The sequence below is a fragment of the Glycine max genome, chromosome 17 (genome assembly GCF_000004515.6).
Source record: "Glycine max cultivar Williams 82 chromosome 17, Glycine_max_v4.0, whole genome shotgun sequence".
In the NCBI taxonomy this organism is placed as follows: domain Eukaryota; kingdom Viridiplantae; phylum Streptophyta; class Magnoliopsida; order Fabales; family Fabaceae; genus Glycine; species Glycine max.
In genome coordinates this window covers 33,609,479-33,681,567 of record NC_038253.2, presented here as the reverse complement: position 1 = coordinate 33,681,567, position 72,089 = coordinate 33,609,479, and the positions used below count along the sequence as shown (strand labels likewise).

Sequence of the window (72,089 nt, the reverse complement as noted above, 5' to 3'; positions counted from 1 at the left end):
CCCAATAAGCCTTCTGGTAATCGATTACAGGATGTTGTAATCGATTACAGGCTGCCTGTTCATGTGTAATCGATTACACTGATTGGTAATCGATTACCAGAGCCTATCCTAGGCTAGTTTCTAAGAGAATATCTATATTTATGCTCAAATACATCCTATATGTCTAATTTTGACTACTAATACACTAAATTCAATCATTCAATTACTATATACACAAGAAATCATAAATTCTATCATAAAAACAAGAATTCAAACAAGATCAACCAAAATAATCTACAATCAAAAGGTAAAAAGTAAATCAACCAATCAATCAACCAATCAATCAACCAATCAATCAACCAATCAATTCCTATTTTTCTAAATCTCTTACATCTAAGAGACCTAATTCTCTTCTAATAGAGAAAAACACTTCCTTGGGGAGAGGTTTAGTGAAAATATCAGCAAGTTGATTCTTAGTATCAACAAATTCTAATACACAATCTCCCTTTAAGACATGATCTCTAAGAAAGTGGTGTCTAATCTCTATGTGTTTAGTTCTTGAATGTTGAACTGGGTTTTTGGATAGATTTATGGCACTAGTATTATCACACTTAATAGGTATGCGATCAAGAATGATGCCATAGTCAGATAATTGTTGCTTCATCCATAAAATTTGTGCACAACAACTACCGGCAGAGATATACTCCGCTTCAGCAGTAGATAAAGCAACACTGTTTTGTTTCTTACTATGCCATGAGACAAGAGCCGATCCAATAAATTGACAAGTTCCACTTGTACTTTTTCTATCAGTTTTAGATCCGGCAAAATCAGAATCAGAATATCCTATTAAGTTACATGTTGAATTCTTAGGATACCATAATCCTAAATTGATTGTTCCTAATAGATATCTCATGATTCTCTTTACTGCTCTTAGATGTGATTGTTTGGGGTTGGATTGAAACCTAGCACACATGCATACACTAAACATAATATCAGGTCTACTAGCAGATAAATAAAGAAGAGATCCGATCATACCTCGATATTGTTTTATGTCTATAGACTGACCAGATTCATCTTTATCTAAGTAACAATTAGTGCTCATCGGTGTAGACATGTGTTTTGCACTATCCATCCCAAATCTTTTGATCAATTCCTTGCAGTATTTGGATTGATTGATGAATATACCTTCTTGAGTTTTCTTGATTTGTAATCCCAGAAAGTACTTTAGTTCTCCCATCATTGACATTTCAAATTCACTTTGCATATCAAGGGAAAACTCCTTGCACAATGAATCATTAGTGGATCCAAAAATTATATCATCAACATATATTTGAACCAACAAAATATCATTATGCCTTCTCTTTATGAATAATGTGGTATCCACTTTACCTCTGGAGAATTCTTTTTCAAGAAGAAAATTACTTAATCGTTCATACCATGCCCTAGGGGCTTGTTTCAAACCATAAAGAGCCTTTTGTAATTTATAAACATGGTTTGGTTTATCAGAAATTTCAAAAACAGGGGGTTGTTCAACATATACCTCTTCTTGAATTAAGCCATTTAAAAAGGCACTCTTAACATCCATTTGATAAAGTTTAAAGTTCATTATGGATGCATATGCCAAAAGCATTCTAATGGCTTCTAATCTTGCAACAGGAGCATATGTTTCTTCATAGTCTATCCCCTCTTCTTGATTATACCCTTTTGCTACTAATCTAGCTTTATTTCTAATAATTATCCCATGTTCATCTAATTTATTTCTAAAAACCCATTTTGTTCCAATGACAGGATAATTTTCAGGTTTTTCTACTAATTTCCATACATTGTTTCTTTCAAATTGGTTTAGTTCTTCTTGCATGGCAATGATCCAATTATCATCTACTATGGCTTCTTTTATATTTTTAGGTTCAATCATAGATACAAAAGCCATATTATTGCATAAATCTTTAAGAGAATGTCTAGTTGTTACCCCTTTTGAGATATCACCAATAATATTGTCGAGGGGATGATCTCTTGAAGTTTTCCATTCTCTTGGGAGTGCATCATTGGATTTGCCTTCTTCTGGAGGATCTTCATTGTTTCCTTTGTCATTTCCTTTAGAATCTTGTTCATGAATGTTCATATGTTCTAAAGAATCTGCAATGTCATCTAGCATATTCTTTGTTGACAATATAGCATTAGATTCATCAAAGGTAACATGAATGGATTCCTCTATATTCATAGTTCTCTTATTATATATTCTATATGCTTTGCTTTGTAAAGAATATCCAAGAAAAATGCCTTCATCAGATTTTGCATCGAATTTTCCTAGATTATCTTTACCATTATTAAGTACAAAGCACTTGCACCCAAAAACATGTAGATGAGAAATATTAGGTTTTCTACCGTTAAATAACTCATATGGGGTTTTCTTTAAAATAGGTCTTATCAAGGCTCTATTCATGATGTAACATGCAATATTGACAGCTTCAGCCCAAAAATACTTTGGAAGAGAAGTATCATTTAATAAAGTTCTTGCAATTTCTTCCAATGACCTATTTTTCCTCTCAACAACTCCATTTTGTTGAGGAGTTCTTGGTGCAGAAAAATTATGTTCAATACCATGTTCATCACAAAATAATTCAAAATCTTTATTTTCAAATTCACCCCCATGATCACTTCTAATGGATGCAATCTTGAGATTTTTCTTGTTTTGTATGACTTTAGCAAGTTTCCTAAATGCATGGAATGAATCACTTTTATGTGTAATAAATAATGTCCAAGTATATCTAGAGAAATCATCAACTATAACTAAAGCATAGTAATTTCCTCCAAAACTCATGGTTCTAGATGGACCAAATAGATCCATATGCAATAACTGTAATGGTCGAGTGGTTGAAACAACATTTTTAGATTTGAATGAGACTCTTGTTTGTTTGCCCTTTTGACATGCATCGCATAATTTATCTTTTTCAAATTTCAATTTAGGCAAACCAACTACTAAATCCTTCGAAATTAATTTATTTAAGTGATCCATGTTTATGTGAGCAATTCTTTTATGCCATAACCATGGATCATCATCTTTACTAAGAAAGCAATGATTGTTTTCTTGTTTTATGCTTAAGTCTATCATGTAAACATTATTGACTCTATGTCCTACATGCTTTATATTAATGTCATGCTTATGTTCTATAAGACATTTCTGAGAATCAAATGATACTAGATAGCCTTTGTCACATAGTTGACTAACGCTAAGCAGGCTATGCTTAAGGCCTTCAACAAGTAGAACATTTTCAATGGAGTTTGAAGAATTTGTACCTATTTTACCCACTCCAAGAATTCTACCTTTGTTGTTGTCACCATATGTTACATGCCCGCTTTTCTTTGGAGATATGTGTGTAAAATTTGATGCATCTCCAGTCATATGTTTTGAGCATCCGCTGTCTATGTACCACTTCTTTCTCAAAGATACCTGCATAATCAAGTTTTTGACTTAGGTACCCAAATTTTATTGGGTCCTTGCATGTTAGTATTAACTGAGGATCCTTTTGGGACCCATATCATTTTAATATTACTGTAATTTTTCTTGAAGTAGCAAGTTGATATGCCATGTCCTCTTCTTCCACAGTAAAAACAAGTGATAGAATTAGAATTACATTTTTGTGTGGAAGTGGAAAAGTTTTTATGAACCTTTTGTAGTTTTTCAGATTTATACCCTAGTCCATTTTTATTAGACACATATCTTTGTTTACTTAATATAACATCTAAATTATTTCTACTATATGAAAATTTTGCAAGTGAATTTTTTAACTCTTTAATTTCTTTTACATATTTATCACAACAACTACAAGAATCTGTTATTTTCTTGTCATTTATAGTGGAGATATTAACTTTTTCATTTGTTTTAGAGATTGAAACTTCATTTCTAAGAAGATCTAATTCTTTGTTTAATTTTGAAATTTCATTTTCTAAATTTGAAATTGTTTTCTTTGATGATGAAACTAATTTTGCAAGTTTAATTGATTCTTTATGCAAATCAGCAAATGCATCTTGCAATTCATCAAAAGAAATAGATAAGTTGTTTGAAGATGTTACCTCTTCATCACTTTCGTAACTTTTTGCCATAAGGCAAAAATTTATCTCTTCATTTTCAGAATCATCAGAGGATTCCAAATCATTTTCATCCCATGTGATGTATGCTTTCTTTAGTTTCTTCTCACTATGATTTTTCTTTTCAGATTTTTCCATCTTTTTCTTGAAGATGGGACAATCAACCCTCAGATGTCCAGGTTGATTGCATTCAAAGCATTTTAGAGTAGAGGATGAATTTTCTGTCCTTCTCTTTGATTTAAAATTTGGTCGCCTCTGATTTCCTCTTACTTTAAGAAATTTGTTGAACCTTTTTACAAAGAAACTTAGATCATCATCATCATCTGCATCATTATCCTGATCACTTTCTTCTTGAATTGAGGATGATGCTTTAAGAGCAATTCCTTTCTTTTTCTTGTCATTTTCTTCATTTTGGTGCAATCTCAATAGTTCCATCTCGTGTTCCTGCAACTTACCAAATAAAGTGGCAAGAGACATGTTAGACAAATCTCTTGATTCAGAAATAGCCGTTACTTTGGGTTGCCATTCTCTACTTAAACATCTTAGCACCTTGTTTATAAGATCTTCATTTTGAAATTCTTTGTCTAAGGCTGCTAGATGATTTACTATATGTGTAAATCTCTTTTGCATACTCTGAATATTTTCATTTGTATTCATTCTAAATAATTCATACTCATGAGTTAGTGCATTTATCCTAGATCTTTTAACATCTGTAGTTCCTTCATGTGTTAATCAAAGAGTGTCTCACATTTCCTTAGCACTCTTGCAATTTGAAACTCTGAAATATTCATCCATTCCTAGGGCAGATGTTATTATGTTTTTGGCTTTTAGGTTGTATTGTACTCGTTTTCTATCCTCTTCAGACCATCTATCTCTAGGTTTTTCTATGGTTATGCTTTCACTTGATGAACTACCATCTATTGAAACTCTTTCTACTGTGGTGGGTATATAAGGCCCTATTTCAATGGCTTCCCAGATATTTAGATCTATTGCCTCGATAAAAATTTGCATTCGGGTTTTCCAGTAGTGGTAACCCTCTCCATTAAAGATTGGAGGTCTATTGATAGAATTCCCTTCTGGAAATAAGGAATTTGCTGAGGCCATCTTTTTCTTGAAGCTTCTAAACTTTGTACAAGAATGAAGCTCTGATACCACTTGATAGACAAGTGGCCTCAGATATCTTAAGAAGGGGGGGGTTGAATTAAGATATTCCAAACTTTTCTCCTAATTAAAAATCTATCTTACTTTTTACTTAAGTTATGAATTCCCTTAATGACAATCTTCTTAAATATTAATTCAAATGAAGCAACTTGAATATGAATATAACGCAATAATAAATAAAGGAGATTAAGGGAAGAGAAAATGCAAACTCAGTTTTATACTGGTTCGGCCACACCCTTGTGCCTACGTCCAGTCCCCAAGCAACCCGCTTGAGAGTTCCACTAACTTGTAAATTCCTTTTACAAGTTCTAAACACACAAGGACAACCCTTCCTTTGTGTTTAGAGATTCTTTACAACAAGAGACTCACAGTCTCTTAATCCCTTAGAGAATGAGAAGAAGAAGAGGAACAAATCTCTCTAGAAAGAGATGGATTTTACAGATTGAGCACTCAATTAATTCCTTAATGAATTGCAATTGAATTGGCCAAGGAATTCTTAAGAGGATAAAATGAAATTGCTTTTTGAGAGGATAAACACTTTGTTGTTCTTAAAATCTCTAAGCAATTTCGTGTTTAAGTCACATATATATAGACCATTGGTGGTCATGAGTAAAGCCTTTGAAAAGTTGTGACTCTTGAAATTATTTTTCTGAAATTCCTGTCTGGTAATCGATTACAGTAATTGTGTAATCGATTACATCTTTTAAAATTTGAATTAAAACGTTTACTAACTGCTGGTAATCGATTACCAAAATTGTGTAATCGATTACACAGTCTAAAATTTTGAATTCAAATTTTTATAGCTGTTATAAAACGTATTTGGCCACTGGTAATCGATTACATCCTCTGGTAATCGATTACCAGAGAGTAAAACCTTTGAAAAACACTTTTTATTTTAAATTACTTGGCCAAACCTTTGCTAATTCAATTAGGAATTCCCTTCCTAATATTCTAGTGATCATCTTGATGTTGTGCCTTGTAATCTTGAAGTATTGTCTTGAATTTTAATCTTGAAAAGCCCATTTGCATCAATTGCAACACATCATCATGATCATCATCAAAACATCAAAGCCAATTGCATCTACAAGAATGTACCTCATGAATAGGTTTGCAACCCTTAGAGACAAATTAAAAAATTACATTGGTGAGGTTATGCCTAAGCCCCTGAAAAGGTTGGACTATAAGGTTGAAAAGTCTGGGAATTGTGTAGTTGCTTAGGAAGGAGATGGAGAATTTGAAGTCACACATTTGCATTCTAGTGAAAATTTTATTATTCATATAAATAAGCAATATTATTCATGTAACTTCTGGGGATTGGTTGGAATACCTTGCAGACATGTAGTGGCTGCCATACAATTCAAAAAATTTAAGGTTGTGGATTATATGGATAAATATTATTCAAGGGATACATATGGTGTTTGTTATGGACATAAGGTGACATCAATTAAAGGTATGGGATATGTGGCCAGTTACACAGTATGATGAGATTCAACCACCAAAATACAAAAGGGTCCTGGTAGACCAAAGAAGTTGAGAAGGATAGAGCCTGATGAAGACCCTAATAGGACAAGGCTAAGAAGGGATACAACTTCTTATAAATGCAGTCGAAGTGGAGCAACAAGTCACAATACCATGAGATGTACATTGCAACCTCCTATAGTACCTGAAGAAGTAAACGAGGAAGTTAGTGGAGCTGTTGAAGGTGCAATGAGGTTGCAACTGTTGGAGTTCAAACTGGGCAAGTGAATCTAGTTGAGGGTGGAAATGAGGGTACAACTAAAGGTGCATTTGCTGGAGTTCAAACTGGGCTAGTGAATCTAATTGAGGGTGGAAATGAGGGTGCAATCGATCCTATTCAGCATCAAAGGAATGTCAACCAACAAATCAAATCTACAAACATAAACAATAAGGTAAATGTTTTATACATGCCTAACATACTATATGACAATTCATATAGATTAATTTTTACACTTAATTTTACAGGGAAAAGGTGTGCAATAGTTTATAAGAAAAGCTTTTGGTCCTCATCAAGTTCATCAACAACAACAGACCAAACCAACAAATAGACATACAACGGTACTATGGGCATCAATATTATGCACTCATTTTTTTACCAATTACATCAATCTCATGCCCTAATTTTCAAAGGTTTCAATTTTGTAGGGGCCCGGTGGAAAAAATAGATCTGTGAATGAAACACTTAAGAAAATTGCTCCTAAACATAAGGCACCAACAACAAATATTACAAATTTAAGCAAAAACAAAATGAAAGGTTGTAACCTACCAACTGTTGAGAAGAAGGTTAAGAAGGAAATTGGTCTTGCTGCCACTCATGCCAAGGCAAACACATCAATTAACAAAGCTAAAGGACCAGTTGAAGATACTAATAGACAAAAATAGGACTCTGTGAAAGACTTTTGTAGTGGGGTTTGAGTTTTTTTTTTGGTTTGGGAATCTTGCTTTAGTGTTACTTTATTAGAACCATATGCATAGTTTGATGCACCTTTTGTATATTTGTTCTAGACAATGAGCATCTTAAGTATTTCTCTAGGCCTTTTGGGACCATGTCATTTATATGAAACAATTGTGACTTATAATTAATAACAAAATTTGCATTCAAACTAAATAGAAATTCGAATATCTTTTAGGTACTAAAAACAAATTCATCTTGAAGAAATAAAGTTCCTTTAAATAAAAAAGACTCAAGTGTTCAATGAATCAAAACAGTAAGACAAAATAAAAAAGACTCAAGTAGTTTAAATAAGGCTTAAATATATTTTTCATACCTGAAAAATAGGTTATTTTCATTTTACTACCTAAAATTTATTTGTTTTCCATATAAGTACCCCAACATTTTTTTTATAAATCTTTATGACTTAAATTAGAATTAACATATAAATTCTTATTTTCTTTACATTTCCATATCATTTCTGATGAAAAGCAATTCTCACAACATATTTCCAATGACCTGAATTATTTTTGGCATAGAAGGACACAAGTTTTCTTCATGATATTGCTTCGATGAAACATAAGCATCAGCCTTAGGTAAGAATGCTTCATTTTAGTGTTCAACGTTAACATGTAAAAGCATACCGAAATAGAGAATAAGTTATCGGTTTAGTAATTAGTAGTGCATTAGTACCAAATATCACAAATCAATAAGAGGTCCAGAGTTAAAATTCAGCTTTTCCTCATACAACTTTAATAGATCATAAACTCATATCATTGGAAGCATCCAACTACATTAGATACGTCATTATTACTTTCCAAAATTTACATATCAACCTACCAAATTTAAGAAGACAACCATTCCAAATTAAAACCGTCAACTACCCAACACCTACCATGAGTAAATACACACAAGTAAAATCAGTTCCTTGTATCACCACCAAAATTCATTGCAATTACAATGCTTAGTAAAGAAATGAACACCTAAAGAACTACAACTACAAAACCTAACAACTTCACTCTATTCCTTTCAACATCAAGATTCTTCTTTTTCCTTCCAATTTTACTGTTCAACTACACAACTTGCTTAGAAGATGCATGACATTCTTCCTATTGTGCAACAATTTTTTTCCTCAAATCTTTTGTTTCTTCTGCATATGCTTTAGCTTCCTCCATTAATGAAGTAACTTTCAGCGTCAGCTCTCCATTTTCCTGAACATACTTGACCAACTCACTCCCCTCTGCAGAGGTAACACCCCATTTTTCATAAAATAAATAAAAAGAGATTTATTTAAAAAATAATAGAGTGTTTAAAAATTAAATGAATGAGAGGAAAGGTTTTTTATTAATTAAAATAAGGGTTTCATAGTAATAGAGAATAAATAGAGTAAAATGATGTTTTAGAAAATAAATTGATGTTTTAATAGGTTATTTATTTAATGAAATAGTAAAATTAAGTTCCTTTTTATAAAATAATAAAATAAAGAAAAATAGAGTAAATAATTGGCTTAGAGTACCATAGCTATAAATAGAGACTTATTAGGTCATTTTTTACAATTACCATATGTCTTTACGCTCTTCCTTCCCCCCAAATTCGTCATCCCTTCTTCCTCTCCCAAAAATCTCTCTATTTCCCATATATACTCAAACCTATCCTAGTAAAACTATGATCTTGGGCGTGTTAACCATTGCATCATCCTGAAATTAGGAAACCACCTTCGAAACTTATTTTTCACAAAATCCCAGAAATTCTCTTTGCATGAAGACAGTTAAATTGAGGCTCAAATCCCTTCTCTTTCTCTTTAATGCTTGGAAACCCTAGTAGAGCAACCAGAGGAAAAGCTTGAGGAATCATAGGGAACCACTAAAGACACAACTATTGCTATCAAACTACACACATGAGTCTGCTTAGAGGTAAGGGACGAGTTTATCACAATTGAGATTAGAGTAAACATCTGTAGGGATGCTTAGAAGATCAAATTGGGGTTAATATTGGGGTGTTTTATGCATTTTAATTTTTCCTGTACAATGATAACTACGAATTACTCATGTTTGACAGGTCAATTGATGCCCTGATACGAATTGGATGGTTTAATTGAGTGTTTGACTTTGAATATTAGAAACCTAGAAATTTGGGAATTCTTGATTCTTGCATGTTTTCTCATAATTGATTGAGTAGTTTTGTTTCCATGATGTGATTACATGTTTTGTGCTATTTGTTTTGCATTTGGGTGTGTTTTGATGTCTGAATTGTGCCTCTTTTGCTTCACGAAAAGAAGGTGTTTTGCGAAACATGACCGTGATTGATGAGAGCACGCCCGTGCTTAGTGAAAATCAATTGTTTTAAGCTCGTGCTATTTTCCTGACAATGTGAATTAACTTTTAGCCTAAAAATGACTAAGAAAATGATCGAATGAGGTTTTGTGGTCTTCATGAAAGTTGTAGCCCTGAATGTTAGCTAAATTGCTAAAAAAATGCAATTAACCGAATGAATAAGTGAATGATTATATGCCTTAAATGTTGGAAGATTGCTATTATAAAATATCTGGTTTATCGCTCCCCGACACAATCAATCGTGAAAGTAGATTGTGTGTATGTGTGTATGCATTTTTTGTGCCATATAAACATTACTACTGTGGGATGTGTATATAATTCTTGAGGTGTAATGACATGTCATTTTAGGATTATGAAATTATGATTGAGATTGAGTATAAGTGACAAGTTGAGCATGTGTTAATTTGTGAGATACACGTGAACATGTGATGGTGGATTGTGATATTGTGAGATATTAAATTGTGGACATGGGATATAGTTGTGAATAAGTGTTTGACCAGTCCTTGATGTGTTGTGAATTGTAAATTATACAATAACTCGACTAGTGTTTACCTTGAGAAAAATGCTTGTACGCAAGGTGTTAATAAGAAAGTGTAGGGTTTCAAGTTAGGAACCCGAGGTGTTAAATTGTAACAATGTGTTAAACGTGTTTGAAACAAGTGTTAGGTCATGGGTATTGTATAATTCATGAGCAATTTTAGGGGTTGGACCTGAATCAGGAAGGTGAGACCCTTTAAGCCTATATTGATTCCATATGTCTTTGAAGACTAGACCTTGGGAGTAAATACACTCGGTTTGAGTACTTCTTGAGTGGTCACCTTATAATTTCACTTAGCAAGAGTGACCTAACATACCCATTGTGTGGCGTGTCCTATTATGTACATCTAGGCGCCCTGGTGGTATTTTTCAGTGACATGGTACCGCATTGCATATAAGCTTGAGTCTTAGTATAATTGTTGCATAGCGCCTGTGAATTATTTATTATGAAATTGATGAGTGTTGTTACGTCTTGAGTCGAGTGTGTGATTCATGTGTAATGTGATTGGTGTTTGAAAAATGAATTTTAAATGATAAAGTGGTGAATTGACGTGAATTATATTAAGTTTAGTTATGTGATAAATATTTCCACAATGTATTTTGCTTATGTCTTTGTTTATCCATATTTTATTTAGAAATGTGATGACTCACTCCTCGTGTGTTGTTTGTGTTTGAATCCTGTGATGATATTGAACCTTGTGTTCATGGAAGTAGATGGCTAGGTGTATTGTTTTAAGGAACCTTGTGCTAAAAGACGTCGAGAAACAATGCTCTGATTGGATGTGACATTGGGACATGGGTTTTCTGTTTTAATTACATAATGTTCTGAACATGTTATTTTATTTTATTTTATTCTGCTGCTTAACTTAAGTTCTTTTGTAAACTTGAATGACCTTGTTTTGAGCCAGAAATATTTTTGAGAAGTTTTATTTTGGTAATAGTGAAGCAAATATGGACCTTTTACCCACGTGGATTTACTTACGATTTTATTGAATAAAATTGATTTAATTAGATTCTGCGTTTTATATGTTTTCCCCATTTATATGCATGTTGGGGTAGAGGGTGTCACATTAGACATGTTATTGCCAGCCTCAGTATCACCAATCCATTGAAAAAATCTAAAAGAACTTGATTCCTACATCACAACACCAAATAAACAAACAACATAAGAGAATAAACCCTAAAAAAAAACAGAGAATCAACATTTGCTTATGTTCTAGAGTGGGCATCTCCCAAACCTTCTCCCTGGATGGTTCACACTATGCGATGTGAACGTAATACTGGGTATCTCACATTTTCACTTCACTATATCGAAGACTAAGGATGATGATGACGACCCACCCTTTCCATTCATCCTCTTAGCCATTAAGAGAAACATGCTTTGGGTTTGAAATTCCTAAATGTCTCCCGAAAGCTTCCTTTAGGGTTCAAAATTTGCAACAACACCCAAATGCCTCTCTCAGGGTTTGAAAAGGGAATCAAAGTTTTCTTTTTTAAATTTATTAGTTAATAAAATATAAAAATTGGATTCTTTTAAATAAATTAAATTATAAATAATGATATGACTTCAATTTGGGTATGTGTCAGTGATTAGGATTGATGAGGTGACGATCTATCTACCACATCATCACTTCACAGAATGAGACTAATGACAGGTACTATAGTGAAACATAAAAAAATGTCAGGTACTTAGATGACAAAATGAATTTTAGCAAGTAAAATGAAAATGATTTATTTTCCAGGTATAAAAAACATATTTAAGCCTTATTTTTATTGTGGTACTCCTAGTTTCCTTGATTGCAATTGCTAATCGTGCTGCTATTGCAGCAGCAGTCAAAGCTTACTAATCAAGGGGTTAGTTGTTATTGCATTTATTTTTTATTTTGTTCTTTTATTTTTTTAAAGTATCTATGATTATTTATTCTTATTTGTTTCCAATTATTATCCTAAGTGTTTCTGTGATTGCAGGAACTGTTATAGGGTTCCAAAACATGGATACCTTTTGGGAGCTTTGACCATCGTGAGGTAGTTCAATTTTAGGAAAAAAAACCTTTTTTATTTGGAGATTCATTGAATGTGGATGAATATGTGAATGAAAGTAATGTTTGTAATCAAATTCATTTTTTATTTGTGTGCTTTGTTTTTAATTGACTTTTTTCCTTTGTGCATGTTCTGCTTACCATGTTTAAATGCCCTCCTTTATGGAAATCTTTTAGAATATGCATCCATTGCTGCAAGATAACTCCAATTGGGTTTGATTGTAGCTTTGAAATTTGGCAAAAAAAAAAAAACAAAATTTTGTTGTTTATAAATGTGCAGAGTTGTTTTATTTCTAGGTGTTGTGTAATCAAGGGAACCAACAATATCACTATTAAAACAACCTTCGAAGAGCAAGTGTGATGATGATGATGATGATGAGGAGGAGGATCATATTGACATGGACTCAAATAAAGGCCATAGAGCCCAGGATTTCCTAGAAACCCCGTGTGATCAAAGTGTCTAGTGCTAGAGACCCAACCTAACAACTGGTTATAAGAAAAATCCACTGAAATTAAATTCTCCATTGAAATTATGTAGCTTGGAATAGGCCCTACAAGATCATTTCAAGAGAGATTCATGTAAGTTAACATGTGTAAGGCAGTGATACTGTTAAAAGTAGAGGTGAGGGATGAGTAATGCCTTGTTTTTGAGGACAAGGAGCCTCGTGTAAAGAACTGAATTGGGTAAACTTTTCTTACTTCCTTTTTATTACTTGCAACCTTCTTAATATGCTATTTTGATAACATAATTCTAACAATTATTATATCTAGAATGTCTAATTGGTTGCAACTGATTTCTAATTTGTGGTGGCGCCATTTCTTTAAGTTTTTTAGTCTTGCAGATATGCAAGGCATGTTGTATCTCTTTTGGGCCTCCTTATGTGGACTTCGGGTGAATTGCTAACAATACCCCCTTCCCCAAAATCCATCTTGTCCTCAAGGTGGTAAGTATCACGGACGTCCTCCCATGTCTCCCAAGATGTGTCCTCTAGGGCCTGCCCCATCCATTGAACAAGCACCAAGTAAATGGGTGGGTCTGTTGTGCGATCCAATATAGAATCCAAAATCGAGAGGGGCTGTGGCACCAGCTGATTGTTGATGGTCGTGAGTGGCCAAGGATTTGGTTCAGTGGGTAATGGACCATGATGGGCCCAGAGGAGGGGGCAATGAAAAACATTATGAAGTTGGGTTGCGGTTGGTAGGTGAAGGCGGTAAGCCACCTGACCTACACGTTCAATTATCTGAAAAGGCCTAAAAAAATGTTTAGCCAATTTGCGATGAAGATTGTTAGTGACTGAACATTGATGAAAGGGCCGAAGCTTGACATAGACCCATTGTCCAACGTCATAAGTGACATATTTTCGCTTGGCATCTACACGAGTCTTCATGGTATTCTGGACCTTGAGCAACCTGCGTTGAAGGGCAATGTGAATGACATGCCTGGACTATATTATAGAATCCACGGCCTCGATGTTGGAAGAGCCTGCTATGTACTAAGGTATTGATGGCAGAGGTTTGCCGTAAAGGATTTCATATGGTGTAAAGCTGGTACTGGAGTGGAGAGACGTGTTATAAGACCACTCAGCTAATAGTAGAAACTTGAACCAACTCGTAGGTTGAGAATGGGTGAAAGCACGAAGATACTGCTCCAAGACCCGATTCATAACTTCGGTCTGGTTGTTAGTTTTTGGATGGTATGTCGTACTCATACGCAAGCGGGTGCCACAGAGGCGAAAAAGTTCCTTCCAAAGCGAGCTGATGAATATAGGGTCGCGGTCCGACACGATGCTCTGGGGAAAACCATGATGCTTATAGATGATATCCATAAATAATGTCACAACCTTAAAAGTAGAATGGTGGGTGGGAAGTGCACTGTAATGGACACCCTTTGAAAAGAAGTCCACAACTACCAAAATCACAGTGAACCCATGTGAGGTAGGAAGGTGGGTTATGAAATCTAGGGAGAGGTCCTTGTTGGACAAATGGCCTCAATTATCTTAAGAAATGGTGAATTAATTTCCCATTAACAAACTTTTTAACCCCCTTTTAAATGATAGGCTCAAATGCAGAAGTAGAAGCAACAATCAATTTAATAATGTTCTTTAACCATGCAAGACAAAATTGATTGCGATAAAATAAATGTGATAAGGGAAGAGAGAAATGCAAACTCGATTTATACTGGTTCGACCACTTCCTGTGCCTACATCCATTCCTCAAGCAACCCACTTGAGATTTTCCACTCTCTTTGTAAAAATCTTTTTACAATGTTTGAACCACACAGGGACAACCCATCCCTTATGTTCAAGAATCCTTACAACTTAAGAGACTCTCGGTCCCTTAATCAATCTCTTTGAATAAGAAGAAGAAGAAGAATTCTCTCTTTAAGAGAAGGATATTACAATTGAAGTTCATGGATGAACTCTTAATGAATTTGCAAGTGTTTGCCCAAGAGTTGTTGAGAGAGCATTTGGCAATGAAGTTCTCTTGGAATATTTATCTCTTGCTTTTTGAAATTAGACACACACATATATATAAGCCCTTCGTGCCTTTTCAAAATGGTTTGAAGAGATGTGTCTTTTCAAAGAGCTTTTTCTGAATTTTTTCACTAGTAATCGATTATAGGTTTCTGGTAATCGATTACAAAGTTATATTTTGAAGGGTCATGACTTTTGAACTTGAATTTCAAGAGTTCTGTTACTAGTAATCGATTTCAAACATTTGGTAATCGATTACAAGTTCAAAATTCAAATTCAAAACCCTTTTCAACAGCTATTTTTCAAACTTGTCTTCTGGTATTCGATTACACTGTTTGGTAATCAATTACCAGAGCCTTGCATATCTTGGAAACACTTTGTTTTGAGGCAAGGCTTGATCTTAAAGAAATCTTGAAGCAAGACTTTGTTTGTTGAAGCAATCTCTATTAATCTTGAAGCAATGCTTATCCTTTGAAGCAGCCTTGTTTGATTCTTCTTTGGCATTACCAAAATCATGTATACATACATTCACATTCTCCCTTTTTTTGATGATGACAATCATTATCAAGTGATTTCTTTTCGACATCATCAAAACATGCATGATTTACATTCTCCCTTTTTTTGATGATATCAAGCAAATTCTTTTTGACATCATCAAAACCTGCATGATTTATATTCTCCTCCTTTTTGATGATGATAACCACTTGTAGGTTAGGAGCAACAAAAAATATCTATTTGTATATAGTTTACTCCCCCTTAGTTTTGCAATGATTGCTTATATGAGACAGTTGAAGATTTCATAGATTTCATATATAAAAAGTTATCTCATAAAGAATAAATAATTTCTCTTACTCTCTTATCTTTTATCTATCTCTCCCCCTTTTGATGATGACAATAATTTGAAATCAAGATAAATGATATGCAATTGATAATGCGTGCTCACAACCCTTACTCCCCCTAAATTTCTGCCTAAGTTCATGATAAACTCTACCATTAACCCTTTGGCAACATCAAAAAGCCAAAAACGGTCGGAGAAAAAAACTAAATTAGGAGCTTAACACATCTAGACAAAGATAACCATAGCTTAATCCAACTGATTTAATCCATAACATAATTCAAGCAAGTCTAATCAAACCAAGACAAAAGCAAAACAAAGGCTAAAAGATCCAAACACAAAGCAATGGTTCCAAGACAAGCAAGAACACAATAAAAAGTAACCAAAGTACTAAGGATTAAAAGCCAAAATACAAGGCTAAGAAATAACCATAAAACTAAGGAAATAAAGCATAATCAAGATAAAAGTCAGCCGGGGGACCGAAGCAACGCCTAATGAAGCTCATATCATCTTTGAGACTAGTGATCCTCGTGTATCCATCCCATCAAAGCGTACATCCATTGCATCAAGGTGAGTATCCATCGCATCAAATCGTTTACCTACAAAAGCTCAAATACCACAAAGTTTTGTGAGGACTTCGGTCAGAAGAGAAGAGGAATCAACCCTTTGGGGTGGAGGATATGGGGTGCGTTCATCAGGAATAAATAGAGGCAAGTCTTGTTTACAAATCCACTAACCACCAACATCATTTCGGTAACCAAAAGAGGTAACCACACCAGCACGAATAGAAAAAGATCGTTTTACTTGAACAAAGGGTTCATCATCCAAAGGAATTTGGAAATGACGAAGAAAAAAAAAGGGTGACAAGATGAGAATACGAAAGAGGTGCATTGGTCTGTAATGCCTTATGCATACGGTACCTAACCAAGTGGGCTCGGTCGATCTGACAACCGGTAAGAAAAGCCCACATGAGAATCAAGTCCTCCTCAAAGGCTTAAGTAAGATTAGACGAACGGGGTAGCAAAATGTGAACAATGATGTAGTGCATGATGTGACAGTCAAAGGTTAATGACCCAGTAAGCAATCTGCTGGTCATATCAGCCTGGTCATTACAGACCATACGGCGAACATCATGACTCGACTAATCAAACTTCCAGTCATCAAAAATAGTGCCCTCAAAAGGAACACCTTGAATGGGTAATTTAGTCAATGAAAAGAATAAAGACTAATTAATAACAATGGGTATATTTTTCAGCTCAGAGTAAAGAATACCATCCTGAATTTTCAAATTAGAATAGAAAAACTAGTTCAGGAAAGTAAGGCAGTTTCAGAGACATACAATCAATCAAACCAGAATTTTGAAACACTTGATAACAATCAAATGTTTCTCCATCAAAGAATTCAAGATCAAGGTACTTAGGTGTTGGATCGAGTGGCCTCAGAATAATTAAGAAGGGGGGTTGAATTAATTATTCCTAAACCATTACTAATTAAAAATTACTCTTATAAGGCTTTTACTTATGTTGTTAAGAGAATAAGGAGTAGAAGAGAAACTTAACCAAAAATAAAAGCAGAAATTAAAATGCACAGTGGAAAGTAAAAGAGTAGGGAAGAAGGAGACAAACACACAAGAGTTTTTATACTGGTTCGGCAACAACTCGTGCCTACATCCAGTCCCCAAGCGACCTGCGGTCCTTGAGATTTCTTTGAACCTTGTAAAAATCCTTTTACAAGCAAAGATCTACAAGGGATGTACCCTCCCTTGTTCTCTTTGAAACCCTAGTGGATGTACCCTCCACTAGAACTGATCCACAAGAGATGTGCCCTCTCTTGTTCTCAGTCAAACCCAAGTAGATGTAACCTCTACTTGTACCACAAAGGATGTACCCTCCAATGTGTTAAGATAAAAATCTCAGGCGGTTAAACCTTTGAGACTTTGTGAATGGGGATACAAAAGAATTCTCAGGCGGTTAGTCCTTTGAATACTTTTGTATAAGGGAAAGGGAAGAATCAAAAGAATTCTCCGACTGTGTTGTTTTGAATTCTTTGACAAGGGAGAAGGGAGACACAAAAGAATTCTGGCGGTTAGTCCTTCATTCTTTTGGAAAAGGGAGAAGAGAGACACAAAAAGAATTCAGGCGGTTAGTCCTTGGCGAATTCTTTTTGGCAAAGGGAGAAGAGATGAAAAGAATGAATAGCACAAGTTTTCAAGGTTCAGAAAACCAGAAAACTTTGGAAAGCTTTTGGCACAAAGAAGAAGAAGAAGTTGAAAGAGATTCAAGGCTTGTAAAGGATTGTATATGATTGATTGAAAAAGTATATTGAAAAGCAAATCAAAGCCTTGCTTTTATAGATTGTTCATGTCTGGCCAAGAGGACCATTTAGAAGAGTTATAACTTTTAGAAAAAGTTGAAACCAATTTGAAAAAGTCAAAAACCTTTTGAAGCGTCACATCTTTTGATTTATTCAGAAACAATCACTGGTAATCGATTACCAATCAGTGTAATCGATTACACAAGGCTTTTATGTGAAAGGATGTGATTCTTCACATTTGAATTTGAATTTCAACGTTCAAAGGCACTGGTAATCGATTACCAAAACATTGTAATCAATTACAACTTTTTAAAATTAATTGGAACATTGTCATTGAATGCATCTTGAAGTTCATCAAAAGAAATAGATAAGTATGTTGGATCAAGTGGCCTCGAAATAATTAAGAATGGGGGGTTGAATTAATTATTAATGTGTCTTGACTAAATAAAAACTTGTCCTTCTTAATATTACTAGATTCAATTAGGCTTTACTACTAAGTTAAGAAAGTAAAGAACAGAAACAATAACTTAACCAAAAGTAAAAGCGGCAATTAAAAGTACACAACAGAAATTAAAGAGTGTAGGGAACAAGAAGACAAACACCAGATTTATCCTGGTTCGGCAATAACCTGTGCCTACATTCAGTGCCCAAGCAACCAATGGTTCTTGAGATTTCTTTCAACCTTGTAAAATCCTTTACAAGCCAAAGATCCACAAGGGATGTACCCTCCCTTGTTCTCTTTGAACAACCAAGTGGATGTACCCTCCACTTGAACTGATCCACAAGAGATGTACCCTCTCTTGTTCTCAGTATAACAACCCAAGTAGATGCACCCTCTACTTGTACCACAAAGGATGTACCCTCCAATGTGTTAAGACGAAGAATTATTAGGCGGTTAGTCCCTTGAATTCTCTGTGAGGGGGATACAAAAGATATCTTAGGCGGTTAGTCCTTTGAAATCTTTTGTCAAGAGGGAGAAGGGAAGAAACAAAAGAATTCTCAGGCGGTTAGTCCTTTGAATCTTTTGGCAAGAGAAAGAAGTGAATGGAGAAGATGAGTAGCACAAGTTTTTGAACAATGAACTTTTCTTGGAAGAGAAAGTATTGAACAAAAACTCTATGAAAGAAATCTATTAATCATGAAAGAAATCAGTTTTAGTTTTTTTATGAAATTCGTGCCATGGTCACATATTTATAATCATTTGATGACTCAAGTTAAAGTTTGTGACTCTTGGCAATTTCTTTAAAACTAGTCACCTTTTAAAAGTTGTGACTCTTTTGAAAACTAGTCACTTAAAGGTTGTGACTTTTGAAAAACTTTTCAGAAACAAGTCACTTTAAGAATTGTGACTTTTGGTAATTTATTTTTCAAAATCAGTCACTCGTAATCGATTACCATCAAGGTGTAATCGATTACACATCAACAAATGTGACTCTTCATGTTTAAATTTGAAAATCAAAATGTTTAGAAACACTGGTAATCGATTACAAGTATTGTGTAATCGATTACACAAGTTTAAAATGATTTGAAAATGTTTTGTCACTAGTTGTGACTCTTGAAATTTGAAATCTAACGTTTTAAAACATTGATAATCGATTACATGGTCATGGTAATCGATTACAACTTTGTAAATCAGTTTGAAAAACAATGTTGGCTACTGGTAATCGATTACTACCTTCTGGTAATCGATTACCAGAGAGAAAAACTCTTAGGTAAAAGATTTTGTGAAAAATTCTTATGCTACTCAATGTTTTAAAAAAAAATTTTAGTACTTATCTTGATTGAGTCTTCTCTTGATTCTTGAATCTTGAGTCTTGAATCTTGATCTTGATTGTTCTTGAATCTTGATTCTTGAAACTTGATTGAATCTTGAAACTTGATTGTTCTTGAATCTTGATTCTGTGAAACTTGATTCTTGAAGCTTTTTGACTCCTGATTCTTTGGAACTTGCTTAACTCTTGATTCTTTGGCATCATCAAAATAATCCTGGAAGTCATTGCTTTCACAATCTCCCCCTTTTTGATGATGACAATCCTGAAATCAAGAGGATACATACAAGTTTTGTTCTACCGTTCACTCATCTCTTTCTCCTCCTTTCTTTTTGAATTCATGCTTAATTTTAAAACTTTGAAAATATAGTATCTTGATTTCTAAAATACCCATTTTTCTCTCCCCCTTTGGCAACATCAAAAAGGCCAAAGTACGTAAAACATGAATAATTTAAAACATACACAAAACATAATTTGAATAAAACCAAATTGAAATGCAAACCACTTAGTCATATATCACAAACCATAAGCATTATGTTCAGTCATACTAAGCAAATATTAAAAGAAATACTAATATTCAAATGTCATAATAATATAGCCAAATTCACGGCTAGAAATCAAAATACTAATAATAATAGTAATGTCTAAACTGATGGTGGTGGTGGAGGTAAATCAAGGTAGTCACGAATAATGGTGACATCTTCTTCAACCTTTGCAATCCTTGAGTTCATCTCCTCGAATCGTGTGTCCACTTGGTGTTCCAAGGAGTCAAACTTCTCACCAACATAGGTTTGAAGTCTATCAAACCTGTCCAAAATACTCTGAAGGAGAGAAGAGTCCCCTTCAATCGGTAAGTGTCCTTCATCATCATTTCGTTGAGCACCCTTTTTTACCTAAGAGCCATCACGCTCTTTGCGGTAACCAAAGGAGGCAACCATAGCAGCACCGATCAAGAAAGATTTCTTGATTGGAACATATGATTAAGAATCAAGAGGGATGTTAAAATGTTGAAGGAACAAGGTAACTAAGTGAGGATAAGGCAAATGAGCATTTAATCGCAATGCCTTATGCATGCGATACCGGAATAGATGTGCCCAATCAATTTGTCGGCCGGTATGAAAGGCCCACATGACTATTAGATCTTCTTCAGAAACTTTTGCAAGGTTTGAAGATATGGGGAGTAAGATATAGACAATTACATAATGGAGGATGCGACTTTCAAGAGCTAATGAACCGACAAGCAGCCTTCCGGTCATATCCACTTGGTTGGTGCAGACCAACCGGCAGGCATCATGCACAGAAAAATCACACTTCCAATCATCATCCAGTGCACCTTCAAATGGTACACCATCACTAGACAATTGGGTCAAATCATAGAAGAGGGATTGGTCAATGACCATCTTTATCCCCTAGACCTTAGAAATCAAGGTACTTTGTTGAATTTCAAGGTTATAATAAAAGGCTTTTACCAATTCAGAATACACAGGCAGTTTTAAAGACATAAAGGGAATGAAATTTGAGTTATGAAATTCTTGAGTGCATTCGAAAATCTCATCAGAAAAGAAATCCATATCTATGAACTTAGGGTCAATGATAGAACGAGAGGAGAAGAGGTTAGTGTACCGTGTATGTTGTTCTTCCGATGAGAACAATGAGGAGGAGGAAATGGAGTATCCTGAGCCTCGGAGTGCCGTTGGCTTCTACTAGAAGAACCCTTGCGCTTCTTTGATGGTTCTGCCATTTGAGAGACTTATTCAAAATTTCAATAGGTTGAAATGAAAGAGGATGAAAAAAGATGAATTTTGGGCTTTGTGGGACGTGATTTGGATAAGAAATGAGTAAGTTATGGTAGAAAGAAAATTTGGGAATGAGGGTTTCACGAGAGAGACGAAGTTGCAGTTTCGTGAATTCTAAAATTTGAATTTATAAGCAGCATGGACTCGCTGTAATTGATTACATATTGTGGTAATTGATTATCAGAGAGCATTTTAGCAGAACTAAGTGTAGAATGAATTCTTAGGGTGAAAGGATTTGAAAGGGGATCAAAATGCTTTATATCTAAAAGCTCTTATATGAAAAAAATATATATAACATAATAGATTTTTTGAAAAACTTTATGAATGACTTTTAAGCAAGTAATTCACATATCATACTAAAAATCATGTAAGAATCATAGGCACTATCAAGTATTTGTTTTAATAATAAACTTCATGCTTCGAGAAAGAAAATAACTCGATCAAACATATAAGCACATACTCATAATAACAATCAATCAAGACAAAGAAATAAAATTTTGTTAGTCATCATATAAACAAGTTAGTTGAAAGGAAAGTTTCAACCAACCTAATTTAAAAGAGAATGGTTTTGATGTTACCTTTTTCATGATTTAAGTGCTTAGATCTTTAAAGATGGAAGTCAGACTTTTGTTTTTCTTGCTTAAACTTCTTGAGAGATGTTCTCATCACTTTCATATTCCTTGGGTAGAAGGTTGATCTCCTTCTCCGAACCATCAGATGAGTCATTGTCATCCCAAGCAATATACGCCTTCTTGGATCTTCTTTCTTTATAGCTTTTCTTCTCATTCTTCTCGGGCCATGACTCATTTGAGGGGCAGTTTGCCTTTATGTGACCGAGTTGATTACACTTATAGCATTTAAGAGTTGGAGAAACTTCTTGGGATCTCTTCCCATTGTTGAAGTTATGGCTTCTCTCCATTCTTCTATTTTTGACGAATTTATGAAACTTCTTCACAAAGAGTGAGAAATCCTTTTCATCATCAGATTCTTCTTCTTCTTCTTCTTCTTCTTGCATTGAGGAGGAGGCTTTGAGTGCTATGCTTCTTTTCCTTTTGTCAGTCTCTTCATTTTTGGTTGAGCGTTGAAGTTCCATTTCATGTTCCTGCAATTTGCCAAAAAGAGTGGCAAGAGACATAGAGGAAAGATCTTTACTTTCAGAAATAGCAGTTACCTTGGGATGCCATTCCCTACTTAAGCATCTCAAAACTTTATTGATTAAATCTTCATTTGGAAAGGTTTTCCCTAAGGAGGCAAGGTGGTTGACTATGTGTGTGAATCTTTTCTGCATGCTTTGGATGTTCTCATTAGTGTTCATCCTAAATAATTCATATTCATGTGTAAGAGTATTGACTCTAGATCTTTTCACATCAGTGGTGCCTTCATGTGTAAGTTGGAGAGTATCCCACATCTCCTTTGCATTTGAACAGTTTGACACTCTAAAATATTCATCTATTCCTAGGGCAAAAGTAATAATGTTTTTGGCTTTAAGATTATATCGGATTCTTCTTCTATCTTCTTCAGTCCATTTATCTTTAGGTTTTTCTGTTGTTGTTCTAGTGCTTGCATCTACTATGGTGGGTACATAAGGTCCTATTTCTATTGGTTCCCAAATGTTTAAATCTATGGCTTTAATAAAGATTTGTATTTGGGTTTTCCAATAGTGGTAACCCTCACCATTAAAGATAGGTGGCCTATGGATGGAGTTTCCTTCAGGAAACAAAGAATTTGAGGAGGCCATAAATCTTGAAGTTGTGAAACTTTTCTCAAGATATCTGCTCTGATACCACTTATTGGATCAAGTGGCCTCGGAATAATTAAGAAAGCGGGGTTGAATTAATTATTAATGTGTCTTGACTAAATAAAAAATTATCCTTCTTAATATTACTAGATTCAATTAGGCTTTACTACTAAGTTAAGAAAGTAAAGAACAAAAACAATAACTTAACCAAAAGTAAAAACGGAAATTAAAGAGTGTAGGGAAGAAGAAGACAAACACAAGATTTATACTGGTTCGGCAACAACCTGTGCCTACATCCAGTGCCTAAGCAACCAACGGTTCTTGAGATTTCTTTCAACCTTGTAAAATCCTTTACAAGCCAAAGATCCACAAGCGATGTACCCTCCCTTGTTCTCTTTGAACAACCAAGTGGATGTACCCTCCACTTGAACTGATCCACAAGAGATATACCCTCTCTTGTTCTCAGTATGACAACCCAAGTAGATGTACCCTCTACTTGTACCACAAAGGATGTACCCTCCAATGTGTTAAGACAAAGAATTCTTAGGCTGTTAGTCCCTTGAATTCTCTGTGAGGGGGATACAAAAGATATCTCAGGCGGTTAGTCCTTTGAAATATTTTGTATAAAGGGAAAGGGAAAAAGATATCTCAGGCGGTTAGTCCTTTGAAATCTTTTGTAAGAAATAGAAGATATCTCAGGCGGTTAGTCCTTTGAAATCTTTTGTCAAGAGGGAGAAGGGAAGAAACAAAAGAATTCTCAAGCGGTTATTCCTTTAAATCTTTTGGCAAGAGAAAGAAGTGAATGAAGAAGACGAGTAGCACAAGTTTTTTGAACAATGAACTTTTCTTGGAAGAGAAAGTATTAAACAAAAACTCTATGAAAGAAATTTGTTAATCATGAAAGAAATCAGTCTTAGTTTTTTTTATTGAAATTCATGTCATGGTCACATATTTATAATCATTTGATGACTCAAGTTAAAGTTTGCGACTCTTGGCAATTTCTTTAAAACTAGTCACCTTTTAAAAGTTGTGACTCTTTTGAAAACTAGTCACTTTAAAAGTTGTGACTCTTTTGAAAACTAGTCACTTAAAGGTTGTGACTTTTGAAAAACTCTTCAGAAACAAGTCACTTTAAGAATTGTGACTTTTGGTAATTTATTTTTCAAAATCAGTCACTGGTAATCGATTACCATCAAGGTGTAATCGATTACACATCAACAGATGTGACTCTTCATGTTTAAATTTGAAAATCAAAATGTTTATAAACATTGGTAATCGATTACAAGTATTGTGTAATCGATTACACAAGTTTAAAATGATTTGAAAATGTTTTATCACTAGTTGTGACTCTTGAAATTTGAAATCTAACATTTTAAAACATTGATAATCGATTACATGGTCATGGTAATCGATTACAACTTTGTAAATCAGTTTGAAAAACAATGTTGGCTACTGGTAATCGATTACTACCTTCTGGTAATCGATTACCAGAGAGAAAAACTCTTAGGTAAAAGATTTTGTGAAAAATTCTTGTGCTACTCAATGTTTTAAAAACCTTTTTTAGTACTTATCTTGATTGAGTCTTCTCTTGATTATTGAATCTTGAGTCTTGAATCTTGATCTTGATTGTTCTTGAATCTTGATTCTTGAAACTTGATTGAATCTTGAAACTTGATTGTTCTTGAATCTTGATTCTGTGAAACTTGATTCTTGAAGCTTTTTGACTCCTGATTCTTTAGAACTTGCTTAACTCTTGATTCTTTGGCATCATCAAAATAATCTTGGAAGTCATTGATTCCACAAAGTTGTCTCATAGTTAGAAGACATTTCCTTTTCAAAGACAATAAAAAACTCAAGCAGAAATAATCATAAAAAACAATCATCAAAGACAATCAAAACTCAATCAAGAACAATCATCAAAAACTCAATCAAAAGTTAACAATCATAGGCAAAAATGTCTCTCTTTAAGAGAAGGATATTACAATTAAAAGTAATCAATCAAAGACAAGTGACCTGTTGGTATCATTTGATATCACTTGTTGGGCTTGTTGATTAAGTGGCCTTTGTTTGTTGTCTCCATAGATCACATATTCACTATCTTTGGGAGAAATATGAATAAACTTTGATGCATCTCTCCCCATGTGTTTGGAGCAACCGCTATTAATGTATCAACTTTGCTCTTCTCCGCTTTCATAGTCTTTCAACATGAGACCTTGATTTATGATTTTATTTCCTGAATCACTTGAAGAATTTATGCCATTATCTTCCCAAGTGATGTATGCTTTCTTTTCTTTCTTTTCTTTGAAATTCCTCTTGTCGGATTTTTCCATTCTTCTTTTAGAGACAGGACAATTGAATCTCATGTGCCCAGGTAGATGACATTCATAGCATTTTGGGGATAAGGAGGAATCTTCTTCTTTCTTATTTGGATCAATGTTTGATTTCTTTTGTTTCTCAGAAACTTATTGAATCTTTTCACAAAATCTAAAATCATCATCTTCTTCTTCTCTAATATTTTTATAGCTGCAGTTTTCTCTACCATTGTAGGAATAAAGGGATCAAATCCAATGGCTTCCCATATATTTAAATCTATGGCTTCAATAAATATCTACATTCGGGTTTTCCAATAGTGATGACCTTTCCCATTGAACATAAAAGGCCTATTAATAGAATTTCCCTTAGGAAATAGAAAGTTAGATGAGGCCATAATTATTCTTGAAGTTTTTAAACTTTAGACAAGAATTCTGCTCTGATACCACTTGTTGGACAAATGGCCTCAGTTATCTTAAGAAGGGGTGAATTAATTTCTCACTAACAAACTTTTAACCCCCCCCTTTAAATGATAGGCTCAGAATGCAGAAGAAGAAGCAACAATCAATTTAATAATGTTCTTTAAACATGCAAGACAAAATTGATTGCAATAAAATAAATAAGATAAGGGAAGAGAGAAATGCAAACTTGATTTATACTGGTTCGGCCACTTCCCGTGCCTACGTCCAGTCCTCAAGCAACCCACTTGAGATTTTCCACTCTCTTTGTAAAAATCTTTTTACAATGTTTGAACCACACAGGGACAACCCATCCCTTATGTTCAAGAATCCTTACAACTTAAGAGACTCTCGGTCCCTTAATCAATCTCTTTGAATAAGAAGAAGAAGAAGAATTCTCTCTTTAAGAGAAGGATATTACAATTGAAGTTCATGGATGAACTCTTAATGAATTTGCAAGTGTTTGCCCAAGAGTTGTTGAGAGAGCATTTGGCAATGAAGTTCTCTTGGAAATTCTCTCTCTTGCTTTTTTGAAATCACACACACACATATATATAGGTCCTTTGTGCCTTTTCAAAATGGTTTGAAGAGATGTGTCTTTTCAAAAAGCTTTTTTTGAATTTTTTCACTGGTAATTGATTATAGGTTTCTGGTAATAAATTACATAGTTATATTTTGAAGGGTCATGACTTTTGAACTTGAATTTCAAGAGTTCTGTTGCTGGTAATCGATTACAAACATCTGATAATCGATTACAGGTTCAAAATTCAAATTCAAAACTCTTTTTAACAACTATTTTCAAACTTGTCTTCTGGTAATCGATTACCAGAGCCTTGTATATCTTGGAAACACTTTGTTTTGAGGAAAGACTTGATCTTAAAGAAATCTTGAAGCAAGGCTTTGTTTGTTGAAGCAATCTTGTATTAATCTTAAAACAATGCTTATCCTTTGAAGCAACCTTGTTTGATTCTTCTTTGGCATCATCAAAATCATATATACATATATTCACACTCCTCCCAAACATCGGTTGGGATTAGCAAAGGTTAAAGACTAGCAAGGCACTGCATGATTGGCTTACTTTATTGGCAGATATTGCATTTTCATACAAACTTCCTAACATCTTGACGTAGAGTATCCTAGAAGAAACTGGAATGAAGGAAACGAGTGGTCTTAGCAACACCCAAATGACCACCAATTGGGGTTGAATGAAACTCCGACAGTAAGGTGGCAATGAAGGAGTTGGTGGAGTCTAACCAAATGCACCCTTGAAAGAATAATAGCTCATTGGAGATTTGAAAATCTGGATAAGCTGAAGGTTGTTCTTGTATGTGAGCCAACTGAGTCCTGAAAGCTGGGCTAGAGTGAAGGGTCGGCGGAGGTAGTCGAGAAACATGAAATTAGGCATGGAAAGAATGAGACGTTGGCCATTAGTCGGAGAAACAATGCAAGAAAGAGCATCATCGACTATGTTGGACGCACCCGTCTTGTACTGAATTGAGTAATCATACCCTAAGAGCTTGAATAAATAATATTGTTGCTCTGGGGTCTATATTACTGGTACATAAGGTCTTTAAGACTTTTATGGTATGTCGGAATTGTAAAAGGATGGCCAAGTAAATAGTGCTGCCATTTCCGAACAGTTGTGACAATCGTGTGGAGCTTCTTGACATAAGTGGAGGAATGTAACATACGGGGTCCAAAAGGTTTGCTAAAGAAAGCGAGTGGATGTCCTTGTTTAAAAAGAACGACGCCTATTGCCATGCCAGAAGTGTCAGTCTCGACCATAAAAGGAAGACTAAAGTCTGGAAGAGCCAGGATAGGAGCTCGGGTCATTGCTTCCTTGAGGTTGTGAAATGCGGTTTGAGTAGCGGATGTCCAAGTGAAAGCATCCTTACAAAGGAGAGAAGTGAGTGGGTTGGCAATGGCTGCATACCCCTTAATAAATTTACGGTAAAAGTCCGTGAGTCCCAAAAATGCACATAAATCCTTAGGGGTTTTCGGATTGGGCCACTGCACCATAGCCTGGACTTTCGGTGGCTCCGGCTCAACCCCTTTACAAGAAACAAAATGGCCCAGATACTCTAGTTGGTGCTGAGCAAACATGCACTTGGAGCTCTTAAGATAGAACTGGTCGTGCAAAAGAGTTTGGAAAATTGTTTCCAAATGAAGATGTGGAAGCAATGCCTTCCAAGATTATTTTGATGATGCCAAAGAATCAAGAGTTAAGGAAGTTCCAAAGAATAAGGATTAAAAAAGCTTCAACAATCAAGTTTCAAGATTCAAGATTCAAGATTCAAGAACAATCAAGTTTCAAGAATCTAGATTCAAGAACAATCAAGATCAAGATTCAAGACTCAAGATTCAAGAATCAAGAGAAGACTCAATCAAGATAAGTACTAAAACAGTTTTTCAAAACATTGAGTAGCCCAAGAATTTTTCACAAAATCTTTTACCAAAGAGTTTTACTCTCTGGTAATCGATTACCAGAAGGTAGTAATCGATTACCAATAGTCAGCATTGTTTTCAAAACTGATTTACAAAGCTGTAATCGATTACCATAATCATGTAATCGATTACCAATGTTTTAAAACGTTAGATTTCAAATTTCAAGAGTCACAACTTGTGATAAAACATTTTCAAATCATTTTAAACTTGTGTAATCGATTACACAATACTTGTAATCGATTACCAGAGTTTCTAAACGTTTTGGTTTTCAAATTTAAACATGAAGAGTCACATCTGTTGATGTGTAATCGATTACACCTTGATGGTAATCAATTACTAGTGACTGATTTCAAAAAATAAATTACCAAAAGTCACAATTCTTAAAGTGACTAGTTTTTTTAAAGATTTTTCAAAAAGAGTCACAACTTTTAAAAATGACTAGTTTACAAAAGAGTCACAACCTTTTAAAGTGGTTAGTTTTAAAGAAATTGCCAAGAGTCACAAATTTTAACTTGAGTCATCAAATGATTATAAATATGTGACCATGACATGAATTTCAATAACGTTTTTACAGAACTTTCTGATTCATTTCACTTCATCTTTCTAAAAGTTTTTGTTCAATACTTTCTCTTTCAAGAAAAGTTCATTGACAAAAAACTTGTGTTATTCTTCTTCTTCATTCACTTCTCCCTTTGCCAAAAGAATAGAAGGACTAACCACTTGAATTCTTTTGTGTCTCCCTTCTCTCTTTCCAAGAGAATTCAAAGGACTAACCGCCTGAGAATTGTTTTGATTCTTCCCTTCCCCTTAAACAAAAGATTTCAAAGGACTAACCGCCTGAGATATCTTTTGTTTCCCCTTACAAAGATTCAAAGGACTAACCGCCTGAGAATTCTTTGTCCTAACACATTGGAGGGTACATCCTTTGTGGCATAAGTAGAGGGTACATCTACTTGGGTTGTTTTACTAAGAACAAGAGAGGGTACATCTCTTGTGGATCAGTTCAAGTGGAGGGTACATCCACTTGGTTGTTCAAAGAGAACAAGGGAAGATACATCCCTTGTGGATCTTTGGCTTGTAAAGGATTTTACAAGGTTGAAAGACATCTCAAGAACCATTGGTTGCTTGGGGACTGGATGTAGGCACGGTTGTTGCCGAACCAGTATAAATCTTGTGTTTGTCTTCTTCTTCTATACACTATTTATTTTCCGCTGTGTACTTTTAATTGCCGTTTTACTTTTGGTTAAGTTTCTATTTCTATTCTTTACTTTCTTAACTTAGTAGTAAAAGCCTAGTTGAATCTAGTAACATTAAGAAGGATAAATTTTTAATTAGTCAAGACACATTAATAATTAATTCAACCCCCCCCCCCCCTTCTTAATTATTCCGAGGCCACTTGATCCAACAGAAGAAGATGAGAGTGGAAGGAGTCTTTGTAGACTAAAATATCATCAAAGAAAATTGCGGAAGGTTGTAACAAGGAATTCATGGTAGCTTGAAATGTTGAAGGTGAATTACTCAGGCCAAATGGCATGACTCGATATTCATAGTGATCCTAATACGTACGAAACACAGTTTTCTCAATGTCGTCCTTAGCCATTAGGATTTCATGAAATCCTTGTTGTAAATCCAACTTAGAGAACCAAGAAGCGTGGCCAAGTTCGTCTAACATTTCATCAATTGTTGACATTAATTAGAAATCTATCACGGATGGTGATCGAATTAAGGGCGCGATAGTCCACACACATGCGCCAGCTACCTTCCTTCTTCTTAACTAAAAGTACCGGCAAAGAATAGGTACTCCGACTGAGTTAAATTAGACCTACCAAAAGTAATTCAGAGATTTGCTTCTCAATTTTTTCCTTTTGGAAGTATGGGTGCCGGTATGAGCATACATTGACGGGATTGGCTGTGGGAAGCAGGGTAATGCGGTGAGCAACTTGTCATGGAGGTGGAAGGGTAGTGGGTTCTGGAAAAGAGTGTGGTATTTGGTTAGCAGAGCTTCAATGGCTAGAAAAGGGGTGTGGCGGAGGAGCTGGTGGGTCGGGTTTTATCATGGGTAACAAGCAAAGGTGGAACATAGCAGAGGTGGACCGGGTTTGGATTAGGCGCTTGACCTAGGGCATAGAAACTGGAGTAGGCCCAATATCAATATCAGCATGGAGTTCAATATGTTGGCCTAAGTGATTGAACTTCATATTGAAGAAGGTGTAGTCAGTAGTAATGGGCCCAAACTACTTTAGCCACTCAATGCCCAAAACAACATCAGCTCCACTTATAGGTAAAACATGGAAGGTCACGGTGAATTAGTGGTCTTGGAGGGTCAGGAGTGTGGCGGGACATATGTGGGTTCAATCGAGGATAGACCCATTGCAAACCAAAACACATAATGGGGAAGTCATGGCGGTGGGTAGGTGGAGGAAGTTGGCGACCCGAGGTTGAATGAAGTTATGGGTACTGCTGCTATCAATTAATACGGTGAGGCGGGTGTGGTGATTGAAGCCAAAGAGATGAAAGGTATCGGGGGTAGGGAGTCCTGAAAAGGAATGGAGACTTATGTGAAGGGTAAATGAAGGGTTGTCGGGCATGGGGTGAGTGTTTGGGGAAGGTGAAGGAGGAAAACAAGGTTTTGGTGAAGGTTCGGAAGGGTTGTTGTCTGCGATAAAGAGAAGGATGTGTCCCTTGCAACGATGGGTGGAACTCCACTTATCGTCGCAATTATAACACAATCCTTTCTTGTGATGGAAGGCCCTTTCGTCGGGTGTATGTTGGACAAAAGGGGGCTTAGGTTTAGGTCCAAGAGAAGGTGAGGGTAATGGAGATGAAAATGGGGAAGTTTGAGGCAGATGGCAACGGTCACGTAATTTGTCCTTTTGCAGCTTGGCAAGAGCAGTGGCCTAGGGTAGCAAAATTGGTTGCAAGGCCAATACCTCACGACGAATGTCTGGCTCGAGGTTGAAGATGAAGTAGCTGATAAGGCAATATGGTGGAAGCCTGATGACACGGTTCACCAGACATTCAAACTCGGCCAAATAGTCATTGACCAACCCGTGCTGATACAACTTGAAGAGGGCCCCCTTGGGGTCGTCATAGAAGGAGGGGGAGAAGCTAGAGCCAAGGGCTTGTAAGAACCTAGACCAGGAAGTGATGAATCCATTACGGAACATCCACTGGTACCAGCTTAAGGCAGGATCGTCCAGGTAAAAGGACGCAACAGTGATGCGCTCTTCTTCCAGCGTGCCTTGGTATTCAAACACCTGAGAAATCTTGAAGATCCAGCCCATCGCGTCCCTAGCTACCGTCGAAACGAGGAACATCCAATTTAACAGGAGTACGTTGGACGGGGCCAGAACTGGAAGTGGAAGGCGAGGTGTGAAAGGTAAGATGATTGAGGCGGTCGAGGATGGAATCGACTTTATCCACAAGGTCGGAGTGTTTGTTAGTGAGGGAGGTCTAGTTGACAGAAAGATGGGAAATAGCCTCCTTGAGGCGATCGGTAGTGGTTTTGCGCGTGGCGTGTTCGGCCATGGCAGGTCAGACCTATTGTTAAGAGCAGAGGTGAGGGACAAGTAATGCTTTGTTTCGAGGACAAGGAGCCTCTTGTAAAGAACTGATATGGGTAAACTTTTCTTACTTACTTTTCATTACTTGCAACCTTCTTAATATACTATTTTGATAACAGAATTCATAACAAACCCGCATAACAAAATTACAACAAGTTATTATTCTAACAATTATTATTTCTAGAATGTGTAATTGGTTGCAACTGATTTCTATTTGTGTTGGTGCCATTCCTTCAGGTTTCATAGTCTTGCAGATATGCAGGGCGTGTTGTATCTCTTTTGGGCCTCCTTATGTGGACTTCGAGTGAATTGCTAACAGATACTATTCGAAATCTCACTAGAGAATTTATTGTAGCTTAAATCAATATGAGAGAGTTGTTGTAACATCCCAATATCAACAAGAATTTCACTTGAAAACTCATCATAACCAAGGTAAAGCCTCTCCAAGTGGCTGAAATTCCCAATAGTGAGAAGCAAATGTCCAGATAGCTTGTTATTGGATAGAATAATCCAAATAATAGCAGTGACCGAACAATTTTGGGAAAATATCCTGTAAGAATGTTACGCTGAAGGTCAACAATGGCTAATTCCAGAAGTCCAAGCAGGCCTATGTGAAAAGAACCATTAGGAGTTCTCTCCCATAACAATTTTATGAAGTGACTTACACTTCCCAAGCGATCCGAGTATAGTGCCCAACCAACATGGGAATAGTTTCAGGCAATCTGTTTTGGAAGAGGTTCAACATAGTGAGGTTCTTCATCTCTGCAAACCTCGTCAGAGGCTCGAGAGTGTGGTGAGGAAGGTAGGGATGGGGGAGAGAAGTATGAAAGAAAAGGAGGTTTACCAATTTGTTGGTGCCGAAGATAGAAAGCAAGCTTAGTCTAAGTGCATTGACATGTTCCCGGTCACTGGTTACCCTAAACCAAGTACAATGTGAAGCTGAGGAGTTCCATGAAAGAGCACTGGTAGGACCCGTCACCGAAGCTTGGAAGGTTAGTAGCACACCATCTGAGAAAGAGGTTGCATGGAGTAATTGAAAAAAGAGAAAGAGCAACATCATCGTGGACAAGAAGAGGAAGAGTCTTGTGAGAATCAACAGAATAACGAACACATTAACTTTTTTTTCATTTTCTAATTTTCAAACAAAAACGATGAACATAAAGACGAAAATGAGAAAAAAAATTGAATAATTTTTTTGTTTAGCGAAAAAAATTGGATCTGAATTTCTATTTATATAATTAGTATTTTTATTTGCCTATTTAAGCATTTATTTGAATTTTTTATGTTTTAGTTAATTTAAATATAGTTTTTAATGTATATATTTGACAAATTAATAAAAAAAAATTGTTTTTACTGTTATAAAAATAGTTAAAGGTCAATTATCAGATTCAATTCCAATCAAACACACCAGTAGTCCAATCGTGAAAATTAAGGACTTTCAAAGAAGAGAGAGGATGGCCTTTGATGTAACGATGGTGAGGGTAATTGACAATTGCATCTTTAGGGGGACCGAAATAAGGGCTACGGATCCCACGATTCCGTAAAAATGAGATGCGATCAAAGTTGGAAAACAGTCTAGTGCTAGAGACCAAGCGAGCTGATTTTATGAAAAATCAACTAAAATTAAATCCTCCATTAAATTTATGGAGCTTGGAATACACCCAACGAGTTCATTTCGAGAAGGTGAAGTAAATCGGCCAACAAATGCAGGTAATAATATTTTTTTAGTACGTTTGGATAGATAATTTTAACTGAAGAAAGTACTTCTTCAGAGAATTTAAATTTTTTTAATCTAAAATTTATTGTTTGGATGTTTTTCTTATGAAAAAAAATTAAATTTTTAGAATTTTAAAACAAAACTTTAAACAACTAAAAATGTGAAATTTTCAGTTCCTTCTAACATGTGAGAAATTGAAATTCTCTTCTTGACAGAAGAATCTTCCAAAAAATATTCGCGTATTTCCTGTATAATATTCATCATCTCTTCCACCTGAAAATTCCCAAAATCCTATTCTCGAACTTGCGTGACTCTTCCCTCACGCCGATGATACTCTTCTCTTTGCATTCATTTTCTTTCACCCTCACAATTTAATTTTTTATCCAAACACAAAATTTAAAAAAAAAAAGAATTTCAATTGAAGTATTTGAAATTCTTAGAATTTTAAATTCCCTCGTCCAAACACTTCTCACCACAAAATTCTTTATGGCTGAGACCAATCTAAGAGAGTTATCACAACCTCTCACGGATTTCACCTAAAAACCGGTTTTCGTCTAGGAAGAGCCTTTACAAGTTGGTAAACTTTCCAATAATGGGTGATCCAATGATCATGTTATTAGAGAGACTAATCCAAACAATTGTCAGCAACAAAACCATTGCCAGAAAAATGTCCCATGAGTATGTTACCTTGTGTTTGGATCAGGAATTTCAAAATTTCAAAGAATTTGAAATGTCTAGAATTTGATTGCTTTGATTTTAATTTCCTTCATATATTTTTTAAAGCTTTATTTGGATAAATCAATTCAAATTTCTTTCATTTTAAATTCTTAATTTGGATAGGGCAATTCAATTTACTCCATATGTAAAATTTCAATTTTATATTTTAAATGGATGAAATTTTAATATTAAACTTTATAGAAAATAAACACAATCTAATTTTGAAATATTAATTAAAAAATATTTTCAATTTTTGATAATTTATAAATACAAAATATTGATAATTTTAGCTAGGATTGTTTTGCCTTACCAAAATTAGTGATGTTTTTAAACCGACATCAACCAAGGCTATTATTCGGTTGACATCAAATAGGGTTTTTCTTTTGTCAAAGTATGCTGGGAATATTTGTCAGTTGACATTAGTCGAGGCTATTTTTGGGCTAACGTTGGTTGAGTCTATTTTTCAGCTGATGTTGGTTACATTTTTTTACCAATGTCAGCTAGGGTTTGTTTGGCCGACACCGGCTAGGGTCTTTTCGAACGACATTGACCAAGGCTATTTTAGCCAACATGGGCCTAAAAAATCCTAGCAGGTGTTGACAAAAAAATCTACCAAATATCGGCTAAAAAATAGCTTAGTCGATGTCGACCAATAGAACCTACCCGATGTCGGCTGAAAAACATCATTGGTCAATGTTGGCCGAAAAATCCCTAGTCGAAGTTGGCTAAAAAATAGCCTTGACCAATATCGGACAAAAAACCCTACCCAACATCAGCTATAAAATAGCCTTGGCTAATGTTAGCTAAAAAATAGCTCTGACCGATGTCAACCGAAAAAAATCTAGTGGATGTCGACTGTAAGAACCTAGACGATGTGGACTAAAAATAGTCATACCCGATGTCGGACAAAAATACCTAGCTGGTATTAGCAGAAAAAACCCTAGCCAACATCTACCAAAAAACTTAGCTAATGTGGTTAAGAAATAGCTTTGGCTGATGTTAGCCAGGAAACCCTAGTCGATGTCAGCAAAAAAATCATAATCGGCGTCAATTAAGAAAATCTAGTTGACATCAGATAAAACACCCTAGCCAACATCAGCTAAAAAATAACCCTAACCGATATTGGCTAAAAAATAGCTTTGGTTGATGTTGGCTAGAAAAACCTAACTAATGTCGGCTGAAAAACCCTAATAGGTGTCTACTCAAAAGTTAGTCATGACCGATATCAGTAGAAAAAATCTTACCAACGTCGACAAAAAAAATCATTGGTCAACATCAACTGAAAAAACCTAGACGACAACGACAAAAAGAATAAAATCCTTGGCCGACGTTAGCAAAATTTTCTCATGACTGACGTCAGTGAGAAAATAACCCTAACCAACATCATCTAAAACAAATCTTAGCCAACATCGACAAAAAATAGCTTTGGTTGACATCATACAAAAAAATTCTGACCGAAAAATCTTTGGCCAACGTCAGTTAAAAATAACTTATGTTGATATCGGCCATAAAAACTTTAGTCGCCCATAGTTGTGAGTGTTGAGCGAGAAAGAGTCGCGAGCAAGAACGTGATTTAGAGTTAGAGAATTTGAAATCTTATTGTTTTAATCAATCAAAATGATTTATAAAAATATTAAAAATTAAATCTCTTTTCAAATACTATATCCAAACAAGCTATTTTATCATGAATCATTTAAATTCTTTAAAAAAATGAATTCGCCTATTAAATTACTACATCCAAACACAAAGAAAATTATCTCTAATGCTAATTTGTGTAGCAACTTACACTTAACAATTGAATCGAGTATATGTGCAGATAGAAAATTCATATTCGATATTAGAATCTGAAGATGATTCCCATAACATGTTAAGAGGAAGAGTGACAGTTAAATTGTTCAAAGAAAAATAAACAAAAAATGAGTTTTTTTTTTCCAATCTACATAGAATGCTGCCCGTGAAGGTGTTACCTTGAAGTTGCAACACCTCCAACAATGGTAACTCTTCAATTAACTTAGGAATAATGCTCAAGAACTTATTGCAGTATAGGTTCAATAGAATGAGATCAGAGAATTCCATTGACTTGAGGCTCTTCAAGTCACTTGATTGTCATTCCTTTTGCTATTGTAGCCATAGTCAAAGCCCGATTATCAAAATCAAGAAGTCAGCTGTTATAGCTGGAATATAGAGTAATGGGATTGTCGATTTCTGACGAAAATATCTTTGATAGTTGGTTGATGAAGAGATTGAGAAAATTGAGGGAGAGGAAAAAGGACAGGGAAGAGAAAATAAAATCTAGGTAAATTGGGGAAAAGGTGAAAAACAAGGAAAAATAAAACAATTAAAAACTGAACAAATCTAACTATTCTAAAAGACTCTCCCAAAGTGGGAAATCTATCTTCCTTTCCCATAATAGAATTTGTTGGTACTAATTTCGAACTTTGCCACACTACTAGAAATACGTCTTTTTAAGTCGGTTAAGTAGTGCTTTTAACCACGGTTTTTAACCGTCGTAACATCCGCCGTCGTAAAAGGTGAAAATATTTTAAAGACGGTTTAAATAACTGTCGTTGTATGTCTATGCTTTTTACGACGATTGTAAGATAACCGTCTTCATATGTGACATGCAAAAATGGCTTTTTACGCCGGTTTTGAAATAACCGGCGTAGTAAGTGCAATATACTAAGACGGTTGTGTTATAACCGTCGTAGTATTACCAACTTTTTTTAATTTTTTTACGCCGGTTTTGAAGTAACCGGCGTAGTAAGTGTAATATACTAAGACGGTTATAGAATAACCGTCGTAGTATTGTTTTTTTTTTTTACCTTTTTTAATTTTTTTTGGTATATTTCCTTTTTTTTGTTTTTTTTTTTTTAATTTGATGGGAACCAAAACTATCAAATGAAAATGATGCAAGAAATTAATAAGTCTGTCAAAGCAAATTTATACTAGATTTTCATTCTAGAAGAAATGATCATATTAAATATTTTTAAAAATAAATTAAATTAAACATTTTATTAGTAATTTAGTCAAATAATAATAGTAATAACAATAAATGGGGATGATCTATTTAATAGAAATCCTGTTATGGAGGAATTTTTGCAGTCCACAAAAAGTTAAAAAAACGTTCATATCAACGACACTCATAATATGCTACATCTCCATATCAATAGAACCAACATTCTAATCATGCGTGCTAGAATCATCACAACTGCATCATTTGGAAATTAAATAGCACCTGCAGAAGACATAAGAATTCAGCATGAGTAAATATCAAAAAATTCTTTGAAATTATGTTTATTCCTCAATTATATTAGCTTACCAAAACGAAAACCTGATTAAACTATATGAAAAAAATAAATTTCATGCTCATGTTAAAGCCATAGAAAAATATATTTCATACATTAGAGTTAACTCGTCGGCCTTCGCAAGACTAATGGACTGCATCAATCAATCAATCAACATAGGCAAGTGAGTATCATTTATTAGCAGTATTAACACATTCATATGTTTCAGTTCCTATATTATTTTGTCTTGTTGCTATATTCTATAAAATCCCATATCTAAATTACACAGAAATATAGTCCCTGAACAGGTAATGATTCATATATTCCATCACATTATGACTCGAAAAAAAGACAACTATGAATAAGCACTATGCAACGTGGACATCTATCAGTCTAGGGCCTCTAAAAATAATTTTACTTCTACTGGCCTTCACCTGTAAAGTTTTGATTCACTCAGAACAAACACAACTACTTCATATCAGGTAAATAAAACTCACTTTTCAGCCAGATCCTTATATTTATCAGCATCCAAATTTGCAATTACTACATCTTCCTCCAATTTAAATGTTGTGGCAACTTTCTCGTAAGTCTGAAGGAAAAAAAGAGCATAGTCAGGTTTCACATTATTGGTTTTACAAAAATTAACAACCCCGACCTTAAGGTGATAACAAGAAATCCTCAAAGATATACTTACAGGAGCAAGACTTTTGCAATGTCCACACCTAGCAGAATCATAAAATTTATTAGATCTAGCAGTATGAGTGTTTTCACAATATTCAGTGTGTAATGTAAAACTAAGTTTTACCAAATTTTAGTCCAAACCACAACATGAATTGAAGACAAAAATAGAAACAATACGAAAATTATTAGTCAGTACCAAGGTGCATAAAACTCAACCAAGACATCTTTGGTTTCATCTAAGACAACCTCATTAAAATTTTTAGATGTAAGCACCACTACATTGGAAGGAGCTGTAGCAATCTTCACATTTGTTCCCGCGAGCAAATCTCATAGTCAGGAAATCCCATTAAAATTGCAAGCCAAAAGCACATAATAGAAGACAAAGGGAAAACCAAATTGTATTGATGCCTATCCTCAACATCACCATAACTAAAAAATATAGGGAAACTCGGAAAGTGTGTAGACAGTGATGTTCATGTAAGATATGAATGAAACCAAAAAGTTTAGTGGCTTGGTAACATCTTTCCTACATAAAATATTTTTCCTTTTTTTCAAAAGCTGGTGCAAGATGGCTAATTTTCTGATATGTCCAATTCAAGATAATACATTCCCTCAGAAGTTACACAAACATGTTAATATCACAATGCCTTCGGCTTCATAGAAATTAAAGCGCAAGGTTTCAAAAGCTCAAGCAGTACCTCCTTCCGTATTTACAAACTCAGCAAGTGAATCAGCAGTGCGTGGCCCTTCATACCTATGGGAATTTTCCAAAATCAAGTATTGAATGCAAAAGGAATGATAAATGTGAAATGACAGGTAAATAACTATGAATTAAGATATAAAATTGTGTCAATGTTATATTCCAATAGACAAAAATCTCCTCACTTTTTGGGTTCAAGAGATCCTTTTGGAAACCATTGAATTGTTGGGTACCCAGAGACTCCATATTTGCTGCACAAACTCTTGTGCTCATCACAGTCAACCTACATTACATTAAAAATTAAGCTGTCAATTTAATGGGTAATGAAATTACTGAATCCTCACTGAGAAAGGTAAAATGACAACAAGTGATACCATTGCACCCTTTATACATATATAGTTTAATTTGCTTTGGTGGCTGAATAAATTTTTGGTAAGTGGTCACTATACTACTGCTGCGTGCAGCTTAAATATGCTCTTTTTTTTTTATTTGCTTACTATGTGAATGAAGTTTATGTTGTTAATCTTATACTGGCCAGGAGAGCTTCCATGCTTTGCCACCTTTCATGTTGAATTTCTTGAGCCTCCCAAAGAACATGACCAAGATAAGGATGAACTTGCCTTTGCTACTCCACCTACCCGAGAATCCAACCCATGAATCTTTGCACGTTGCATCAATTTTCAATTGCCTAGCGCAGCTGTATCCCGTTGAGAACCCTACGTTACCATAACCACTGCATGCATACACATTTTTTTCACTTAATATATATAGTTTTCATTGATTAGTTACTCGAGAAAAGAGGTCAGTTCCTTGCCTGATGACTTCTAAGGTGATGTACAACACATTAAAGTTGAGAGGATCCTCTTTTAAGCTTTTACTCTCAGTGATGCAAATCAGAATAATGAAAATGACCAAGTAAGAGAGTTGAGACAATACAAGACACTCCACTACGCTTTTTTCGTTTCTCTTGTTGACATCCTTTTCACATTTGAATGAAGTATATATAAATTTAACAGCTTTATGGAACATAAACAAATGACAGAATTATTAAAATTGAAAATAAAAAAATAAAAACCTTTTCCAGAGTTGCCATCCTGTTTGACAGTGATACCATTGCACCCTCTTGCAGACAAAAGGTTGTGATAATCTTCCTCAAGAGTGAAAAGAGCATAATGAAAAGGGTTAAGAAAGGTGTATAATATGAATGAAGAGATTACCTGAACTTGAAGAGGTGAAGGAAGAGTAAGAAGAGCAGAGATTTCAGTGGCACAGTGAAAGCCAATAGGGCAAACGAAGTCCATTGACTATGGCAAATAAACCTGTAGGATGACTATGCATATTCATGAATGGAAATGTCCTAAGACACAGATTACAACAGAAATAAAATTCAGCTACAAACCTGAAATTCTCGGCAAGAAGGCACACATTAGTGTTTAAGTCATCACCACCAATAACGACGAGCCCATCCAAGTCTACGTTGTTAGCTGTTTCTTTCGATTATTTAACATGCACCATGCAAGTACACTGAACAAGTGCATCACACTTGAAGCAAGCTAAACAAGTGCTAAAATTAATTAAACATGAGCCCTAACAAAAGTCACCTTTCTATGTTGCTTAAGACATTACCATGTAGACAAACAAATAACATTTGTAATAGAGAGCTCATATGGCCGATAAGGGAATCTATGAACTAATAATTGCGTTGATCCTATTAAAATGAAAATTTTATAATAAAATAAAACCACAAACTAAAACAATTTAAGCATAAACAATGGAGACCTTAATTGTGCCTTTCATATAATCAGATGAAACAATTGTTTGAAATTTTAAACGAAATGATGTAATGACACTAAAAATGTTCTACTACATAATGAAAATCCTCTTTAGCATCCGCTTTTCCTAATACTTAAAAAGAATGTTGCCCATTTTTGGCGAAGTGTGGTGATGGCCTCCACGTCTAACGGTGATCCATCAGAAAACCACTACAAAATTAAGAATTGATGACATTATTAGTAACTTAACAAATATTAACCAAACCTACAATCGTAAGTCCATGCATTACGTATACCTTGTTCCAGTCATCCTTCAATCCACCAGTCATTATGCACCACATCCAATGCATGACATAATATCCGCACTCGTACGCTCCAGTTTGGACATGACTCTAAATTTAACAGTGAAAATTGTTAGTTAAGATACAAGACTTCAACATGTACAAACACTTCATTAGAAACAGGTAGAACTTCAATAATTTCTAACCTTTGGTTCAACCCACCAAGGTGCAGCTTGATTAGACATGCCTTGGAAAGAACTGGTTATTGTCTTCATTGCACTAGTAAAAAAAATACAAACAACCATATATATGACAACCATTATTTCTGTATATGTAACAACAGTTACCTCCACAGACCATCATTTGTATATTTGAATAGAACCTGTTAATTGTGGCTTTGATGTTAATATCTGGCTTCTTCCTCAGAGAACAAAACCGAACAACCGTGTTTTCCCTTGGACACAAAACAAATAGTTGCCAATGTGCCCTGAAGCTGACAATTACAATTAGGTTTTTATTCAAGCAAAAAAAAATGACTTTAATTACAACAACAGTTCAACTTACTGATGCAAGTAAGCCCCTAAGTACAACTGCCTTTGTGATTCCTTGACCCATGTTTGAATGTATTCTTGGCATTGTTCACGTCTGTCCTTAGCATTGTGTATAGATTGAGGCTCCAACAAACCATACAGTGACTGATCAACTTTGCTTCTACCACAGTTATTCATAAAACTATTTGCAACACAAGTCATGAATATTGTAAATGTTTTAGATTCAAGAATTTTGGTTATGACGTAATCAAACATAAAGGTTGACGAAAAATGACTTACATGGTACACAGCTGCAGGATAGATATGTTCAAACACTTGTCACCTGATATTATTTCCGCTAGATCAGCATGTGTGATGAAAAATTTTGCCCCAACATCAGGAAGTCCAAATTGTGTCGCCTCCCACGGCACTTCCACTGGACTCTTGTACACGTAAAACAATGTCTTCATCAATTCGCCCAACGGATCAGGTTCCGCTGCAACCTCAGCCTCACCAAGACGTCCAACTGGCAAACGCGCATTATGATTTGAATCCTATATGGTACAAGAAAATAAGTAGTAAAATTAATCACAAATGGTGTATTAAATTAAATGACATTAGGCAAGGCGATAATTATATTACTTACATCAGTTATAGGCTTCACTAGATGTCTGGGCCATGCAATGAATGTGCTACTCGCGTCCCTGCATACTGAATCTCTGCAGTGGGAAACGGGACACTGGCGTCACCATCATAAATTGTGTCAACACAAACCCTTGCTACATCATCTGCGTAAGCAACATTGTGTATAATGCCACCAACTCCATACATTTTTCCCGAAGCCACCACCTGTGTACTATCACCACACACAATGTATAACCCCACAATAGAAGCATCAAGAGAACTAAATTTTATTGTACAAAGTAAATGAATAAATAAATAAAAATATCTAAAATAGTTATAATTTTAAATCAAACTGAGCTAACAACTGCTCATAAGTTTGGTTCGGGTCGAATACCAGTAAAAAAGAAAAGTTTGTATTAGAGTCAAGCTGCGAACTCAACTCATTTGTAGACATGTTTTTTTTTCTGAATTCTCATTTAGTGTCAACTATCCCTACTCTAATTTTATTTATTATGTTTTAATATTTAATCTTCTATACTTTTGTACATTTAGTTTATTGTTTTAAATATACTATAGCAATGTGTGTGACATGTTGCCTAACTAAAAAAGTGAGAATTTAACCTTCAAATTGTTAGAATCCAATTGATGTTCACTTTATTTTATATAATATGTTACAATATAATATAAAACATAAAGCACTAACTTTTATTTATAGTAATAATCTATCATAATCCTAATTAAATAGGAAACAAATCATGAGATAATTGTTAGAATCCAATTGCAAGGTATGGGGCTGGAGTCCCACATTGCAAATATGGGATTTGAGTGTCAATTTAAAAAGGCCTTGGGCTCTCCAACTGCAATGGCTAGTTTTTGAGGATTGGTTCTCTCTTGGTTCTTGTCAATAATAAGGAAATATGAAAGCCAATCCTGGGAGGTAATTCATATAATAATAAAATATGGAACTAATCTTAACATATAATTGAGATACAATTGGATGTTTTTCATTTATTCTAACATTATTCAACAAAAACAAATAGAAGCCTTTTCCACTAGGTAAGACCAGCTACATGGATAAAATAATGTCATTGTATTCTGTTAACAATTAATAAATTCGTGCTTTTAGAGAAGCTAATGTGGTGGCAGATTATGTAGCTTCAGTGGCTTATTCTTATAACATAAGTTTACATTTACTTGCTGTTCCACCATCTCGGTGTGTCAATTTTCTGTTGAAGGGTGTAATGGGTCTTCCATTGACCCGAAGAACTAATATGCTAAAAGAATAGTAAAACAAAGCTATGCTACTTACCCAAAAAATTGTTAACCGAATTAACATACTAAAGCAAGTAAGCAACATGGCTATATGAAACACCTCAGATTCCAGAAATAAATTTTGTACTTGCACACACACACATAATGAATGAATGAATGAATACAAGAAGCTTTCTTTCTTGATTGCTTTCTTAGTTACTTGAGGATACTTTTAATGCAAATTAGTTGAAGAAGAAAGAAAGACGCGTTACTTGAAGAGAAGAGGTTTTTTAAGTTAGGGTTCTTCGCCTATTTTATTAGTGTTATATAAGCACCACATCAATAAAATTGTTTCTTAGTGTTATATAAGCACCACATCAGTAACTTCATTCCCATTTAACTTGATGGCAAACATTTAGAAGTTTCCTCCTTGATTCTCCCTAGGTTTAACTAGTTTCTAACATTGATTCTGACATAAAAATAACAAGTAGTGCTTTTTACTAAAATAAGAAAACAAACAAAATAGAATTGGATTAAACAGGCAAACCATGAATCTTCAACTATTAATTTCAAATTCTGCAGTATACATGAATCGAATTAGTACAAATACAGTTTCATTTTCCTCATTTTGAATAGATAGCATGAAACTCTGAAGCAAGCAACTTGTCAAGCAATAGAAAAAATACCAGACCAAGACACATACATTGATAACAGTACAAGAATCTCAACTGCTTCAGATGAGAAGAATCTTGGCTACTATTTCTAACATAAAGTCCAAATATATACGTCTTTTCCGCCAATTACTCTATAGTCATCATTAAGCCAGCTTGTCAATGTCACCCATTATAAGTTGATCAGTTGAACAATTTGGAGAGAAAAACATGTTTACAGCTTTAAAATATTGAATTTTAGAACTCAAATTGCTATTTATTTAATTTCTAATTTAGGTTCCATTTTTCTTTTGGCTGGTTTGGTAATACACTTGAAACTTAAAGCCCTTTCTGACTCATGATAGCAATCACTTAAAAAGGTTATAGCCAGAGGAGTTGGAAAATTAGTATGCAGGCTTTGCCTAGTCTTTTGGAGGTGCATGCATGAGAAATTATTGGATGGTAGAAAGTATCTAGACTATTAGGTACGTGTTTGTAGTCCTAGTTAATTTTCAGCAGATGTGATGTCAAGTTTTTTAATTTATCAGAAAGTTAATAAAATTCAACTAATTATCATTTAAAAATCAAACTAATTAACTAGAATCATAGATAAGTAGTACTAGTTCTAGACCAAAGTGCATGTTTTAGGGGTGCCAAAGTATGTTCTCTCAATTTCACAAATTATGCAGTTCAGCTATGTTATAAACTAGACAATTTTTTTTCCTTTAATAATTTCTCATGTGAATCTTCAAGATGGTTTGAATTGGATTTGGACACCCCTACTCAGAAGCCTAAAGAAAAGAGAAAACTATTTGAAATAAGATTAAACTCACAATATTTATAGGTTAGGAGTAAGATTGAAATTAAAATATCAAAAAACAGTACAAATTTAGTTTAAATATGATCTGAAAATGGTAGCACCAAACTGCAATAGATAAAATTAATGTTGAATAATTCCTTACAATAAAATATGGGCCAACGGAAGTGGAGCAGGCTATGGACCAAGGGTTGGACCTGGGTCCTAGGAAAACCACTGAACTGTACATAAAGAATATTCCAAAAGAAAGAAATAAGAAGAAAGAAATAAGGGGCTGTTAGGAGTTAATAGTGAGGTGGCAATTAGTTACTGTACAGGTAGCAGGAATACTAGCTGTGTACAGGGGATGGAAGCATGGTTTTTGAGAGCCAATTAGAAGGGGATCTTCTACTGGAGGTGAAGGCTCTGGAGTGTGGTATTGTGTTCAATTTTCTTAAGTGTTGGCTCTTATGATTGAATAATACAGTAGGTGGTAATACCAAATTACCAATCTAGTTTTTCCAGTGCTTTCGATCATTTTCTCCCGTGCTCTAAGTAGCAGCATCAAAGGTTTGCAAATTTTGATTTGAAGTATAGAATGAACTATATTTAGGCCAAATATTATGCCTCATTATTGATATTCCTCGTCTTCAATCTAACTAGGTTAAAGAAAATTCCAACATGTCAGGACAGGTTATGGAGAGAGTTGAATCATTGAAATAAAATCAGATAATGAAGAGAGATTGGAGAAAAAAGTGGGAAACATGAGATCAAAATTAGGGAGAAGGGAACTGAATTTTTTTTAACTAAACTGAATTTAGGTTGACAAAAAGGGACTTTTAATATCATGGCTGCTATTAGAACTATAGTCATGGCCACACCAAACTATCTCAATCTGGTTATTTACCAGATGTCACCTAGGCTAATGGTTCCTACTTCCTTGTTCCTACACACAATCACAAGAGATTGACACAATCACAGGTTATTTGTGTAGCAAGCTTGGTGCATATGATTTATATGCTCTCACTTAAGGGGGGCTTGTTATAAACTTGAATTGTCATGAACCAACTCTGTCAAAAGATTAAGCTGTTAGGCTGTTAGGTGAAGACACACATGGTTTTATGTTATATATCTAACAATAGTAATCTATTAATATAGCTTACAGGTTCATTATGCATACAATTTTAGGTCCAAGTCAACGCATATATTTTCATGAACGAAATTAGGACCTGCATATTCATTATTAGATTCATATATAAATTTTTGTCCGTACTTCCATAGTGTCCATTGACACATTTTCAGCATATGATTCTCTTTTCTATCTCTTTCTCCACAACAATGAGCCCAAGGAGCAGAGTTTTCTTATGAGCATCAATCAAGAACGTACAATTATTTATATTACATGATAGACAAACTAAATTTAGTTTATTAATATTGAACACTTTTTTGGATAATAGAAATATTTTTAATACTTTAACTAGGTCATTTTTATTTGTCTTAGAGTAGGCATTATGTGCACTTTCTTCGTCTCTCCTTGCAGTGGAAAAACTATCAGGCATATCTCTATCATTTTTTGTTGGTGTCTTACAAGTGAGACTCTAGATATGTTATTTCTCTTTAAATCTTGAATAAATGAACAAAAGAAGTAGCCAATATAATTAGCTATAAAGAAAGGAACAAACCTCTATTCTTGGAATTGGATGACCGTGAGTTGTGATTTGTCTTTACTTGTCACTATTCCAAATCGTAAGCAATAAACTGAATAAGAGAAAAAAAGAGCAGATTTAGGAAGAAAGCTGAAATATGTTGGCAAGCTAAACATGAGTGCATCTTTATTCAATCAAACCATGATTGATGAACAGCCATTGATTAATGATATGTTTAGAGGATAAAGTGTAAAGTTATACTTACAGCCATTGAAGGAAATCTAAGTAGAGGTCCACAAAAAGAGTTTCAACACTTATTCCTACTTAGAAATAACAAAAATACAATTAAATTGATTTTATGTTTGCCAAACTTGTGAGTTGTCTTTCAATTACTACATGAGATGGTAAATTTATAATTAATCATGCCACAACAAAATGATGTTATGACAAGCCTCAGTGCCACAACAAAACCTACAGAAGTTCAATCACCATCAGTTACAAAGGCTGTTCTGCCTACAGGAATAGCAGTTTTGGTCAAGAAGATTGAGTGGGAAGAGAGGAGCAGCAAGGTTGCGTCAGAATTTATAATAAGACTGGGAAATGCAAGGCACAAGAATTTAGTCAGATTGTTGGGGTTTTGCCACAACCCGCATCTATTCTATCTTTTGTATGATTACTTGCCTAATGGGAACTTGGCTGAGAAAATGGAAATGAAATGGGATTGGGCTGCAAAATTCAGAACAGTAGTTGGAATTGCTAGAGGACTTTGCTTCCTTCACCATGAATGTTACCCAACTATACCTCATGGTGACAAAAAGGCCAGCAACATTGTATTTGATGAAAATATGGAACCCCATTTGGTAGAATTTGGGTTCAAGCAAGTATTGAGGTGGAGCAAAGGCTCATCACCCACCACAAATAAGTGGGAAACAGGTATGACAAACAAGTGTGTGCAATATACATATGCATCAATTGATACATCATTCAATTATTGAATTTAATTAGAATGTACTATGTATTAGTATATTTGGTAAGACTATTGCTTTTTATAAAGTTAGAATAATTTCTAATTATGTTGACAGTATACAACTTTAAGCTATAAATTAGGTTTCCTTCCCTGTAATATAAACAAAACGAATCTGTATCACACATCACACATAATATACAAAGTGATTCATTTGTCTTCATTTAACATTTTAATCTTTTGGAATATATTTGGTTACATTATATCCAAGTCATCTATAGTAGCCAGAGCACATACCTCTATTGTTACTCTTAGAGAACTTTATATATTTCGCATATACCTTTTGTCCCTCATCTGAATGCATTAATGATCAAGCATCTCAATTATTAGTTTAATGGGTTAATTACTACAGTATTACTACTAATTAGGAACACTCTGACTGACTTCATCGGTACTTAATTGCAGGCTAGAGTTGACTCCAAAACAGCATTCCTCTATCTTAACTTCAAAAAAATAGTATAGAAGTTCAGAGAACTTTCAATGCTTCACATATGTATATGGAATATAAGAGGCGGCTAATCACTCTTTAACATATTTTTTTATTATTAGTTAGTATTTATTAAATAAAAAGGAAGCTTTACAAAAAAAACTAAAGATTATGTCTAAATGATTTGTAATAAGGGACAAAGAACTCAAAAGCATTTGCATTGAACAATAATACTCAATTAGTAAATGACTTAACAAAGAAAGGAGAATTTGAGTGCCCCAATTAGTAAATGATTTAACCAATACTGTTGCTTCTTGAATCACCGACACTACTGTTATTTATTTCAAGCCATTATTATCGTTCAGCCATTGTTTAGTTTTGTCAGTAGATACTACCATTAATTTAAGATGATTTGGAAGTGAAGTCTTCTTTGATTTGTTTGGTGAAGTTTCGTTTCTTTCATTTATGATTTTTCTCCATCAATTTTCATCTCATTGAATTAATAAATCCTGTAGATGAACGTCTTAAACATTTTCGATCTCCTGGTTTTGTTCCCTTCCCCCTTAATTAGTTGTTGAATTTCTCCTATTATTATAAGTACCTTTCTATTTTCATATCATATACTTTCCAAAATTGTAATCTTAGATTAAGACCACTATCCACTTCATTAGAAAATGAACGGGGATGTTAAAAGTTGTACAAGACTTTCTTCCTCGTCATAGGCTATAATTTAAAAATGTGCACAGATTCATGTAGAATCAATAAAATGCTTCTTAATTACAAGAGAGAAAAGTGGTAAAAGATAACGTCAAACAAGCTGAGGAAGCTAAGCCCAAAAATTGAGCATCATTGAACTAGAGACATAAACAGAAGCAATCACATGACTTCTCAGGTCAAGCAACAAACCAAAACCAAAATCAATGGAGCATAGAAGATGTGCCCTAAGCAAACGTTACGATGAATATGGGGACTTACCGGTACGATGACCTAAGGCGCACAGTAGATACATTTCCTCGAGGTCACGACAGGCGCGAGCTCCACTGCACGGAACGGATGTTGGCGAGGGACCGCGAGGTTTGAGGGAGACCTCGAGGTTTGAGGGAGAGAGGGGTTTGAGGGAGAGCGAGGTTTGAGGGAGAGAGGGGTTTGAGGGAGAGCGAGGTTTGAGGGACAGCGAGCTTTGAGGGAGAGAGGGGTTTGAGGGAGAGCTCGAGGTTGAGGGAGAGAGGGGTTAGACCTAGGCAAAACAATGGTGGAGGCAACAAAGGTTGAGGGAGAGAGGGGTTACGAGTTTAATTCGAGGCCAGGTGAGGAACAACGACGGGCTTACCGTATGACCGTCGTTGTCTTATAATAACAACTCATTCTAAGTCGGTTATTCGTAACCACCTTAGAACGTGCGACTTAAAAAATAAAATTTTTCCCCTTAATTACAAAATTGTCACCGTGCCTTATACTAAGGCGGTTTTGCACAACCGTCGTAGGTCTCGTGACTTAAATAATTGCTTTTGTAGTAGTGCCACTTCCTTGGATAGTGGGTAACTTCTTTGGGCAACCTCAATTTAGTGTTCAATATGACGAAGAAAGATACATTAAAATCAGAAGAGTCATTACTATAATTTATTGAGGAAAATTATAGAAAAACCTTTAAAAAAGAATGACTTTGAAACCAAATTTGGGATTTGGGACTCAATTACACATAAAAATAATATTAGCACCCTAACGTGTGCCATAAAACTGTTATCTCTAATTAAATAATGTTTAAATTTGAATAACTTTAAAATTATTTATTTTACTCCTAAAAAAGAAAAAAAATATTTTTGAATTTTTTATTGCTATTATAGTAATTTTTAACATGAGAAATTTTATTATTAGAAAGAAATTTATTGTGAAAAAGAGGATTATTATTATCTTTTATCATTCTACTTTATATCTCTATCTCTCCGTGCAATGGAGAACCATAATTACATAATTCTTTTTGTAAAATATATTTTTATTGATATTTTTATCATTATTTTAGTTTATTTTATTTTAAAATTTAATGATAATCAAATCAGAATTACATCCAAAATGATTATGATTAACTTTTAAATAGCTTTCACAATAAGTAAATTAGAAGTATTGCAAAGATTTCTTATTATATTTTTAATTTTTAACTTAAAAGCCTTGGTTATAATTAAATATTCAAAGTGATTATTATTAGCTTTTAAATAGTTTTCACAATAACTAAACTAAAAGTGCATCCAAAGTGGCTGAAAAAAAGTTATTATTATTATTATTATTATTATTATTATTATTATTATTATTATAGAAAAAGGAAATATCTTAAAAAATTTCCATTGCTTTAGATTTTCTTTCTTTTTTTCTACTTCTTAGTATTCTCTGGCGCACATAGGTCTTGATAACAAAAATAGGCTTAATTAAACCTTTGATATTATATTCTGAATAGATGAAAAACATTTTTTCCACATCGTTATCATTTGATCTTCATACAATCATATTCAACACAACCATCACCTATGTAGATTAATTGACGGTAAAAGAATTTATTAAAATTTTGCAACCTCCGTTAGTGTCAACAATTGTTTTCCTTAAGGCAACAAGTGACATATTCTCATTTATTGTGATAACTTTAGACCAATAGGGCATTCAAACACTTCTCACCCGAAATCCTTGATGTTATTCTTAGTCCCATCATTCACACATCCGTTGCAACCCAAGACACTTTTGCTTTAACCCAACCATAACAAAATTTAATTGAACCAAATACATGTTCTTTAATTTACTCAACTTCTTTCCATACCATTTTCCACCAATTTGTTAGACTCATAAACATTTGTAAATATTGAGGATCAACCTCATCCATACTTGAATACCTCTACAGTAGAGCCTATCTCATGAACCCAACCAAATAAGCCTGAGTTTACAGCAGAGCTTGACTTACCTAACGAAGAACTCGGTCCTTTTAGTGAGGACGAAGATGAAGTTCTAGATATCATATAACAATATTTTATCATATAGTGTTGTATGTCAAGGAAGGATGATCACTTAAACCTTTATTTATAATGAGCAAATAGCATCAATATTTATTACATAGAATCAATCTAATAATAAGTAATAAGGACTAAATCACTAACAACTATATACATAATCATAAATAACAAAATAATATCTAATCTTAATATGATACTTTTTTTGGCATAATGATGATTTATCACACATTCATTAAATTAAAGAGAAAAAATTATACATTGTTCACACTTTTATCCAATCATAACATGCATTATACGTTTTTGGGTTAGCCAATCATAACATATATGATGTGGCCTAATTAACATGTATGTTAAGTTTATGATATCATAACAACATTATTTTGATTCTCTTTGAGCAAAATGAAAGGGTTGGCAAATGGGTTTGTTGATATGTCCAAATGTTTGGACATGAGAAAAGTGTTGGGCCTATATTGTACATTCTTTGCAAAATACATGGTGTATTATAAGGTCCATTTACAAGAAAATTACAAATTTTCAAAAAAGGCAATAAATGATATTGCGGCTAAAATATACACTAAGGGAATCATGGATTTGATTGAGTGACTAGAAAATAACGATGTGAACTCACCTACCATGATGAACGATCATGATTTGGTTTATGATAGCTTAAAGAGCGTGGTCCGTTATTTGTGTGTGTGTGTTACAAAATTACATTAGACATTTCCACATGTTACAAAATTCTTCCATTACAATATCAAAGATGTAGTCACTTATGAATGTTTGTTTCACGAATTTTATTATATTCCTAGGAATAATATTCATGGGATGATATTCCTGTCAAAGATATTGATGGGAATTGAAGATGGAAAAACATTTACAATGTGGATGTCCAGGAATGAGTTATGCCTTAGAATATTATTTTTAGATTATCTTTAAACAAACATGAAAAAATATATTCTTATCTCACATTCTTAAAAATCTAATAAGATTCCCTAAAACAAATGCTCCTTTAGATATTTTTCTAACAAAAGGAAAAAAGAAAATATATAGTGTAGATTTGTTTGGGTCACAAATGATTTCTTTTACGTGAAATAAAAAAATATAATGAGACATTTTTATACTGACTAGTGCAATAGTGTTGGTGTAGTATTTTACATGTTAGATTCATCTTGTCAAGAAATATTAACGTTTTTATTTTTTTGAAGAGAGAAACATTAAGGTTTAAACTTTCTGTTATTGATCCTTTTGTTACAAATATTTTTACGCCACTGCATTAGACATTTCCACTTGTTATTACAAAAATCTTCCGTTACAATATGAGATGTAGTCACTTAGTTTTTTTTTTTTTCCGATACAAACCCACTTATATATTTTTGTAACAAAAGGACAGAAAGAAAATATATAGTTTAGATTTCTAAGGGTCACAAATGATTTTTTTTTCATGAAATAAAACAATGAGATACATTTATAACGACTAGTGCTAGTGCTAGTGCTAGTGCTTTACAATAGTTAGATTCCTCTTGTCAAGCTATATAGGCATTATGTGTATTAAGATAGTTCCTAACGTAAGCTGCAGTGTACTAGTGCTAGTCCTGAATTATATTTGTTTTTAAAATATTTATTTTTAGTTTCAATAGTGGTGAATTCCTGCCTTTTCTCTTTTTGATTATGCAGAGTATCGAAAAGTGCTAAGAGAGAGAGAGATTAATCAATTGGCATTAATAGTTGTTGTTGTTGATAACATTGTATTCTTTTCGATTCGATGCGGACAGTAGATATAAAATAGATAGCTAGAAAAGTAAAAAAGTGATTTGTATGTGTAAAACAATGACTAGATGAATATTGTCGATTAAAGATTGCATGGAACGAAGAATTCAGTACCCACGTGGCCACAAGTCAATGAATTAGGGTCCATGCACTTGCAAATCATTGACCTCAGTGCTTTCCTAGGTGAAGATGAGTTGTTAAAATAATTAACTTTAATTTCCATACTTTCACCTTTATGGCACATAATAATTTCCACACTTTGTTTCCATGTTACCACTGAAAGCTTGATTCGGAATAAATTTTAAAAAAGAAATAGAAAGTGCATAAAAAATACTTCTACATTTTTTTAAAAATAGTGTGTTTATTTCAATTTTCTTAAAATCAGAATATAAAATTTAATTTTAAACTTTTCTCCAGTAGTTTTAAAAAAATTCAATTATAATTAGCTTTTCATATAAAAGTATTTTTTTATAATTATAAACTGAATAAAAAATAGTTTTTGTTTTAGTAAGTTCTTTAAAACATAAAGATTTTAACATATTTTTAAATTAAATTTACGAGTCCTAATTTGTTCGAGAAAATAGAACCTATTTGGGGCGGTGGGATAACAAAGAGAAACAATAAAAATTAGAAAACTGGAATTGCAAATTGTTTTTCTCTTGTTTTGCTTTTAATTTTTCAGAGGTGGTTGGATTTGAATGAAGTTTTGGGTTTTTCTGTTTTGGGAGACTAATTGGTGTGGTAGGTAATTATATAATTGTTTAAGCTCGGTGATGATCCTAGAAACTATGTTCCTTCGCTGCTCATGTTCAGCTTGTTGGGGTTCCCTTCTTCTTTGCTCTTACTTTGATATAGAGAGAAGAAAATGCCCATGCGGAGAACTGTTCAACCCGTTGTAAGTAATATTAAGAAATTACCGATAGTTGATAAAGATTATTCATTCAAGACAAATTCATCCTTCCTGTCAAGTAATATAGTTAAGAATTAAGATTAAAGAGTTAATATCACAAGGAAATGAGACAAATGCAAATTATTACCAATTTAAATTATTTGAAAAGAATGATAAAGTGTAAAGTATTAAATTTACATCATATTTATATTTATAGCCATTTTACATGTTTTAATACATTAACCGGTAAAACAGTATGAAAATATAATCTATTTGTAAGTATGATGTGAAAAAAGCTTAAATGCACACATCAACTAATAAAGTATCAAATTTATAGGTGTGAATGTATCAATATAGGATTTTGATGATGTCAAAGTAGAATCAAACAAAGATTGCTTCAACAAACATTCAAAGGTTAACCATTGCTTTAAGATTAATATAAGGTTGCTTCAACAAACATTCAAAGGTTAAACATTGCTTCAAGATTAATTTAAGGTTAACCAAACAAGATAAAAAAAATAGATAAGGCCTCAAACAATTTCATTGGTTGATCAAACTTTTGCCTCAAAACACATTTTCTCCAACATCCAAGGCTCTGGTAATTGATTACCAGACACTGCAATCGATTACCAGAAGACAATTTTGAAAATCAGCTTTTAAAAAGGGTTTTGAATTTAAATTTGAATCATGTAATCGATTACCAGATGTTTGTAATCGATTACCAGCAATGACACTCCAAAAAACACTTTGAAAAGTCATGACCCTTCAAAATATAAATTGTGTAATCGATTACCAGAAACTTATAATCGATTACCAATGAGAAGTTTCACAAAAAGCTTTTTGAAAAGACACATCTCTTCAAACCATTTTGAAAAGGCACAATGGGCCTATATATATGTGTGTCTGACTTTGAAAAGAAAAAAAGAGAGATATTCTACGAGAACTTAATTGTCAAATGCTCTCTCAACAACTCTTGGGTAAACACTTACAAATCTATTGAGAATTCATCCAAGAACTTCAATTTGTATTATCATCTCTAAAAGAGAAAAATTCCTCTAGGATCTTCAATTTGTATCATCTACTCTAAAGGAGAGAAATCTTTTTATACATCTCAAAAACTCAGTTGTAATCAAGAGACTCATTGTCTCTTGAATAGTGAGAATTATAATCAAGAGACTAGTTGTCTCTTGGAGAATCTTGAACACAAGGGTGAGGGATCCCAAGGTGTGTTCAAAGTCGGTAAAGGATTTACAGAGATAGTGGAAAAATCTCAAGTGAATTGCTTGAGGACTGGACGTAGGCACGGGAAGTGGCCGAACGAGTATAAATCGAGTTTGCAATTCTCTCTTCCCTTATCTTATTTATTTTATTGCAATCAATTTTATCTTGCAAGTTTAAAGAACATTATTAAATTGATTTTTGCTTCTTCGTTTGCATTCTGAGCCTATCATTTAAAAAGGGGATTAAAAATTTGTTAATGGAAAAGTTTGAAACTTAATTCACCCCCTTTCTTAAGTTATTGAGGCCACTTGTCCAACAAGTGGTATCAGAGTAGATTTCTTGTTTAAAGTTTAAAAACTTCAAGAATAATTATGGCCTCATCTAACTTTTCATTTCCTGAGGAAAATTCTATTAATAGGCCTCTTGTTTTTAATGGCGAGGGTTATCACTATTGGAAAACCCGAATGCAGATCTTTATAGAAGCCATAAATTTAAATATGTGGGAAGCCATTGAAATTGGTCCCTTCATTCCTACAATGGTAGTGGGAAATGCAACTATAAAAAAACCTAGAGAAGAATGGGATGATGATGAAAGAAGAAGGGTTCAATATAATTTAAAAGCCAAAAATAAAATTACTTATGCATTAGGCATGAATGAATATTTTAGAGTCTCAAATTGTAAAAATGCAAAATAAATGTGGGATATACTACAAGTAACCCATGAAGGCACAACTGATGTCAAGAGATCTAGAATAAACACTCTCACACATTAATATGAACTCTTTAGAATGAATCAAAATGAGACCATACAAGATATGCAAAAGAGATTTACACATATAGTTAATCATCTTGCATCATTGGGAAAAATATTTCCTAATGAAGATCTCATTAACAAAGTGCTGAGATGTTTAAGCAGGCAATGACAATAAAAAGTAACAGTAATTGTAGAATCAAGAGATCTTACAAACATGTCTCTTACAACTCTTTTTGGAAAGCTTCAGGAATATGAAATGAAACTTATGAGACTCCATTAACATGAAGAGAATGACAAAAAGAATAAAGGAATTGCACTTAGAGCCTCATCATCTTCTATTCAAGAAGAAAGTGACAAAGAAGACTTGAATGAAATAGAAGAAGATGATGATTTTAGATTTTTTTTGAAGAGATTCAATAAATTTATGAGAAACAAAGGAAATCAAAGGAGATCAAATATCAATCTAAATAAGAAAGGAAAAAATTCCTCCTTAGCCCCAAAATGCTATGAATGCGATCAACCTGGGCACTTGAGATTTGATTGTCTTGTCTTTAAAAGAAGAATGGAAAAATCTGACAAGAGAAATTTCAAAGAAAAGAAAGCATACATCACTTGAGAAGATAATGACATGGATTCTTCAAGTGATTCAGAAAATGAAATCATAAATCTAGGTCTCATGGCCAAAGACTATGAAAGCAGAGAAGAGGTAATGTCATCTAACTATGACTTATCTATTTCTTTTGATGAACTCCAAGATGCATTCAATGATTTGCGTAAAGAATCTATCAAACTTGCCAAATTAGTTTCATATTCTAAGAAAACTATTTCAAGTTCAGAAAAGGAAATTTTGAAATTGAATATGGAGTTAGAAAATCTTAAATCTGAAGTTAAAATTTTAAAATTAGCAGATAAAAATCAATCTTCTACAAAATGCTTAATACAAGAAAACAATAAACCATTTCATTCATGTGAATGTTGTGATAAATTCAAAGAAGAAATTGAAGATTTAAAAATTGCTCTTGCTAAATTTACTCTTGGTAAAAATAATTTAGATATTATATTTGGCAAACAAAGATGTGTTTTTGATAAAGCTGGATTAAGATATAATTCTGAAAATCAACAAAAGATGCATAAAAATTTCTTTGCCTCCACTCAAAAGGCTGGTTCTCCCTTGTTAACAGAATGATCATAGTGCATCAATATGTTATATTAGAAAGAATGGTAGTACCATTGGAAAAATGGTATGAGTTCCAAAAGGATCCTTACTCAAAACTAACATACAAGGACCCAAGAAAATTTGGGTACCAAAATCAAAATATGATTATATGAATGATGGACTCCTTGAAGCAAAGTTGATACATTGATAGCAGTTGCTCTAAACACATGGCGAGAGATGCATCAAAGTTTATTCATATTTCTCCCAAAAATAGTAAACATGTGATCTATGAAGACAACAACAAAGGTAAAATTCTTAGAGTTGGAAAAATAGGTACGAATCCCTCTACCTCCACAAAAAATATTGATGGTCTTAAGCATAGTTTATTAAGTATTTATCAATTATGTGATAAAGGCCTTTTGGTATCATTTGATTCTCATATATTCCAACAAGCGGTAACATTTTCTTTTGGGCCAAGAAATGGTACTTTGAACTGTATGGCATGCTACTCTTTTAATTCATTATAAATTGCTGAATGTTATTCTCCTCTCTGCTCATGATTTGTTTTTTATGTTGACAAAGGGGGAGAGATAAATAAAAGATAAGATAATAATAAGGGGAATTATCTATTCTTTATGAGATAACTTTTTATATATGAAATCTATGAAATCTTCAACTGTTTCATATAAGCAATCATTACAAAATCAAGAGAGAGTAAACGATCCAAATAGATATTCTTTTTACTCCTAACCTACAGATGGTTGTTATCATAAAAAAAGGGGAGAATGTAAATCATGCAGGTTTCAGGTTTTGATGATGCCAAAAAGAATTTACTTGATAATGATTCTCATAATCAAAAAGCAGGAGAATGTGAATCATGAAGGTTTTAATGGTGCTAAAAAGAATTTGTTTGATAATGATTGTCATCATCAAAAAGGGGGAGAATGTGAATGTATGAATACAGGGTTTTGACAATGCCAAAGTATAATCAAACAAGGAATGCTTCAAAAAACATTCAAAGGTTAAGCATTGCATCAATATTAATTCAAGGTCAAGCAAACAAGATCAAGATAAAGATAAGGCGTCAAACAATCTCATTGGTTGATCAAAATTTTTCCTCAAAACACATTTTCTCCAACATCCAAGGCCCTGGTAATTGATTACCTTACCAGAAGACAATTTTGAAAATCAACTTTTAAAAAGGGTTTTGAATTTGAATTTTGAATCATGTAATCGATTACCAGATGTTTGTAATCAATTACCAGCAATGACACTTCAAAAAATATTTTAAAAAGTCATGACCCTTCAAAATATAAACTGTGTAATCGATTATCAGTGAGAAGTTTCAGAAAAAGCTTTTTGAAAAGATACATCTCTTCAAACCATTTTGGAAAGACACGATGGACCTATATATATGTGTGTCTGACTTCGAAAAGAAAAGGAGAGAGATATTCTAAGAGAACTTAATTGCTAAATGCTCTCTCAATAAATCTTGGACAAATACTTGCAAATCTATTGAGAATTCATCCAAGAACTTCAATTTGTATTATCATCTCTAAAAGAGAGAAATTCCTCTAGGATCCTCAATTTGTATCATCTACTCTAAAGGAGAGAAATATTTCTATTCATCTCAAAAATTCAGTTGTAATCAAGAGACTGATTGCCTCTTGAATTGTGAGAATTGTAATCAAGAGACTGGTCGTCTTTTGGAGAATCTTGAACATAAGGGCGAGGGATCCCAAGGCGTGTTCAAAGTCTGTAAAAGATTTACAGAGATAGTGAAAAATCTCAAGTAGGTTGCTTGAGGACTGGACGTATGCACTAAAAGTGGTCAAACGAGTATAAATTGAGTTTGTAATTCTCCCTTTCCTTATCTTATTTATTTTATTACAATCAATTTTATCTTGTACGTTTAAAGAACATTATTAAATTGATTGTTGCTTCTTCTTCTTTTGCATTCTGAGCCTATCATTTAAAAGGGGGGGTTAAATGTTTGTTAGTGGAAAAGTTTGAAACTTAATTCACCCCCACTTGTCCAACAATAGGAATTGTGATTATTTTTTATCCGTAGGAATTAAATATAATACTAAGAAATTTATAACACTTACGCATCCTATCCAATCAAATGAGTTAGACCCCTTTATATATAAATCGTGATTTAAGTTTAAGGATATGGTAAAGGTCATTGGTCATCATGAAAACCCTTATTTTCAATGAAATCAATTGATTATATTGGGGGTGAGTAGACTCACCCAACTCGATCCAAAATTGAAAAAATCGAAAGAAAAAAGTGCATTTTGGGTCAATTGGGGGGTAAGTAGGTATGTCGGGTGGCAAATGCAAGTTGGGATGGGCTAACATGATTGGGTTCAAATTGCGTTTTTAGAATTGGCAATAACCAAACTCGACCATGTTTATATGTTGAACACAAACTTTGGCCCTTTTGTGTTTGGTCTCAAAGCCCAACTACCTTGATACAACATAGACAATTAACCCTACCATAGTAACATTCTCAAGTCTCCACCTATCTCAGTCTCTCACTTTCCCTCTCTCACCAAACCTCATCTTCATGTGTTGCTCCGCCACCACTTCTCTTCTTGTGCTTGCACCACTTCGTCTCCACCTCCACTTGTGTCGCTCTGGCTCCAATAAGGACTAAGTCGCATGAATTTTTGTCACAAAACACAACTATTGTATGTTTATACCTACACCAATCTACCCACCTAAACCAAGATTTGCTTAAACTGAGACGTGACCAAATCAAAGGTCTTCTTGGTCTGAAATAGGACTGTGAAATGCAACCAACGGGTTAGATCCAGATGAGTTTTTTGGCCCGAACTTGACTAACCTGACCCTATGCACACCCCTAGATTATACTAGTCAATTAGGGATTGATAGTGCGATGAAATGACTTAGCTTCCCTTGCTTAAGGAATTAATGTTAGAATAATTTGTGGGTTGATGATAACATAGATTTAACTGAATTTAAATAGTTGGTAATTCATGTTAGATTAATCTAATGAAGTTAAACCACGACAATTGCATTCCTTTGTGACAAACCTATTTTTTATGTGCAAACCAAGTGTTCATCGAAATTCTAAACTAGTTTTCTTAAACTTTCTTAATTTTTACACTTGTCTTTTATTTTATTAACTTAAACTTTGTACTATACTAAATTTATCGTTATTACCTAAGTATTCACAAGACCTTGTGGAGATAATACTTATTTATCACTACGTTACCTGAGCCATTTGATACTCTTGACAAAATCTCAACAAAGCTAAAAGTGATAGAAGAATGAAAACTAACCTAACCAAAATGCACAAAGATAATATAAAATGCAATACATCAATGCACTTTAATGTGATTCATGTTTTGAGACTTGTTAAACAAAAGGTAAAATATGAATCCACTGATTTTCTTGGTTCTTGGACTTTTATTGTAGGAAAATGAGCAATAGTGAAAAGGTTCAAATTGTGTGTAACATTTCTTCATATTTGTTCCTACAAGCCGTCTAGGGACCTTGGCTAGTTAAAACTTCTATGCGATGTATGAAGATGATCCTAACATACTACAAAAGTCTTGTATGTATTGGAACAAGGAGGGAGTTTCTACGATATCTCGAGTATCTTGCGGAGTGAGTGATATTAATCTCACCATAGTCTTCTAATGAAAATCTTGGGTGTATGTAGGGTGATCGAGGATGACCCGATGCTTTTCCTTCCAGTGTTCTTTATAGCTGAGACTCAACCTATTTACCTTTATACAGATCAATTGTGGTATAATCCGGTACGTTGTATTAAAAACTGCAAGTAACTTGACATGAAGTATCTCAATAAAGTCTATCAGGCTGATCAATGTTTTAGATTTTTGTTTTGGCTAAAATATGTTTTTTATTTTTATAAAATTAAAAATTAAAAGTGTTCATATTTCATTTTTGTAAAATTTTTAATATATTTTTTATTTTTGTAAAATTGAAATGTGTTAAATTTTAATTTGGAGTTAAATTCGAATAAATCTAAATCTACTATTGTAAATTTTTATATTGATTATATATATAATTAATATAAATGTAATGCTTTGTACACATCAATAACGTTATGTATATAATTATCAGATGTAAAGATGACATTTAACCTTTGTAAGAAAATTATATTGATAAGTTTGGATATATGAATCTTGTTCTAAAAGAAAAAGTTATATTTTAATTTTATGAGGATACAAACTTTATTAAATATTTTGCAGGAATAAAATTTAAATATTTCAAATTTTATGAGATGAAGATAAAAAATATATTTTTAATTATTTTTTTTTTACATTGCAGAAACTATGATTGACTTAGTGTGAAGTAATTTTGTAAATTTATTTAGACTGATCAAGTTGTCTAGTGTGGTACAATACTATTTGTTTAATTATACATGTGGCGGCAGGCTACACATGCCCCTGAGTACTATGAAAATATTTGATGTTCAAATTGCTCAATCTCATCACACTACCCAATATACATGTACAAAGAGACAACGTACGCATGCATGAAGTGTCGGCCACATATTAGGGACGGGTGGAGGTTAGGGTCTATGAGGATAATAGTCATTATAAGATAATTTTTTTATATGTATTTGATAAAAAAGATTTTGTTCCCAAAAAAAGGTGTTGTCACCATAAATAATTTTTTTTAAAATAATGTAAAAAATTATAATTAAGATATAAAAAAGATAATAAATTAATACTAATTTTATTATTTTATTGTATTGATTCTATATATAATACTAAACACATACATGAAGTCAATGAGAAACATAGATAGTGACATTGTAATTTGGGAAAGATTATAAATAATTTTGATTTTTTAATTATAAAATTATATATTTGATAAAATTTATAGTATTTTTCTTATGTAATGATATAATATATTATTTCCCTGCTGTTAAAAAAAATATTATTTTGTTATCTCCACCAAACAAAAATTTTCTGTATCCGTCCCGACACATATGATGTACAAGCTGGGAAGAGTCCTTTTAATCCACTTATTACAAACCAAAATTAAGCACACAATATAGTTAGAGCACAACTCAAGCAATGTATTTGTAATTTGTGGAACACGTATGCTATGCTCACCAAACTAAAGCCATACAACTTCTACCCTCATTTCAAGCCTCGTATTAAGCTAACACACATTACGCATTGCTTGCATAAGACCGTGAAAAGTGGATTCTTCATGATTTGCCTTTTGTTTTTGTTAGCTTTTGCCATCGCGGATTACGCTGTCATTGTGGTAGTGGAATTATTGCTTTCCAGTTTTGCCATCAAAAGAAGAGATACACTTTTTTAGAAGGTTATATATATATATATATATATATATATGTGTGTGTGTGTGTGTGTGTTTTCTTATTCCAATTATGTAACGCAATCGCGATGCATACACACCAAGTGTGCTTGTCATGTACCCCAAACTTTTTGGACTTTTCTTTTCTCATGAATTTTTATTTGTTTATTTATTTATTTATTTTTTCTCTCTTTTGTCTGGTATACCAACCTCCATAAAACCCTTTTCTTGTCCGCAATGAATCGGGGTTCCAGCTCCTTTCCATTATCTATTGGTTTACCATTCTCCATCATCTAACAGTCATTTTACCTCACGAGTTTGCCTCTTCAAATTAACTTTGAGACATGCGCTTGTTCTATATTTTTCTTTTTATAATAGTCATAATAAAATGTAAACCTAAATTCTGTAATAAAAAGCATTTAACTTAGTGAATTATGTAATATTAGTATTATCTACTCCTCATCAAAACAAAAAATGTACTATATATCTGTTTTGGAACACCACATATTTTGTGTACTCTTGTTTTCTAGAAGTGCTTAAAAAAGTTATAATATATTTTTTTTGTATTTCTTCTGTTACATTACTTTTTATAATTTTTTTCTTGTTGATCTTTGTTTTTTTATATTTTTTCTTGAAAAATATTAATAGATAAAAATTACCTACAGTCGGATTTTTTTCCCAGAGATAAAAACATTAAAGGTTAAAAATGTAATTTTAATCTTTCGTCGTATTTTTTTTTATTTTAATTTGATAAATTAAGTTTTATAAATTTTATTATGATATGTGGAATGTCTTTGTTAGATCAAGTTGGATTATTTGTTAATTTAATTTACCATACAAACTTAATTAATTTAGCGGCATGTGACAAATTATAAGTGATGCCATATTAGGTAGGCATTTGTTATTTCATTATCTAAATTTAACCGTTAATGCAAAAAACTGATAGAATAATCAATTTAATTAACAGAAATACTTTTTAATGAATAAAAATAAAATAAAATTTAAACTTATAGGAGACTAAACATGATGAGAGACAAAAATGTATTTTAATGAAAATAAAGAAACACCCATGACCCAACAAATGGGTCCAAGACTTTTGTGGGTTTTGTTATGTGCATGCAAGTGATTGTGAAGCGGAAATATAAATAGATAAAAATTACTTACAGTCCCTTTGATTTTGTTTTTCTTTTGTTTTCCAATCAAGACAGCAAGAAAGATTAAAGAAACACTAAAGAAATGGGTACCAGTTCCTAAAAAAAAGAAAAAAAAAAGAAATGGGTATGAAACTTTTGCGTTTTTTTTTTCTGTGAAACTGACACTGCCACTTTTGTGTTTGACCACCATAACGTTTAGGAATTAATATATAGTCCATATATTATTTAGTTAATTAATCAGTGAAATAATGTATTAACGATGTTCAGTTATATGTAAATATTATTATAAGAAAAAGTTATATGTAAATATTCTTATATACTTTGGTTAGATTTTTGGTGAATATGTTCAGATTTTCATAAATAAGATGACATTCGCAGACTTTTATTTATAAAAACAATATTTGAAAAGTTATTTATTAAATTTATTTTGATTTTTAAACAAGACTATTTGTTTGCGAAGTTATAAAAAAACTTATCAATTTGATTTAAATTTCACTTTATAATTATAAACATGCATATAAAAAATCTGTCCTATTTGAAAATAAATTATTTTTTAATTTGAGTTAATTCGACTTACATGAAATTGACTTTTATTAATTATATTAATTTCACACGCGCGCACAAATAATAAGTGTTTTGTCAGCCAATTCTTTACATTTCTTAAATATAGGTGCAAAACACAAAGTCATATTTTTTTATTTTTATTTTATTTTTATATATGTTCAAGTCAGAAAATGTTGATATGATGTTATCCACAAAATTAACATATTAGTGGATTATTTTTAATATATTGTCTACGCAATGATTTGGTTTGTCTAGTTATTTAATTATTTAATTAAGTCTAAAACAAGGTAGAGATCTCTGTTATGCCCCAGCCATATTCTGCTGTTCCGGATCCTAGTGGACTGGAATATCCTAATTAACATGTCTAGTTTTCAACTTAGCCACATTACCAAGTCAAAAATCCACAAATACGTTCAATTTATATTCTGAAATTTACCCAGCAATCCATATTTAACTGTTTTTCCTGTTAATGACATGTTATAGCTGAGTAGGCAGATAGTTTTTTTATTTTATTATTATTAAATGTATAAATCAGTTGACTTAACAATGTGGATCAATTAACACAAGTTATTTCAACTTAATAATTTCATGTCCGAGTTCTAAATTAATTTTGATAAAAACAGTAAAAATTAAGTTGGTGGCAACAATCATGATTATAGTGAGCATCGATAAGGCTAGTGATGATGATAATTGTGATGACAATCATTACATAAATTACAACATAAATTTAATTTTCTATTTGGTACTCCCTCCCTCCTAATTAAAAGATTATTTTCAAAAGTTTGTTTATTTCTTTTTATAAGTTCATTTTTTAATTTTTAGATGTATTAATTATTTTTTTAGATACTCTTACTTAATTATTCTATTTTTAAACATTAATAAAAAAACAAGTAAGTGACTAGAGAAAGAGAATAAAATGATAATTTTGAAATGATAGTATAAATAATTGATAAATTTAATGTGATAACTATTTTTTCTATTAAGAAACGTGAATGAGTTGAAAAAATGATGGAATGAGTAAATATTTTAGAGATTTTATAATCAAATAAAGTTTTAATTTAAATTTAAAATGTTTTAATTTTAATTTAATAGTTAAGATTAATTATTTTCATTCTCACAATTCTTGTATGAAACATGATATATATATATATATATATATGGTGAAAGGAGTCTGTTGATACATTTAAGTAATTAAACATTTTACAATTAGTAAACTAAATTTATTGTTATAACTGATGACCACAAGCTAGTCCGTAAATAGATATGGTGGTTTTTTTCGTAAATATACTATCTCTCTCCTGTTTTTTTTTTTTCAATCTACACTACTTTGTAATTTAATTTCAAATCTACACTGCTTTGGACTTTGTGTTTGAAATGGATGCACAATCTACACTAGTTCCATGAATAACTTTGTGCTTTTGTATGAAGGTGAATACACTCTCTTTCCTTTATGTTTTTTTTTTAATTTAAAATATTATAAAATAAATATTATATTATATAATTTTTTAATTGGTTTTAAAATTACTTATTTATTAAATTAAATTTTATAATTTTGTTTTTTTTTATATTTTTTAAAGAAAAATATACAGATATAGAAAAATAAAAAAATTGGATAAAATTAGAGTATAATTTTTTAGTTACGTTGTATGTACTTCTGTAGTTAAATTTATATGTTGTTGATATTTTTTTATGTTCGTTAATTAAAAAAAATAAGAAAATTAGTTAGTCGTATTAAAACAAACTAAAAAACACAGTAAAAAAACAATTGATACATCTATCAACAATAGACATAAAATTTCAAAGAGTAGTAATTGAGATGATAGTCGAAAATAATGAAACATATTAAAAAATACAATTATAGCACAAACATGACAAAACTAATGATGACCTGAAATATGTTGTGCAGGATATATGTCTTCCGAGTGTTGTCAATGTCGACTGCGATATATCCCTGGTATTTGATGGATGATAACTGCTAAATATGAGTTATTTTTTAATAAAAATATATTGAAAATATCTTTAAAAATATTTAATTAGCAGTTATTTTTTGCTTAAATGATATGAATGGATATTTTTATTTTTATTATCTATCACTTGGAGATATGAAAAGAAAAGCAAAACAAATCCAAAAGATTTCAAAAATATAAATAAGGAAGATTTTTTGGTACCAGGTCCAAGTCCACGGCAGCAGCGACTATAAGAAGGGAGTCAAGCCACTGAGTCTCATAGCACTTTCACTACTCCCTAAAGCTAGAGAACTCTTCCTCTCTTTTTTGTTATTATTTCTTTACTTCACCCCCTCTCATTGTAAAATCATCAATGATCATGAGTGGCTAAACCCCTACTTAAGGCCTCGTAGGCCTAAAAAAATTTCGACCATCATTTACCACAATGGTCACATTGCAGACGACCCAGTTTGTGGATCGGTGTACACATCTGCAAACCCAATATTTATTTACGTCAGTTGTTCTATCACGTTTACACAATTTATTAAAAAAATTAACAATCGTCTTCCTACTCGAGCAACTGAAAAAGTTGCTCAATTGTTATTTCGTGTCCCTATTTCATTTAATCAGGGTCAGACACATTATATTTCAGCACAACTACAAGACAATAACGATCTTAGAGGTGCGATGGAAACAATTCTTCAGAATCCACAATTGAATTCCACCTAATTCTATGATGTTACTAACCTTATTCTTCAACCATAACCATCATCATCACAACCCTAATGTTCACAACAACAACTACCGCCTCCGCAAACAATTACCCTATAATAACCTAGACTTCAATAATCTAGTATCTTCATACAACAACCTTGAAATACAAGACCCCTTTGACATTTATACTTCATACACACAACTATTATCCGAAAATCCATATTTTTTTTATGCACAACAAACCTCCTTTGACCAACAAAACCATCCTTCATATCCCTTTACGCCCCCTTCACAACAACCACGCAAACATCAAACCGAAATGAACATCCCATCGCTAACGGTGACACCCTCTACCCCTCACATATATACTAACAAAGGAATAAAAATTCAAATATTAATTAAAAGTATTTTTTACATTTTTAAATACAAGCCTTTCAAAGGGATAAAAAGCTCACATTCACTTTCTTCTACATCATATTCAAACTTGTCCAAATAAATAATAAAGTCATCTCGGTTCAAACAAGACCGTCTAAGACTTCATACAATTAATATAAAACCCTATACCCCAATGCCACATCCTATCAGAGCGTTATGTCTCGACGTCCTTCAGCACAAGGTTCCTTAAAGCAATTCACCTAGTCATCTGCTCCCCCGAATACAAAGTTCAAGATCATCATAGGATCCAAACACAAACAACACATGGGGAGTGAGTTATCATATTCCTAACTAATAGAGAAACAAGAAAACTAGATATACATATCATATAACTCAAATAAAGCTTACTTACACGTAATTCATGTAATTTCACCACTTTGTCATTCAAAGTTCACTTTTCATCCATCAATCACATTACACAAGAATCACACGCTCTGATTAAGACATAATAACACATCAATTTTATAATAAATAATTAGCAAGCGCATGAGGCAGTTATGCTAAGACTCAAGCCTATATGCAATGTGGTACCATGTCAGTGAAAAACCACCCTGGGGCGCTTAGGAGTACATAACAAGACACACCACACAATGAGTTTGTCAGGTCACTCTCACTAAGTAAGATCATAGGGAGACCGGTCAGGGTCACGATGTTTTGCGAGAATGCTCCAACCATATGGGATCAACATAGGCTTAAAGAAGCACTCAAACCCGGTGACCCCCAAGGCGTACACTCCGAAGAGTCCGTCAGGGCCTCTCCCTCCTGATTTAGGTCCAGCCCCTAAAATCATTTTAGCACACAGACACTGCTCGTGAATTATACAATACTCACGACCTCACACTCGTGTTTTAAACACGTACAACATATTGCGCTACAATTTAACACTGGTTCCTAAATAGGAAACCTACACTTTCTCTTTAACACTGCGAATTTACACTTTTCTCAAGATAACACTGGTCGGGTTATTGTACAATTCACAGCTTACAACACAAATAATGTCACATCAAGAGTTAATCACACACTTATTCACAATTTCACATCTCATAATGTCACAATCCACCATCACATGTTTTCACGTATCTCACAATTCAACACCTGTTCTACTTTACACTTTTACTCAATCTCAATAACAAAATTATAATCTCAAGACAACATATTATTCCACAATTCATCACATATTTGATTTATAAGCACTGCTCATGAATTATACAATACTCACGACCTCACACTCGTGTTTCAAACACGTTTAACACATTGTGCTACAATTTAACACTGGTTCCTGAATAGGAAACCTACACTTTCTCTTAAACACTGCGCATCAACGCTTTTATCAAGATAACACTGGTCGGCTTATTGTATAATTCATAGTTCACAATATAATTATTGTCACATCAAGTGTGAAACACACACACTTATTCACAATTAAATATCATGCCCACAATTTAACATCTCATAATATCACATCAACCATCTCATTTTTACATGTATCTCGCAAATTGACACATTCAACTTTGTACTACTCAATCTTCACAATAATATTATAATACCATTATAATAACTTATTACACCTTATAACTTATATACACATCACATAATAATAATATTTGCATGATACAAAACATATATATGTATATGTATATAGTAAATTAAACTACATTATTTTTAATCAAAGAATTTCTATAACAATTAATTTAATATTACATCGAAAGAAATTACCACTAGGCATTAACCTTACCATTTTCTTTAATTTATTATTCTAGTATTACAATAATTATATACACATAACATGCTGATCATCGTTGTAGAAAAATTAGAACAAGATAATAATTTGTATAAAATAAGTCATTAAATAATATTATTTAAAATATAATTTACGTTAATAAAAATAGATTAATTTTTCTAAGGAGTTCACACTAAACACAAGAACACATCAATTTCACAACAATTTCTCATTGGAACATCAACTGATTCATCAAACATATATAATTCACTGTAATAATTATAAGGATAAAATGAAAATTGCAAAAACACCCAAAAACTCATTCCAATTGATATCTCTAAGGATCCCTACACATGTTCTCACTAATCCTCAATTGTGAATAACTCATCCCTTACCTCTAAGCGGGCTCACATGTCTTCAGACAGCGATAGCAGCATCTCTAGCGATTCCCTGAGTTTTCTCCAATTTTTTCCTCTAACTGCTCCAATAGAATTCTCAAACGTTAGAGAGACAAGGAAGGAATTGAAGCCTCTACTTGTACTGTCTTGGTGCGGTTCCTTTTTCTCTCTCCTTTAATATTATCTCACAAATCCCAATGATGAAGATGTGCGGAACTGAACCGTGAACCACATATCAAAATTTCATGAAAATCCAACAGTTAGTGAAACCAGGATCGTAGTTTTACTGAGACCATCTTGGGTTTCTGTGGGAAAGGAAAAAGTTACGATGCGAAAGGTATTTCTCTCAGCTCAAACATGTTGGACATTTTAGTGTAATTGATCTCTTTATTATGTTAAAATAAGAGTGCACGCTTGTTTTAATGTAATAACGAGATGTTCGGTTTAGGCAAAGGTTGGAAGTTACATGGAAGTTACTAAAACTTCCATCAACGGTTGGAAGTTACATGGAAGTTACAAAAACTTCCATCAACGGTTGGAAGTTACATGGAAGTTACTAAAACTTCCATCAACGGCAGTTTTTAAAATAGAAAAAACTTCCATCAACCGCCAAAAACCACCTGTTCTTTGATTATAAATAATCATTCTGGTTCAGAAAGCAGTAAGGTGTGACAAAACATACAAGACCAAAACAAAACTCTTGAATTATAATCTTCTGATTTTATCCGATTGAACAATTTTGGTTGAACCCCGAAATTTGATTCAATCTGAAAGTGTTATACACGACTTCAGATTTATCCAAGTATTATCTCGATTTTCAAAATTAACCAACAAAAGATTGAATCAAATCTTTTGAGATGACGAACGATAGTTCGAAGATGACAAGCAAGTTTGCGAAGTTGGACAAGTTTGAAGGGCAGGATTTCAGAAGATGGCAGAAGAAGATGCACTTTCTCTTGACAACATTGAATGTGGTGTATGTGCTGAGTACACCGATGCCGGTGTATATGGAAGACGAAACTTTGGATCAAACAAGGAAGCGTTCGAAATGGGAGAACGACGATTACATTTGTCGTGGACACATTCTGAACGGTATGTCTGACTCTCTCTTTGATATTTATCAAAATGTTGAGTCTGCTAAGGAATTATGGGACTCTCTTGAATCCAAGTATATGGCAGAAGATGCCTCAAGTAACAAATTCTTAGTTAGTAATTTCTTTAATTACAAAATGATTGATTCGAGGCCTGTTATGGAGCAATATAATGAACTGCTGCGGATTTTGGGTCAGTTTACTCAACATGATTTGAAAATGGATGAATCCATTGCAGTTTCATCTATAATTGATAAACTGCCTTCTTCTTGGAAAGACTTCAAGCATACCTTGAAACATAAGAAGGAAGAGTTGACTCTGGTTCAACTCGGTAGTCATTTCATGATTGAGGAGTCGCTGAGGGCTCAGGAAATTGACAAAGTCAATGATAAAACCGTAGCAGGTTCCTCTTCCGTTAATATGGTAGAGGAAAGTGGAACAGTTAAGCAAAATTACAATGCTAAAGGTAACAAACGAAAATTTCAAGGAAATAAGAACAAAGGTCCAAACAAACAGACAAAATTGTCATGTTGGAAGTGTGGGAAACCTGGTCATTTAAAGAGTGATTGCCGGGTGTTCAAAGGAAAGAACAAGGCTGGTCCAAGTGGGTCTAATGATCCTGAAAAGCAACAAGGTCAGATTGTAGTGAATAATTTTAATTCGAATACGAATTCAAATTATGTATCACTAATATCTGATGCATTCTATGTGCAGGATGATGACGTTGCTTGGTGGTTTGATTCGGGAGAAACAAGCCATGTGTGCAAAGATCGTCGTTGGTTCAAGGAATTTAGACCAATCGATGATGGCTCTATTGTGAAGATGGGCAATGTTGCAACTGAACCAATCCTAGGATTAGGATGTGTGAATTTAGTTTTTACTTCCGGAAAAAGTTTGTATTTGGATAATGTCTTATTTGTACCTGGTATTCGTAAGAACTTATTGTCTGGTATGGTTTTAAATAATTGTGGTTTCAAACAAGTACTTGAAAGTGACAAGTACATCTTGTCAAGACATGGTTCGTTTGTTGGATTTGGTTATCGTTGTAATGGAATGTTTAAATTAAACATTGATGTTCCTTTTGTTCATGAATCTGTTTGTATGGCCTCGTGTAGTTCTATAACTAATATGACAAAATCAGAAATTTGGCATGCTAGATTAGGACATGTTCATTACAAAAGATTAAAAGATATGTCAAAAACAAGTATGATTCCTCCTTTTGATATGAACATTGAAAAATGAAAAACTTGCATGTTGACCAAGATCACTAGGAAACCTTTTAAGGGTGTTAAAAGTGAGACTAAAGTCTTAGACCTTATTCATAGTGATTTGTGTGATTTGCATGCTACTCCATCATTAGGTCATAAAAAATATCTTGTTACTTTTATTGATGATGCATCAAGGTATTGTTATGTATATTTATTAAATACAAAAGATGAAGCTCTTGATAAATTTAAAATTTATAAGAAAGAGGTAGAACTTCATCAAAATGGGCTAATCAAAACTCTTCATACGGATAGGGGAGGTGAGTATTATGATCCGGTTTATTTTCAATCTACTGGAATAATACATCA

At 33.4% G+C, this 72,089-nt stretch overlaps 1 long non-coding RNA gene across 1 annotated transcript; it reads right to left on the bottom strand.

The window, feature by feature from the left end:
* Positions 1-38,498: 38,498 nt before the first annotated feature.
* LOC102661135 (uncharacterized) lies at positions 38,499-39,006 on the bottom strand. The gene is made up of 3 exons (XR_419202.4): positions 38,884-39,006; positions 38,701-38,728; positions 38,499-38,595 (listed from the first exon to the last, which is right to left on the bottom strand). It is a non-coding gene; the product is annotated as an uncharacterized lncRNA (long non-coding RNA).
* Positions 39,007-72,089: the final 33,083 nt, after the last annotated feature.